We start from the raw sequence: 72,089 nt of genomic DNA on the forward strand, positions 1-72,089 counted from the left end.
CTTGTGGAAACAATAAGAGACAAGGAAAAGATACACGACCAGGGGCAGGAAGAAACAACTCCACAGTGAAGAAAAAGACATGTTTTCACTGTGGAACACCTGGACACATTGCCAGAAATTGTCCTAATCGCGCTTACGTTCCCTACTATGCACAAGGCTGGCAGAACGCGCCAAGAGGGAGATACTTCAAAAGAAACCCCTCAAGGTCACGTTCAGACAATGGTGACTGGAACGTGCAGAAGGCCAAGAATCAAACCCACATGGCCAAGAATCCGAATCCCAAGGGCAAGAAGGGATTGCCAGCCAAGAAGTCCAGTCCAAGAGATGCTCCAGCGAAACCAAGACCGGCTAGGTGAAAGTCATCTCGGCGATCGACTTCAAGTTCAAAACCAAGTGCCGAGGCACCCATCCGATCCAACAAGAAATGGGTTAAACCCAACTACAAATGGGTTCCGAAAGCTCAATCTCCCAAATCAACTAATGACTCTAATATTTCTACATCTTCTGTTTGTGATAAACAGGACATGTCGTGGGAGAATGTATCTTGCGTAGATGACAAAGGTCGACCCAGTTTCAAAATGGACTGGGTTCCAAAGACCAACTAATCCCGCTCTGTGTCGGAGCAGCTATGGAGGCATATCATCAGACTTCGGTTTGTTGGTAGTTGCTGTTCCAGGCACATGATAGGGGACATCTCTCAACTGTACAACATTCAGATCTTTGTTTGAGAGTATGTGTCCTTTTGCGAGAAAGGAAGAAAGGAAGGGATCACAAATGGGGTTATTGTTTAATGACATGAAGAATTTTCGGATCTGTTATGAGATTATGCGTGCTGTTCTCAGACCTTCTGGATGCAAATTCAATCGGTGAATTACGGTTTGCGTTTTCTTCTCTGTACTCCTGAGTTTATCTTACTCTGATTCGTTTTAAAGACAATTTTTCATTTTCTTAATAGTTTTTCGTTAGTAGGTTATTATTGGGAAGTGATATGAAGTCTAGTGCTAAAGGGCAATATGCAATTCGTGTAATGCACTAAAGCCGAATTGTCTAGACTCTGTATTCAATGTGCTGGTAGGCATAAAGGATTCAAATGGACTAGACATTGATTGACCATGAAAGGACTAGAAAATATAGACTTCGATAGTTTCATTTGGACTGACCATGCGATGCTCGGGTAGATTGACCAGTAAGATAAACATGGGAACCCACGGGATACATTAAATTAATACGCATCTAGAACTGTGGCTTAACTTTTCCTTGATGTACGGACTTATGTCCTTAATTCTAGTTCTGATAGGGCGACTGGGGGTTCTGATAAAGTAGGTCTGTAGAAAATTGTTTTCTTTCTTTTTATCTGTTAGTCATATGTTTCTTCCTTTGCGTGATTGGAACATATCCGACCTGGATTGCAACATATGCAACTCTAATTCTACGCACCTCCTTATCTATGAAATTCTTTCTATCTGTTAGCCATATGCTGTCCCCTCTGCGTGATCGGAAGATCCGACCTGGGACACAGCATATGCAACATTCTACCTCTCAATCCATCTATCTCTGTTAGTCATATGTTGTTCCCTCTGTGTGATTGGAAGACATCCGACCTGGGATACAACATATACACTTCTATATCTGACTTCTTTCTTAATGATTGAATACTCACCTAAAGTAAGGAGTTCTTGATTACCGGGGTATATCGGGAAATGGGGAACACGTTCTAGTGCAACTAAAATTGAACCATTTAAGAGGTTGTCTGTAGATCTCGCTGCTTAATTTAAGTGGACAACAATATCCTTAGTCGTCGTCAGCTAAATGTCCATTTAGGAATATATATCACAATGACTTGTCACTTATAATCTATCCAAATTGTCAACATCTTTTGTGTTTAAGTGGACCACAATACCGGTGATTGACCAGATCTAGACATGCAGGCGTGTGCTGATAAACAGTATTGGATTGCTTGGCAACTTTGATCCCAAGTATTTTTGTTTTTGTTAAATTTGTTCATAGTTTTCCTCTATGCACAAATTTAGGGGGAGAATTAAAAAAAAAATTTCAAAAATCAAACAAAAATCAGGAAAATTAAAAAAATCCAAAAATAGTGTTATTTCTGTTTTATTTCTTGTTCAGAAAAATCAAAACCCAAAAATATTGTATGCTAAATTTTCTTTTAGTTTTGTTTTGTCTTGAAAAGTGAATTCAGGTGTAGATGAGACTCATGGAGTTTGTGTCGAAAATTTCTGAGCCAAGGCTTCATCCGTAAGCATCGAAGAATTCGCATTCGAAGGAGCAAGAAATGAAGTTTATTCTTTCAACATTCAATCCTTCAACCCCAGAAGCCATGTCAAGATGTAATTGAAGATTATGTGACATATTGCATTGAAGCCTCCTCAATCAATCTGCCACTATCTATGAACCTGCTGAAGTGATCCAGAAGATTCGTTCTCTCTGATTTCCTCTCTAAAGATTCTCAAGATGAAAGCGCCATCTTTCAAGAATCTTTTCATCAAGCCTCCTCACCCAATGTGCGTTCAGAGTCAAATCTTGAAGAAATGCCCAACTGCTCAAGATGAAGTCATTCATGGAAGATTCATATGTTCATCCTGATGCTGTGAAGAAATCGAAGATAAACGCTGAAGCCAATCTCCAACTGAAGATTAACAAGAAAAGCCAGCTACTTTTTAGGGGGAGCTTGTTGGGTCAATTAGAAAAGAAAGCTATAAACCAAGGGGGAGATTGTTGGGTCTATAAATATTGTTTATACTTTGCTTTTCTAAGCATTTATTGTATTTATTATTTGGGCCGAAAATAGTATTAGATTATTTGTAGCTTGGACCGAAAACCCATATGTTTTCGGTCTAGCATTGGGTTTGGGCCTTGAGTTTGTAACCCATATATATATATATATATATATATATATATATATATATATATATATATATATATATATATATATATATATATATATATATATATATATATATATATATATATATATATATATATAGAAGTAAGGGGTGAGGAGGGGGTGTGGCCAGGAGGAGAGTTATTGGAGAGGAGCATATTGTAGAGAAAGAAACAAGAGAGAAGAAGAGTGTGTGTGAGAGAATCTAATGTGTATGGAGTATCACTCATATCTTTGAATACATCATAGATTCAAGTTATTCTTCTTCTCTATTTTGATCTGGCATCATCCGTTTGATTGGGATTCCGCACCATCAAACGGATCTGATTGATACACAAGGATTTTGAGGACTTACAATCACAAGCATAATCAGCTCGCTATTTGGGGTGTTTTGATTGATGGGGAGTGGGTGGTTGATCTTGTTCAGGTTAAAGAGGAGTTTAGGTCCTTTGACTATGTAACGCCCGCAGATCCGGGCTAGTCAATTTAGAGACGATGAGCATCAAAAATGAGTTTTTGATGGAAGATTATTTAGAAGGATTAATCTTAACCAATTTGTAGTATATGTTACAAGGGTTCCGTACATATAAAGAACGCCGAAATCCGAGTTATAACGAAGAAGTTATGGCCCGTCGAAGTTTTACGGCAAAACCGGCACGGCACCGGGAGACGTAAATAGTGAATTTACGGTAGAAGACTTTTTAGCTTTAGTAATCTAAACGAAAGTCGTAGAATATGTTAAACTGAGAGCGTCCATAAAAAGAACACCCAAATCTGACTTCGTATGAGGAAGTTATGAATTTTCTAAGATTTGGCATAGCAGTGCACGGCCCGAAACTCGAATTTTAGTTCGAGCGGTTTTTGCCCTACACGACCTAAATGAGAGTTGAAGATCTCATTAATAGGAACTCAACGGTAAAAATACAGACGAAAACGGAGTCCGTATGTAGAAGTTATGAATTTTACGCGGACATTTAACAGTATAATCTCCTCCTACTGATAAATTTAAGATCGGTCGAGAATTAGCCGACGGGGTCTAAATGAAAGTTTTAGATCTTGTTTTTACCTACGAGTGGATATAAATAATGTCGAGAGTAGAGCTCGTATGTTAAAGATATGGACGAAACTTGGTCCCTACTCTTCGACCGCGATAAATTCGATACAGTTTTGTAAATCTGAGATAGAATGAGAATTAGCTGACGGCGTCTAAATGAAAGTTGTAGTACTCGTAAATACCAAGGCGTGGATATAAAGAACGTCAAAAATGGAGTTCGTATGAACGAGTTACAAATTATAATATCATATTTACGTATTAAAATAAAGTATAAATCATATATACGTACACATATATATACAAATGTATATATCATTAGAAAGGTATCGACGCTGCGGTTATTATAAGACTAGTGTTGAGTACTTTCGACATTAGTTTAGTACAAATATCGTTAAATCTATTCAAAATAGTATTATGAAGGGGTGTTTAGTCGTTTATATAACTATAAGGTCATTAAGTAATTATAGAGGGTAGTTTTTGTAAATTCAATTACTATAAATAAGAGGTTTGGGCTCTCATATTTCTTGCACCATTCTCTTGATTCAAGAGGCTTTCTCTTCTTATCCCCCGAGCATTTCGGTCCCTCGTGATTTGACTTCTCTTTCTGTAGTTTTAGTATAGTAAGGTGAGCGCTGAAGCGCTGCACGAATCTTTCTTAGAAAGATTCAGCGACGAAGTTCTGCCCCTGTAGAGCCCGACTCCTAGCTAAAACCCCCTTGTAAGTAAGTTATGCTTACCTATTTTAATATAGCTTATATTTAAAATTAGTATTGTTATTATAAACTTATAATAAATATTTGAGCTATTATTATAATTTATATAAGTGTCGTTATAATATCTTTTTAACTACTCGCGGTACGGGGAATCTGGTTTAAAGGGCCGCATAGGGTTGTTGGATTCAGAAGTGTTATATGCCAAAATGGTCCTGCCCTCCGGTGTTTTATGTCTGGCCCCTGTCTGTACATAGTGGTTGGAAAGTATTGTTTAAACGCTTATATAATAATAATAATAAGACTAATAATTAGTCTCGGTAAATATTAGACTAAAATCTAGTGGTAATAATACTAGGTTTCGTCGAAGGAAATTATTTTAAAGTAAACGAAGCGCTGTCCGAATACCGAGTCACCACCTTATCAAGTGAGTGCATAGTTACTTTCATCTTACACATAGATATGAAGTATTTTATATAAATTACGTGCTATGTGTGCATACTATCTGAATACTTGCTGTCTATGCTGGATGAATGATTTTATACATGTTTTAAAATGATTTAAACTGTATATGTATTTTATATCTACAAATATGTTGGGTATGACATGGGTAGATGAAATAGTTGGTGTGTAATGAAATAAAATGATGAGAGATAGGTGATGATAGGAAGGTGATGATAATTAGGTGAGGATAGATAGGTGATGATGAATTGGGGATGTAGGATGAAAGATACCATAACCTTGTTCGGCAATGTGGAGATGTAGTCATCTACCAGAGTATAGATGGCGACCACGGACTTTTCTAGACAACCCCGTGGAAACACCAGCAGGCTCATAACCTGTAGGCGATGAATTACGAGTTCAGGCGATGTTGTAACTACGTATTCATGTGATGATACTCTAACCCTTACTATGAATTACGAGTTCAGGAGATGTTGTAACTACGTATTCATGTGATGATGCTCCAACCCTTACTAGGTGCGTATTGAGGGGGTAATCCCCGAATCATTACTGATTATGTGATGTAGGCAATGATCCTCAGGAAAAGTCCTTAGGAACGAACATATAAGGAAATGTGATGTAAAGAGATGAGAGGTAAATACTATATAGGAGATGACCCTTAAGATAATTCTTTAGGGAATATTAAATGAAGAAAATGGGGATGGGCAATCGGGTTAATTGTTTGACATGTATTATGTGAAGAAACAAATTAACTATATTATTGTGGGTTGAAAACCCTATGTACTCACCAGGTTTCCCAACCTGACCCACTCAAGCTTATTTGTATCACAGGTGTCGATATGAAGCTACTTTACACTGAGAGATTAAAGGGATGTAGATCACTAGTGTAAATAAATGTAAGTTCTGTTTATGCTTATGTTTCTGTATTGACGATGACATCCCAAATGTTTTAAAATGAATATAATACATTTCTTAGGAAATGCTTTGATAACGTATTTATCATGTTTTTCTGGGAACAAATTCCGCAACATTTTTATTAAAAGAACTACTCTGATTTCTATAAAGCATAAACAAAATCGGTCTTTTCTGGCCGTGAAAATGGGGATGTCACAGACTAGTCCCTTTTCTCCAGGATATATGGGGTTAGACCTACCACTAGGCCATATCAATTTTCCACTCTCTTTGAATATCAGTGAGAGTTTCTCCAGGCCCTATTTATTGGGGATTTTAGGTTACAAACAATTATACATGTGGAAATTCTCTTAGGATTTAAGGATACATGCAACTTAAAATGGATCTATGTCTTTTTCAAATCTAATAGCAACATACTTATGAAAAACACAAACTAAACCCTATGAATCAAAATTCATGGTTAAGAATACATACCTTTTGTTGATTCCAATCAAGCTAATCAAATCTTCATGTCTCCTTGGAAAACCTTGCTCCAATAGTATGCAAGCCTCTAATGTTTCACAACCACAACACAATAAACCCTAAGATTGATAGGAGAGAGAGAAGGTATTTTTGGATTTGCTCCTAAGAACAGGTCAGTCGAAAATATGAGGGTTTAAGGCTCTATTTATAGCTGCATGTAAACCCTAGAAACCCTAAATTTGAACATATAATAATAATATTTCAAATTTAGTAATTATCTAGTTTTCTAATTATCAAATAGAGGCTTCCAGAAACCCTAATAGGGTCCTCCAAAACCGTCCACTTTGTGGAAGGTTGTGTATCCTCTCCACTGTTCAACTATTTAACAATTACAGTTCAGCCCTTGCACCTTTAATTAATTCTAGTTTAACCACAATTAAATCTAAATTAATTCTGATTATTTCTTAGTTAATTATTACTATTTCTAACTAATATATTAATCATATAATATATTAATAAATCATTTATCTCTCTCTCTCTCTCACTCTCTCTCTCTCTCTCTCTCTCTCTCTCTCTTCTAATCAATCCAAGCCATTTCTTTGTTATGATGGAAACTCAAAAAGGACTTTATTTTTATTCTTCAACATTATACCAATTTAGTTAGGACCATAGACACCTTAGTCCAACAGTCTCCCACTTGGATAAGTCACTAACTACAACTGCAAATACAACTCCGAATAACCAGTAAAAAGTGTTTTTGAAAGACACTTCCAAACTCTGATTAAACATTGGTCCTAAGATAAGTGATCAACTATCCCTTCATTCTTCTTGAAATTGTATGGACACGAGACATGGATTTAAACCATTCTCATTGTCCTAGATTTCATTTCCCGATTTTCTAATTTATGATGACGTCATTAGACTACTAATTGAGCACATCAATTTAGTATTGGTTGGGCTAGCACTATAATGTTGACATCAAGTCACCGAGGGGCCCAAAGAAATCACTTTTCCTTTTAAGGAAAAAAGGAATGAATAAACTTAATTTGACTATATAATAATCCATTTTAGTTACCAAATCCTGCATGAAATTACACTTTGTAACACCCAGTTGTGAGATGCATTGGAGTAAACCAATACACAACTGATTTTTAAAATATGACTTATATATCTATGTTTTAAGAATAGAAGATATTATCATCTTAGAATTACTCATGATTGAATCCATGAAGTAATATCTAAGCGTGGGTTTAACCAATACTCAAACTCCCTATTTTATAAGTACTCATGAATTTTGCAGCAATGCCTATGCTTTGTCCAATCCCTATGGACAATATACAAATCATTCATGACAGTCTTAAATCAATACTTACTCCCAAAGTATGACTGACTATGGCATTTCAAATAAATTAATATTTTGGGAGTAAAACATGTAAAGTGAAACACAAGAATAAATTAATTGACAAATGACATGACACACTTTGAACATAAATAAGTCACTATTTAATTAATCACCATTCAATTACAATTTATTATTGTTACATTGTTTCAAACATCGGCTAACTACCAAAATCTAGAATCTAATATCGTCTCTTAGCCCAATGCTCCTAGCATGCTCAAAGTGCTTGATCTTGCTTAAATCCTTTGTGAGAGGATCGAAATGATTCTCTTCTTAAATCCTTTGATGAAACACGATTTACTAGGAGTTTTCTCAATATATGTCTGATGTAGTGGTATTTTTCTCAATGTGTCTAGATCTGCCATGATCCTTAGGTTCTTTGGTCAAAGCTACCACACCCTCGTTATCGTAGAAAATCTCCATTGGTTCTTGGATTGATGGAACAAATCCAAAATCTCCAATAAAATTATTCAACCACATGCTCTCCTTTGCTGCCCGAGGGTACTTTAAATCATCAATGTAGACCATAATGCATGAAGGAAAGGCGCCTCTTCACACACGATGATTCCTACATTTGTCAGACTTAAAGTGTATAGTAACGAAATAGGGTTTGCAGGACGGCCTCCGGGAAAATATCTGGCTTCAGGGGTTTCTCCCTTGTACTGTCCTTTACCTTGTACTGTCTCATCTTCATTGCATTTCTCACCAAAATAAAAAATAAAATAAAATAAGAAAAATCTACTCAACCTAAAGCTAAACCTAACAACCTAAATCTTCAATCTTGAACTTATGTTATTTGGTCTTCAGTCTCCTTGCTTCTCGATCTTCTGTCTTCATTTATCTCCTTTTTTATTGCTGCCTTTGCTGCCTGGGGGTACTTTAAATCATCAATGTAGACCATAATGCATGAAGGAAAGGCGCCTCTTCACACACGATGATTCCTACATTTGTCAGACTAAAGTGTATAGTAACGAAATAGGGTTTGCAGCACGGCTTCCGAGCAAACATCTGGCTTCAGGGGTTTCTCCCTTGTATTGTCCTTTACCTTCTACCGTCTCATCTTGTCACACCCCCAAACACAAATGACGGAAAACATTTGGGGATGGATGACTTCATGTGTAGTATCACAACAATGCATAATAGTAATCAAAGTACAACATTCATTACATTGATAAAGTAAAATATTACATTCGTGTCAAATCATTGTATATTTGACACCAAAAAGTATAATTAAAAGACATAATTATAAGGAACTTTGTCTTCCTCAAAACTTGTAGGTACCTGTTTATCGATTCCCTGAAAATACAAGTAGTTTTGAAAAGAGTGTCAACAATTAAGTTGGTGAGTTCATAAGCATATTTGTAATTGAAATCTGTAGTTTGTTTCTTTGAAGTATGTAAACATGTTTTTCCCCAGAAAATCCTATATTTTCTGTTGTATATGTTTTGTGTTTTGAAATAGCATAATATAGTTTTAAATTCCCATAAAACTATGAAAAGTAAGTTTCTCTGTATTAGAATAGTATCCTGTATTTGTACTTGTATAAAGCTGTAAATATCTAGATTTATCCTTTATAGTTTTATTTATATAAAACTATGTGAAGTTGTTTATTTATTCTTACACTAAACATATTATTCAATACCAAATTGTGAGTTATCATAACCATGCTTGATGACCTAAGTTTTTCTTGAAACACGACGTTCTTCAGGCGTCGAAATATGATACAACAATTGTCACCACAGGTCTGCCAACCTAGCTGTTGCAAGCAGCTCTGGTGCGGGATTGTCAGTCCCGTATAGATCTATACACAAGTGTCACGCTCTCCCTCAAGGAGACTCTGGTTATAATATTCAGGACTTTTGTTTTATACTTAAATAAGTATTTGAAGCGTGTCTCACAAATGCTATATTGATAGTTATGTGTAGATGCTGAAATATATCTTTGTAATAGATATCTTGTAAATATCTCATAAATTATATTTAATATAATTTATATGATTTATTTCATAAGTTATCTTGAATATGACAAGGAATATGTAAGTTCCATCAATTGTATTGATAAGTATCCTTGTCTCATAAACTATACCTATTATAGTTTATATGTTTGCTGTAGTAAAATAACAATCGTAAACTATTTGAATAAATTTTGTTATTGATACAAAGTTCTTTATATCATTCTTGTATTTCCACCCTAAAACATTACAAATATAGTGAAAATATAGGGGTATAAACTCACTTGATGAGTGGTGATTCGGGCATCATTTCGTTTCTAGGACAGGAGTTTTCTTGGTGAAACCGAGAGTTTTTGATTAAAAGTCGGCTTTACACGGGCAGAGTTTCTGCTTAATATTGAGGACTTCGGGGATTCGTGGCTTGCTTCAGGTGGTAAGGAGGTTCCCAGGACTTCGGAGGGTTTCAAAGGGCTAAAAGGAGTGTTAAAATGGAGAGAGGTTTTGGAAATTCTAAACAAAACCCGGAGGTCTCGCATCCTATTTATAGGAGGGTTCTAGCCCTCGGTACATTGGGCGTAATACTTCGTACGCTGGACGTACTACTAAAAACCTTAGTACGTTGGGCGTACTTCTTGTACGCGGGGCGTACTAGCTTGAGTCTTATCCGACCTTCGGACGTGGCGAGGGTACGAAGGCACACGTCGATGCTAGTCCCACTACGCTGGGCGTACTCTTTTCATATGCTAGGCATAGTGGCCACCTGGCGTCGGACGTGTTGATTGTGTGAGATACGTGTCACTTGCGAAGAAAAAGGCTACGTAGTTGATCCGAGGCCTTGCTTCTGAGTACGCTGGGCGTACTTAAGTACGCGGGGCGTACTTGCATTTTCCAAACTTCAAAATTTCATATCTTTCGCGTACGAACTCCGTTTTTGACGGTCATTATATCCACGCGTAGGTGAGACTATGCTCTACGACTTTTGTTTAGAATCCGTTGGCTAATTTTGACTTTATTTTTAATATTATAATTTTATTAGGCCGGGACAGGATAATCCGTTAAAAATTCATAACTTCTTCATCCGGCGTCCGTTTTCGTATTGACGAGATCTTCGATTCTCGTTTAGGTTGTGTCGGCTAAAAATCGTTCAATCTCTAATTCGAATTTTGTGTTGTGTACCGCTATGTCGAATATTAGAAAAATCATAACTTCTTCATACGAAGTCAGATTTGGACGTTCTTTTTATGGACACTCTCGGTTTAACGTATACTACAACTTTCATTTAGAGAGTTAATGCTAAAAAGCATTTTATTGAAAACTCACTTTTTACGTTAAACAGTGTTTTGCCGGTTTTGTCACGGATCTTTGATAAGTCATAATTTCTTTGTTATAACTCGGATTTGGGCGTTCTTTATATTTTTGGAATCCTTGATACGATTTCTACCACTTTATTCATCCCAGACAAGTTTATTTAACATTTCAGTTTTGAGGGTCGATTATGTAAATGTACATAGTATTTAAAAATTTCTCTTTATTACTTTAAAAAGAACTAGTTACAAGTTAATCTATACTAATATACTGATTTGAAATAACGGGTTGCTACATTATCCCCCCAATAGAGGGAATTTCGTCCCAAAATGATTTCTAAAGTGGTACTCATGGACTAGGAAAAAGATGTGGATGTTTCATCTGATCTTCCCGTTCCCAAGTGAATTCAGGTTCCCGCTTAGCATTCTAGCGAAACTTCACTATTGGTATACGACTTTGTTTCGTTCTTTTGATTTCCTTATCCATGACCTCCACTGGTTCTTCTATGAAGTGTAGACTCTCGTTTAATTCAATTTCATTTAGTGGGATTACAAGAGTCTCATTAGACAGACACTTCTTGAGATTTGAGACGTGAAAAGTGGGATGAATGTTACTGAGTTCCTGCGGTAGTTTGAGTTTATAAGCAACCGGACCAATTCTAGCAAGAATCTCGAATGGTCCGATGTACCTTGGACTTAGTTTCCACTTTTGCCAAACGTATCATTCCTTTCCAGGGTGAGACCTTTAACAGAACGCGATCACGAACCTGAAATTCCAAGGGTTTTCGTCGTTTATCCGCATAACTCTTCTGTCTATCACGAGAAGCTTTCAATCGTTCCCGAATTTGTACAATCTTTTCTATGGTTTCTCGTATGATCTCGGGACCGGTTAGAGTATTGTCGGTTACTTGATTCTTGGCTAGTTGCATATCGCCCACTTCAGCCCAGCACAGAGGGGATCTGCACTTACGGCCATAAAGAGCTTCGATGGGTGCAACTTTGATGCTAGTGCGATAGCTATTGTTGTAGGAGAATTCAACTAGTGGTAAATGGGTGTCCCAAGCTTTACCAAAATCTATCACACAAGATCTTAACATGTCTTCCAGCATTTGTATAGTTCTCTCGCTTTGCCCATCGGTCTGAGGATGGTACACTGTGCTCATGTCAAGATTTGTTCCTAAGGATTTTCGCAATGATTGCCAAAACCAGGAGGTAAATCTACTATCTCGGTCAGAGATAATAGATATTGGCACACCATGTAATCGTACTATCTCTCTAAGGTACGTCCTTGTTAACTTCTCCATTTTATCAGTTTCTTTTATTGGCAGGAAGTGTCCAGATTTAGTTAATCTATCTACGATAACCCAAATGGTGTCATAACCACCCGTCGTCCTGGGTAACTTGGTTATGAAATCCATTGTAATCCGCTCCTACTTCCACTCAGGTATTTCTGGCTGTTGAAGTAAACCTGAGGGCTTTTGGTATTCTACCTTAATTTTGGCACAAGTTAGACACTTGCCAACGTAGGTAGCAATCTCTGCTTTCATGTTTGGCCACCAATAGAGTTTCTTTAGGTCCATATACATCTTGTATGAACCCGGATGAACGGAGTATCGAGTTTTATGAGCTTCGTTGATGACAACATCTCTGTAGCCACCAAACTTCGGTGTCTAGTTTCGGTTCATGAAATAACGTACTCCATCATCCTTGATTTCCAAGTTCTTTTCCATTCCCCTTAAAACTTCACCTTTCATGTTCTCATGTTTCAAGGCTTCCAGCTGAGCCTCCTTGATCTGTGTGGCTAGGTGGGAATGGATAGTCATGGTTAGAGACTTTACTCGACGGTCCGAGTACTCTTTCCGACTAAGGGCATCTGCTACCACATTGGCCTTGTCGGGGTGATAGCGAATTTCACATTCATAATCACTTAATAGCTCTACCCATCATCTTTGTCTCATATTAATTTCTTTCTGATAAAAAATGTGTTGGAGGCTTTTGTGATCAGTAAAGATTGTACTTTTCCTACCATAAAGGTAATGCCTCCAGATCTTCAAGGCAAAAACCACTGCTCCCAGTTCTAGATCGTGCGTACTATAATTGACTTCGTGGTTCTTGAGCTGTCTCGAGGCATAGGATATAACCTTTCCTCGTTGCATCAGAACACAGCCTAGCCCTTGCTTGGACGCATCGCAGTAAACTACAAAATCTTCCGTCCCTTCTGGGAGGGACAAGATCGGTGCGATGCAAAGGGATTCTTTTAATGTCTGGAAAGCAGTTTCTTGCTTCTCCTCCCATTTGAATACCACGCCTTTTTGGGTCAAGGTGGTGAGTGGCTTCGCTATCTTTGAAAAGTTCTGAATGAATCTCATGTTGTAGCATCCGATTCTTGGTATGCATTTAATTAAAGAAGTTTCATTTTTCTCTGGGACTCGGCGAGTTGGAGGCCCAACTCGTCGAGTAGGATCGTGACCCGCAGGGAGTTTAAGTGGTCTACTCGATGAGTCGGGAGACCGACTCGGCGAGTAGGTGCTGTTGAGTGAAACCCTAAATTGAGGGTTTGCACCCTATTTAAACACCTTATATCACCCCAACTCAGTCCCCATCGTCCAGAGCAAACCCTAACTCGAAACCCTATCCATTTATTGGGTGTTCTTGATCCTTGTGGTGTTATTTTGCGTGGTTGAAGCTTGGAGAGAAGAAGGAGGCTTGAGAGATCATGGGGAAAGAAGAAGATCCAGAGTTTTGAGCACATTTCCAACTTGTTTGAGGTATAAAGCTGAAACATTGGCTATTCCTTGCTTAGATCTTGATTTTGGACCATTTTCTACATTTTTCTAAGTCTTAGTGAGGTTGTATTAGGGATTATGGAAGTGAGTTTGTGCTTCAGATCTGGGGCTATTGGGGGTCTTTATGGCATAAAGGTGCCAACTTTGTTGCCATAAACACCCCATGTATCTTGTAGACCTTCTGTTATGGCTTTTTGAGCCAAAGGCCCCATACATGTACACCAAGATGGTAGTTTTACGTATGAAATGGACCCTAGGAGGCCAGATCTATGGTTTTGGTGCGTTAAGACCCATTCAAATCGACTGTATAGTTGTGGTCAAGGATGGACTCGGCGAGTCGCTCTTGGGACTCGGCGAGTCAGGGTGTGTTTGCCACCAAATCCTTTCTGTTGATGGACTAAATGCTAGGATGGAAGGTCCCTCAGTTGTTTAGGCTCACTGGGGACCTGGGAATCATAGGACTCGGCGAGTCCATGAGCAAACTTGGCGAGTCCGAGGCAATCCCCCAACCCATGAAGATGAACTCGACGAGTTGTTCATACAACTCGGCGAGTCATAGACTGGACACTTTCATCTGAGGGAGATGAACTCGATGAGTTCAAGGATGAACTCGACGAGTCGGTTGAAGATGGTCCCTACGGTATGATTGAAGGAAAACCCGTCGAGCTCTTGCTAGACTTGACGAGTAGAGTCGGGAGTTGTACTAAGTTGGAGGAGTATGGACTCGGCAAGTTGGTAGGCCAACTAGGCGAGTCAAGTCAACTGGATGTTGACTTTGACTGGAATTGAGTTGACCCTGGTTAGGGTTACAAGTTCAAATTGATAACTTAGAGGGGTTGTCGTGTAGGGATTGAGGAGTCGAGGAGAGTCGATTTTCATGCCGAGGACAGTTCAGACACTACACGATATCGAGGTGAGTTACCTTCCATTAGAAGTGGGTCCAAGGCACCAAGGCCGGTCCACTAGTAGTTGTTTAGTTGAGACGATTATCTTTGTGATAACCGTCTGGTTTAGTATGATTGATATGTGTGTATGATTGCATGAAGTGTTATATGTGATAGTATCGATAGGAGGGGACTAGTCCCCGATTTGGTCGCTAGGACCAATGAGTAGGTCGGACGCCCCAGATATGTCTGACAGCATGATTATGATATGATATTATATGCTAGCAGTAGGGGGTGAAACAGTCCCCGTGACCGATTGAAATAGACCGGAGGGTAGGTCGGTACTCCAGAATGGCCTGGCATGGGTAGGTCAGCACCCCATAACGGCTTGACATGGGTAGGTCAGCACCCCAGAACGGCTTGACATGGGTAGGTCGGGCACCCCGGAATTGCCCGATAATATGTATGTTATTTGGTATGTGGTATGATGGGGGAACTCACTAAGCTTTGTGCTTACATTTTCAGTTTTGGTTTCAGGTACCGCTTCGTCCAAGGGGAAGGAGCCGGCGGTGTAGCAGCGCATCACACACAATGATTTCCGCATAGAGTGTTCTGGGATTGTACTCTGATTTTCATTACTTTTGATGATTTGGTTTTGAGACACAATATTATAGTTTTTATGAAGTGATGTAACATTCACAATGTTTTGGTAAACTATTTTATAAATTGCTTAATTAAAAATGAATTTTTTTGGCCTCGAAAATTGGGATGTTACAGCTGGTATCAGAGCCTTGGTTTGAGGGATTCGGACACACCCTCGGGGGTGTGTGGACTCAAACCGAGGGCTTGAAAAATTTTTGCAAAAAAAAAAAATATAGTTTTATAAAATCTACATTAAGGATTTTCGAGAAAAATAAGGTGTGTGATGCGTGCGACCAGCCGAGCTCAAGTAAGTTTTCCCCAAGATACCCATACTTGTTATGTTATGTTATATGATATGATTATGAGAACTGCATGCTAGAATAGGGCTACAGATCTAGGGAGGATGTCTTGTATGCATGTATGTGCTTATGAGAACTGCATGCTAGAATAGGGCTAAGGATCTAGGAAGGATGACTTGTTTGCCTGTTGTAGCAGCCTACTGAGCTGAATATTAGAGCTGTTAGTCAGCAGAGTCATAGCCTGATTTGGTTATGCTTGATTTGGTTACTCAATGCACGAATGCTGCTTGCTTTGTGCTATAGGGGTTCTGGCTAACTTTAACTAACTAGTAAGCGGATATGTAACAATATTCGCAAGCTAGTTAGGGAAAGGTGGTCACTACTAGAAAAACAGACTTTTACGACGCGCAATGCGGGTCGTAAAACGCTCAGACGACGCGCAAATGCGTGTCAAGAAAGGCCCTGTCATAACGAGAGACGACACGCTTTTGCGCGTCGTCTATAGACGACGCGCATTTATGACACGCATTTACGACGCTCATTTACGACACGCAATGCGTATCAAGGAAGGCCCTTTCATAAAGGAAGACGACACGCATTTGCGTGTCGTAACCTTATGACGCGGGTTTAGGACACACATTGCGTATCATTAAAGCCCTTGTCATAAAAGAAGATGACCCGCATTTGCGTGTCATAAACTTCAGCAACCATTTACGATATACATTTACGACGCGTATTCTCATTTACGCATAATACAAAAATATGGAAACAAATATGTACCAAAACAATCAATTTCATCCAATAACATCATGTCAAACAAGTTATCAAAAAATTATTATACATTGATATTAAGGGGATCTAATAGTACATTGTTATTAAGAGGTTTTGCCTAACTATATAACATGATACTACATCCCTAACTATATAACTTGATCCTTCGTGTCATTGGTTTGCCACCTGGTGTACCATGTAAAAATGTTAAATTGGGTGTCATGGGCGGCTGTCCACCGGGCATGGATAGCAAGTAAGGGCTTGAAGCATTAGCTGAAACAAAATAACTTTTATTAATCACACAATCAACAAACTTTAGAAGTACCTTATAAGCAAGTGGGAGTATTGAAGTCCCCGAGTTTGCATACACAAGCCTTAAAATCCTTGGCTATTTGCACCACAAGCTAGTTTCCACCAACAACATGGGAAGTGAAAAGGCGTAACATCCACTTGTGATGTTTCTAAACCAGGCTACTCATTTGGCAACATTAACATTCCAAAATAATTATTTTCGTGGTTATTTAATTATAAACTTTAGAATGTGGGGACATAAAATAAAGCAAACATGGACAAAAGACAAACATCAAACAATGACTCTGGTTGTCTTGTTCCTGATCTCATAATTGTAATGAATCTTTTTGTTCGTCCCAATACGACTAAAGGGTTGTATGTCAAATTTGAAATGTTGATGCATAGATTCGATATTTTGTTCGGTATCTGGATAATAGATTGCTATAATAACCAGTATATGTTCAATAACTCTACATTTAGTCCCTACTTTCATCCTAATGGTTGTTACATATTGTATTAAAGAGTGTACATCTGGTCAAGAGGAAGTACCTGATCTGGATCCATGGCAGCAAAAAGCTTTGATGCAACTGCTATATCCGAGAGAGAAAGAGCAACATGTACTTCATCGATAAAAGAAAAAGAAGGAAACAATTTTTTACTATTCCACCGGTAGCTCATTTTTTACTATTCCACCCGGTCAGATTTGAAGAGAGTCAAACCTGACCAAACACCATGAAGACCAAAACCCGAGGGAGCATATAAAAGAAAAGCAGACGATAAAATCCCAACAAGCATCTACAGTGAAAAACATATTAATCCAAGGGCAAATACGTAATTTTATATTCATGTCTAAAAAAAAAGAATACCATGGAATAAGCATCATACGGGAAGTCTGAAACTCCATAATGCAAACCATCAACAATAAAAGCCAAAGCATTCAAAGGCTGACTAGCACTCACAAACTTTTTTCACAAAAACAAAACGCATCAGAAATATATATATATACATATATATATATATATATATATATATATATATATATATATATATATATATATATATATATATATAAAATAACAACAAGGGTATGATAGGGATTTTACCAAAACCCCGGTTCTAGCAATCGCCAATACTCCAATGTCCTTAGTGAGCAGTGTGACTGTGGAACCAAATGAAACTCCCAATATTGCAGCCAAAGTAACACCCATCACAAAACCAATCTAAAGAAAATAATAAACATTAACTTTTATAAAATAAAAACATTTTTATATATTACATAAAGAAAATAATTATTAATTAACATTACAGTCAACACAAAGTATGTGATATCCTTCATGGATCTATATTCCCCTTTTGAAACCGAACTAGCAATCAACGCCTAAAACACAACAAAACAAAAAAATGGTTAAGAAGTCAACTAATTGACAAATAGTCAAACATTTTCCTTAAACTATATGTCAAGTCAAGTCAAGTCAAGTCAAAGTCAACATTTGGTGAATTTATACCTGACCAGATGCAGCCAATGCATCTGTAATAAGAGAAACAGCCAACCATACTTGCAGACATATCTGATGAAGCAGTAGAGTAGAGTACCTGAGCATTTCGTTTTGTGCTGTCAGCAACTGGTCCCGCCCTTGCAACTGTACCATACTCATCTTACCAGCAAGTATGTCTGCTTCTTTCCCGCCTAGGAAACTTGTTTTCTTTATTCATTTAAGAACCAAAACCCTAAAAAACATTATATAGAATTATAAAAACTGCAAGAAAATTCAAAGGGAATAATACCTCAAAAATATGTAGATGTGAATTCACAGGCAATTCAGCATTTAACACAACAGATTTTATACCAAACTGTCAAAAAATATATAAAAAGTTTTATTAAAATCTATAATAGGTACAAAAAAAAAGATTAATTTAATGTGAAAAATAATACCTGCTCAAGATAAAGTTTTAATCTAAAACTTGTGTCAACTGTCTTTGTAAATATCAAGACTTTCTTTTGAATAAGATCCAACTTCAAAATTGCAAGAATGTAAAGTAGCTTATCTCGATAACTGCATTGTATCTAAATATAAAAGTAAAATAAATAAATAAAGATTCAAGAAACTATAAAATGTATGAAAGAAATGCCCTAAAAGAAGTTTGTTAAATAAGTATATAAGATTTTAGCTCTTAAGCTCTTACCCAAAATTGCTGAACATTTTTGGGGACAATTTCGTCCTTTCCATCACCAACTTCTGGTAAAGTAAGAATATAGGGATTGTGTAGATAAAGCTTCTTCAAGCTTTCAACATCATCACTGCAAAAATTTCATCAGAATGAATTGAATGAAGAAATTGCAGGGGTAGAAATGGAAATACCATCTTATAAGAAGTGATAGTGACACAAACAAACCTTGAGGTAGCAGACATGAGAAGGCATTAACATCTTTTAGGAATGTGAGTTTTGAGATCTTTGAGATTCTTTTCATATCCATATGTAAAAAGAAGATCTGCCTGATTTACTGACATGAATCAGTACTTTAATAAAGAGTATTATAAATTTTACAGAAAGAAAAGAATTCATACCTCATCAAGAATAAGAATTTAAAGAGAATCATGAACGGATTTTGCTTGAAGAACACCTGATGAAAGACATCTTTGGACACAAGCTGGAGTAGAAACAAAGATACGAGGAGGCCCTGACAATGCTGTCACCTAAAAATTGGAAAACAAAAGCAAAAATTACCAATTTACCATTGAACTTTATAATATTGAAGAACATAATTGGATTTTGTATAAAAATTTAGAAAAACTAACCATTTCAGAGAAACTTGGTTCACCCGTCAACTGAACTACTTTCAGCTGCACTCTGCATAACTCAATTAGCGATAACACCTCTGAATAAACCTGTTAATACCCAATAAAGATTAAAAACATAAAAAAAAAACAGCCTATGAAATGCATTGTTACAAGGAATTAAGAGTTTTTACTATTGAAAGGATTAATTGACTTATTAGATTCTTTTAGAAGTCAATAAGTTTAACTTATAAAATTATCATTTCGTCACTACTAATAATATTAGTAGTTTTCAAAAAACCTGACGTAAAATGGCTTATAACTATTTGAGATAAAATGACAAAAATACCCTCTCTCAAACTTAATAAACATACACCTGACTTCTTTTCTTTGTCCCCAGTTTTCTATCTTGTTCTTCACAAAAAGGACACCTGAACTGCCACTGCCAGAGTAAAAAATCCCGAAAATTAGTCACATTTTTTCAAATAAAAAAATGTAAAAATCCCCAAAATGAGCTTCATATAAATCCATAAAAACTTCATGATTTTTCTACAGCCAATCCAAATTTATCCAAGACTTGATTAGCTTCTTCAAAATGATGCTTGTGCAATTTTTCATCACTTTTTTTATCTTAATAAAGATCTGAATGCAGTTTGTTGTGTCTTTCTCATGCATATCTGATATACCTCAGTAATGGAGTATATTTTATTGGTTAATTGAAGATTCGTAATGATTTCCTTGTGTCCATAATTGTTTAACATAGATACACAGAGCATTAGGTAATGTACCTAAACTATGTTTGGTGAAGTCAACTGAAGCCTGAAGACAAGGTTGGTCTTCTGCTGCTGCGTCATAATCCATAAGGCCTGACTAGAGGCATTCAACATTTGTTTCTGAAGGTAAATCAATGCACTTATTTGCCACTATACATTTGCACATTGGTGCGCAGGAAATTCTCCCTTGTCCACAATCAGTTCAATTCCAACCTTCTGATAAAACAAAAACAAATAAATAAAATACAAAGTAGAGTCATTCAGATTGAAAAATGAACAAAGGTTACATCAATGTTTTCAAGAAAATCATAATGAGCTTGAACTAATACTTACACGAATCTTCATAATGAGCATCTGCAGAATTGATCATACAAATAAAGCACAAAAAGAAAAATATTAGGTAATGTAGCCAAAAAGAAAAAAAGATTATTGGATCATACAAGATTTATCTAACCAAGTCATTTTATTACATTATTCATAAAACACACTACAATGATGACATGTGAACACGTACAGGGTAATAATTTCCAGCAACTGGTTCATTCATTTGCAGCTCCCAATCTGTTCTGAAATCACGAACCTGCAAAACAGTAAATTTTATCATGTGAGAGACAAGTACATAAACAGCCATCTATAAAGTATATACCCTTTTAATGAAGTCTTTCCTGTTAGAATCCGTATAGAATGTTTTGTTTGTCTTCAAGGCACTTGTGATCTGAGTTGTTATTTCTTTCACAACACCATCATCTATAGGGATAGGTCCAATCTGATAGTACCAAAAATAAGATATGTAATTAGAGAATATACACACACACATACACACACATTCTGGTCAAGTGTCAACAAGAAACTACTACAACTACATTAAATCAAAAAGGGAATATAATTCTTACTATAAACTCAACTTCAGCATGTTCCTTCTCCTTGTATACACGGGTGACCTGATATATCCATGAGTTTAACTATTGGTGCACTTCATCCATTAGTGGACCCCTTACGATAGTAAAAGCTTTCTGTAACAAAAGAAATCATTAGTCACTTGCAACAGACAACAGTAGTGGATAACTACCCCAAAAGAGTATGGTTTACCTGCCCTTGAGATTTTATTGGAAATGTGGCATTAGGATGGAAGATATAAGCTCCAGAAGCCTTCAAAAATTAGGAACAACATCAGAAAATGAACAAAATTCATGTAACTAACTTCACTACACACACACACACAAACACACACATTCTAGTTGAGAAATTGAATATACCTGGTCTATCACATTATAACCAGAATAGTAGCTGTACGAGTGTTCCATGGCTCCTTCAACCTTCAATCATGTGCCAAACATGAGAAAATCAATGTGAACAGAGGAATCGAGCAGAAAACCCTAGCTTACAGATGAAATCAACATAAACAGTTCAAATTTAGATGAGAGAAAGAGAAAGTACAGTGCTACGGCGGCAATGGCGAAACCAAAAGCAACTAAGAATAAGATGATAACTAGAAGATGAACTAGGGATGATCCTTTTCCTTCGCCCATCTTTCTTGTGCTGCTGCTGCTGCTTCTTGGTTGTTTGTAGAGAGAGAAAGAGTGGAGTGAAAAAGGGTGTGCTGCTGTTGATTAAGTAAGAAATGGAAAAAGAGTGGCGAGAGACATACCTTCTTTGAGAAGTGAGAGATCCAATGATGGTATTGTATTCAGACACATTGTTGGCGTGGTTTCTCTTGGCATAATCGTCGACGGAAACGGCAAACTGACGATGGCCAAGTGCTGCGAGCAGTGGTTGGCGATTGGCTAATGAACCAACAACAGTGAAAATGAATGTGATTGGCTAATAAAAGCCCTACTTCATGGGTGCGCACTTGTGAGGTCCAGAGCATAAAAAGTAAAAACCTAGTTCTTCTTTGATATCGGGGACAAGAAAAGCCTTAAAATCGCCGGCGTTTCGAGTTTGAGGAGTCGTAGACCCCCAATCGTCGACTCCATGAAAGATATTGTAAGGTTCGATTTTTGGGGAAGGCGGGGGTACTTGAATTTTTTTGGGATTTGGTTTCCCCCCTTAGTTTCATGAAAGAGGGACGCGCGTATTAAAATTTTATAAAGCGACATCTCTACACGACACCCACTTAAATTTATGTGCCTTCTGTGTTTTTAATTTTTTTCGTTGGACATTAACTTTAGGGCACGTACAAATGCGTGTCCTCTATCCTTCAAATTTTGCAAAACTGAAATTATTTTTTAGGGCACGCACAAATGCGCGTCCTCTATCAGCGCGTGTCATTGTTTGCGCGTCATTAAAGGGCTGTTTTCTAGTAGTGGGTATGGACCCTTAGTGCAGCTGATGGCGGAGAGTAGGTCGGAGGGTGCCCTAGGAAAGTCTAGGATGAGGTTAGTTGGAAAGCATTGTTCGTAAGGGACTTGGTGAAGTTGAAGCAATCCTTGAGGAAAGTACGAATATATGTGGAAGGTAGTATGGGCCCGTACTACTGGAAGCAGAGGATCCGTACTCGAGTCAAGGAGGGCCAAGATGGAACCAGGAAACTTGGAGAGTGTGCGAGACCTCTCGAGAGTATGTATGATCCTGACGTTTATGTGTTTATTTTCAGTATGGTGACCACGTGACATGGAGTAGGAGGTTCAGGATCATGATCAGGCTCGGGTGCGGGATCCGAGCAGGTTGATGACGGTTTACGTGAGTTCATTGCGTCTGCGATCACTAGAGGTATCCTTGAGTCGACCCCCATCATTTTCGGGTCGATCAAGGAGGGGATTATCGAGTTGATGGAGGATCGCCTCCAGACATTCAGGAGGGACTCGACATCCAGCCAGTCGGGTACGCGCACACTGTCCTTCAAGGACTTCAGGGGGAGTGGTGCGCCGGACTTTCACGGGGTGAAGGACCCTATTGCTGCCAGGAGATGGATCGTAGACATTGAGTCTGTGCAGTTGACGAGCTTCTTCCCAGAGGGGTCGAAGGTCTGCTTTGCTGCAGGATGTTTGAGGGATAGAGCTAGGGATTGGTGGGAGTCAGTTGGTGACTCACTGGGAGCCCCAACCATCGAGGCTATGACTTGGTCAGACTTTGTGACCAGGTTCAGGGCTGAGTTTGCGCTAACTGTGGAGCTTCAGCAGCTGGCCAGAGAGTTTCTTGATATGAGACAGACGACCGAGATAGCGGCGGAGATCACCGCCAAGTTCAGGGAGAGGGCCTTGTTAGTACCTCAGTATGCGGGGGATGAGGAGATGCGGAAGACCCCGTACCATGATATGTTGAGGGCTGATATCCGGGAGCATGTCAGCTATTCAGCTTGCCCGACCCTGGAGTCCATGATTGCCAGGGCACGGGAAATGGAGATTGATTTGGAGCACATCAGGAAGAGGAAGGCAGAGATTGAGCAGGTTACAGGGGTTTCGGGGAAGAAACACAAGGGATCCGACGTTAGGTCGAAGGGCCAGCCGGGCCAGAGCCGCTGTAGGAAATGCGGCAGGCCGCATGAGGGAGCTTGTAGAGCGGGGTCGTCAGGCTGCTACAATGTGACATCCCCTAATTTCTCGGCCAGAAAAGACCGATTTAATTTATGCTTTTTAAAATAAAATCAGAGAAATCTTTTCAAAAGATGTTGCGGAAATGGTCCCCAAAACGACATATGATAAAAGTTTATCAAAACCCTTTTTTAAGAAGGTATATATTTTCCATATATATCAAAACCTCGGGATGTCATGTTCCGATACAGATCAAAAGCATAAACAAGACATTATAAGCCTTACTACAGTTATTTACAACTACTAGCCTATAATCCAAAAATCTCTCATCATCCTCCGACTATGCTCGGGGTCCACTACCTGTAATCATAAAAAGCTGAGTGGGTCAGGCTTGGGAGCCTGGTGAGCATATAGGGTTTTCAACCCACAATAATAATAACTTATTAAGTTCACCAATCAACAATAACCCTGATTACCCATTCCCATTGTCCTCACTTTACGTCCCTAAACACCTAACACAAGGGACTTAGCCTAAGGAATATCATCGGGATGGACACTACTGCTAAGGGGACTCCTCAGCCATACATGTCCTATAGGCAACCATGAGGGGGATTGGAGTACACCAATAAACATTTAGTTCATCAACACCTACAAGTTGCGAACTTGCTAGTGTACCACTGGACTGTCTAGAAAGGTCCGTGATCGTCATCTATACTCCGCTAGAAGACTACAACGACAACACCAACAACAACACCGACACCGAGGCCTCTCATCATTTTAACACCCACCGACTATTTTGTCTACCCATGTTCTACCCAACATATTTGTAGATAAAATACATATACAGTTTAAAACTTGTATAAAACATCAATTCAACAGTCACCTCAAATAAACAATTAACATATTTACACATAGCATGTATTTTAAGCTAAATACTTCATATCTACGTGTAAAGTGAAAGTAACTACACACTCACATGATTTGATGATAATCGGGCAGCAATTCGTTTCCTAAAACGTTCGTTTCTAATAAAACCGAGAGTTTTATTGAGAAACCGCGCTCTGCAAAGGTCGGGCTTCGAAACCGAAAAGATAAATTTTCCGGGCTTCTCGGGCACTTCGTGGCGTATTCCGGGGGTTATAATCGATACCGGGGCTTTGGGGGATGTTAAAATGAAGAAAATATGGAAAGAGGGGCTAAAAGTGGCAATTTCTTAAAAAATCCGAGAAGGCTCGCAACCTTCTATTTATAGGGATAAGCTTCTGATCGGACGGCTGAAAAGCCTCCAGGTGGCGAAGATCCGAGGCTCGCAGGGGAGGGCTCGCACGAGGGCTGCGTGTGCGAAGTGGCTGCTGGCAGCTCCTGATTGGACCGAGGCCTAGGTCCGAAGTAGGGGGTTCCGTGGCAGCATGCGAGGGTTCGGACACGAGGGAAGAGGGTACGTGTCGCCTTCTCAGTGGACCACTTCGGATCAGCTTCAGCAGCTCGGATGACTCAGCACTTTTTCGGACACGTGGCACATTGTAAGCGAGGGTGAGGTGGCCGAAGTCCACCATGCGAAATTTCTCGGTTTTAGCAATTTTTCTCGATTTTCGTGCCAAAACTTCTAAATTTCATAACTTTCGCATACGAGCTCCGTTTTTGACGTTCTTTATATGCACGCGTAGGTAAAATTACGTTCTACAACTTCCGTTTAGACTTCGTCGGATAATTTTGATTTTAAATTTTATATTATTATTTTTAACAGACCGGGACAGGAAATCCGTTAAAAATTCATAACTTCTTCATCCGACGTCCGTTTTCATCAGACTTTTTACCGTTGTGCTACTATTTACGAGGCCTTCAATTCTCGTTTAGTTCGTGTCGGATAAAAATCACTCGATCTAAAATTCGAGTTTTTAGCTGTCTACTGCTAAGCTGAAACTTCGAAAAATCATAACTTCTTCATACGAAGTCAAATTTAGGCGTTCTTTTTATACCTACTCTCAGTTTAACGAACACTACGAGTTTCGTTTAGATTACTAAGGCTAAAAAGTAGTTTATCAAAAACTCACTTTTTACGACATTCAGCACTGAGCCGGTTTTGTCGTGAAACTTCGACAGGTCATAACTTCTTCGTTATAACTCGGATTTCGGCATTCTTTATATATCTGTAATCCTTGTCACGACCACTACAACTTTCTTAATAGATATCGGCTTTATCTAAAATTTATTTTCGATGCTCATTTTTATTCTTAATTAATTAACTGCTAGTAATTAAGCATAAAACACATAAAACACATAGAATTCATATAATTCCTTTTTCATTTCTTCAAAATGAGTTACAAAGGTTAACCTAGACTATCACCTTAATATTAATGCTTAGGCTAGAAACACCAGTGTTACATACAAGTGCGGCAAGACGGGGAACTTTGGCAGGGATTGTACCGCCCCACCTCCACAGTTTAGACATCAGACCTGATTTGCTTCCATTGCAATCAGAGGGGCCATAAAAAGGCCAACTGCCCTAGAATGACAGCAGCATCAGCAACAGCGCCGGTAGTGGCGCCGACTCCAGCGACAGCACGAGTTGCGGATGACCAGAAGGTCAAGACAGAGGCTCCAGTGGTGCGGAGCCGAGCATTTCAGTTGACAGCCGAGGAGGCACGCGCCGCACCCGTTGTGGTGACGGGTATGATTTATTCTCTCAAATCTTTTATGTTATGTCGCTATGATTTTGATATGTTATATATATGTGCTCTGTTTAGGATCGTTCCATGTGAACGGTATTCCAATTCAGGTGTTGTTTGATTCGGGTGCTACCTGATCGTTTTTCTCTCTTGCGCTTAGCAAGAGGTTTCCTGAGTCCTCGAGCATGTTGGATTGCCCCCTAGTGGTCGAGATTGCGGACGACCGGTCAGTGCGAGCATCAGAGGTTTTCAGAGATTGTGTCTTGAGATTGTTCGAGGAGCGCTACCTGGTAGATTTGGTTCCCATACCGTTGCGGGGGAACAAGGTTATTATAGGTAAGGATTGGCTAAGCCCCAACGGGGCGGTGATCGACTGCGCGCAGCAGTTGGTGCGGATCAGGACCCCGAGTGGGGGAGAGCTGGTGATTCAGGGCGAGAGGCCACATCGAGGACCAGCCTAATTCTCAACAGCGAGGGCTAGGTGCTACCTCCAGCAGGGTTGCGCATGATATATTGCCTATGTTATGGACACCCGGGAGGCGGGTAAGACGACGGTGGGCGATGTGCCAGTGGTACGAGAGTTCGTGGATGTATTCCTCAAGGAGTTGCCTGGGATACCTCCGGAGAGGCAGGTAGAGTTCAGAATCGACCTAGTCCCTGGTACGGCTCCGATATCCAAGGCACCGTATCGGTTGGCTCCTCCTGAGATGCAGGAGTTGTCTACACAGCTGCATGAGCTGTTAGACAAGAGATTCATTAGACCGAGCAGTTCGCCCTGGGGAGCCCCGATTCTATTTGTGAAGAAGAAGGACGGGTCGCATCGGATGTGTATAGATTATCGGGAGCTGAATAAAGTAACGGTGAAGAACCGTTACCCTCTTCTGAGGATTGATGACCTCTTTGACCAGCTACAGGGAGCATCCTGGTTCTCCAAGATTGATTTGCGTTATGGCTATCATCAGATGAGGGTCAGAGAGGAGGATGTGCAGAAGACTGCTTTTCGAACACGTTATGGTCATTATGAGTTCGTGGTGATGCCTTTCGGGCTCACCAATGCTCCTGCCGCGTTTATGGATCTCATGAACCGCGTGTGCAGACCGATGTTGGATCGGTCTGGGATAGTTTTCATCGATGACATCTTGGTTTATTCCAAGATGCAGGAGCAGCATGAGGAGCACTTGCGGGAGGTTCTGGATACTTTGAGGAGGGAGAAATTGTATGCTAAGTTCTCCAAATCCGAGTTCTGGTTGCGCGAGGTGCAGTTTCTTGGGAACCTTGTCAACCAGAACAGGATTTCGGTTGACCCAGCCAAAGTGGAGGCCGTGATGAGGTGGGAAGTTCCGAGGTCTCCATCTGAGATTCAGAGCTTTCTAGGACTGGCAAGCTATTATCGGAGATTCATTCAGGACTTCTCCAAGATAGCCGTGCCCTTGACCCGGTTGACGAGGAAAGTCGTGGTCTTTCGCTGGGGGCCTGAGCAGCAGACCGCATTTGAGACGTTGAGACAGAGATTGTGCGAGGCATCAATCTTAGCCCTGCCGGAGGGCATGGAGGATTTTGTAGTATATTGCGATGCATCCATCTCGGGTTTGGGCGCGGTATTGATGCAGAGAGGGCATGTTATCGCTTATGCTTCGAGGCAGCTGAAGCCTCACGAGGCGAACTATCCGACACATGATTTGGAGCAGGGGGCTGTTGTTTTTGCCCTCAACATTTGGCGTCAATACCTTTATGGGGTTCGTTGTATCATTTACACTGACCACAAGAGCTGAGGTATCTCATGGATAAGCCAAATCTGAGTATGAGGCAGCGTCGGTGGCTTGATGTGGTAAAGGATTATGATTGTGAGATCCTCTATCACCCGGGGAAGGCCAATGTCGTGGCCGACGCGCTTAGCCGCAAGGCAGCGCCGATCAGGGATATCTGTATGAGAATGACAGTTTCGACTCCGCTGTTGGAGCAGATTCGGGAGGCCCAGCAGGAGGCCATGAAGGAGGAACATCGGAAGAGCAAGCGTATCGTGGGTCAGGTTTCCTCCTTCGATTATGACAGTCGTGGGTTGTTGACTCTTCACCGTAGGGTGTGGGTCCCATATCATGGAGGTGTGCGTCAGGTATTGATGGAGGAGGCGCACAAATCCAGGTTTTCTATCCATCGCGGGGCAACGAAGATATACAAGAGGTGGCCCTGTATGAAGAGGGACGTAACTTGGTTTGTGGAGAGATGCCTGACCTGCAGGAAGGTCAAGGCAGAGCACCAGAGGCCTCACGACAAGATCCAGCCGTTGGATATCCCGCTGTGGATATGGGAGGATATCACTATGGATTTCATCACGAAGTTTCCCAGGACCGCATGGGGGGTGGATTCGATTTGGGTCATTGTTGATCGATTGACCAAGCGCGCCCATTTTATTCCGATTCAGGAGAGCATTTCAGCCGAAAAGTTGGCCGACATCTATCAGGGAGATAGTGGCGCGGCACGGGTGCCAATTTCAGTGATTTCCGACAGGGATGTGCAGTTCACTTCCAGGTTCTGGAAGAAGTTTCACGACGAGCTGGGTACTCGTCTGCACTTTAGCATCGCCTTTCACCCGCAGACAGATGGTCAGAGCGAGCGGACCATCCAGACGCTGGAGGATATGCTGCGGCGTGTGTTTTAGACTTCGGAGGTAGTTGGGATACTTACCTCCCTCTGGCGGAATTCTCCTATAATAACAGCTATCATGCGAGTATCGACCGTCCTCCTTTCGAGATGTTGTATGGGAGGAAGTGCAGGACCCCGATATGCTGGGGTGAGGTTGGCCAGAGGGTCATGGGGAGTACCGAAGTGGTACTCAAGACTACAGAGAGGATCCAGCAGGTTCGGAGCAGGCTCCAAACTGCTCAGAGTCGGCAGAAAAGTTATGCCGACAGGCGTCGATCGGACCTGGAGTTCCAGGTCGGGGATTTGGTACTCCTGAAAGTGTCTGGTGGACGATTCGGCAGTAGTGTCATTAGAGGATATTCAGGTGGATGACAGCCTGAACTACATCGAGCGGCCAGTGGCGATCCTTGACAGGAAGTTGAAGGATCTGAGGAACAAGAGAGTGGAGCTGGTAAAGGTGCAGTGGCAGCACCGCAAGGGCTCGGAATGGACCTGGGAGCCAGAGGACGAGATGAGGGAGCATTACCCCGAGCTTTTTCAGAACGCAGCAGCAGACTTCGAGGACGAAGTCTAAAATAAGTGGGGGAGATTTGTAGCATCCGATTCTTGGTATGCATTTAATTAAAGAAGTTTCATTTTTCTCTGGGACTCGACGAGTTGGAGGCCCAACTCGTCGAGTAGGATCGTGACCTGCGGGGAGTTTAAGTGGTCTACTCGACGAGTCGGGAGACCGACTCGGCGAGTAGGTGTTGTTGAGTGAAACCCTAAATTGAGGGTTTACACCCTATTTAAACACCTTATATCACCCCAACTCAGCCCCCATCATCCAGAGCAAACCCTAACTCGAAACCCTATCCATTTATTGTGTGTCCTTGAGCCTTGTGGTGTTATTTTGTGTGGTTGAAGGTTGGAGAGAAGAAGGTGGCTTGAGAGATCAAGGGGAAACAAGAAGATCTAGAGTTTTGAGCACATTTTCAGCTTGTTTGAGGTATAAAGCTGAAACCTTGGCTATTCCTTGCTTATATCTTGATTTTGGACCATTTTCTACATTTTTCTAAGCCTTAGTTGTTGGATTAATGTCTAAGTCCATAACTATATTTGATATGTACTTGACCCGACCCGGCATGGTCCATTTGGGTTGCACTTCACCGACACAATTTATATGGATAGTCTTTTGAGAATAGTATATTTATGATTTATATTAATATATTATAAGTTCTAATATATTAATATGGAATCATATTATTTAATTAGTATTGATCAAGAATTAATTTAGAATTAATTAAGTGATCAAAAAGAACTAATTACATATGGACTCTTATATATATGGAATGGGCCAAGTTCATTTAAGTTGGGCTAAGCTTTCATGGATGGTCCATGGAGCTTTTAACCCATGGATCCTATGTAAATGAAAGGTCATGGGTATTAGGATTTACATGGATGTAACCCTAATCCTCCATAATATATAAAGGGGTCCTTGGCTCACAAAATTGGCACAAGTGTATGAAAATAAGAGTGGGCCGATTTTAGTGTGCATACATATTCTCTCAAGTTCTTCCAAGGTGTTTTGGTGATTTGTGATTCCATTTGAGGCTTCCACACTATTGGGGCTAAGCTCTTAAAGCTTGAAGACATCAAGCTACATCAAAAGGTATGTCATCTAACTAGAACTTTGTAGTATAGGTGCTTCATAATATGCTAGTTAGGATGAAACCTTGGAATAGTTAATATTTTCATGTATAATAGAGAAAACATAGATCCAAGATTTATAGGGTTGCATGTACACCATGAGAGTGTTAGAATGCTCAAAACCCAACAGTGGTATCAGAGCCAGGTTGTTTTCTGTTATATTGATGCAAATGTTTTATTTTCAAGTTGGAAAAAAAAGGAAAAAAAAAACATGACGTTTGTCAAATTTTAAGATAATTACTTGTTTTGTGAAAAACGAATTATTTGTAAAATTTGAATCATTTGTTATATGAGTTGAATTAGGTCAAATTTAGTAAAAGATAAAATGATATGATTATTTTATTAGTTTTAAAAGTTTGATCTAAATGTTTTAAGGAGTTACATATTTTGTCATAAAATTTTGGAGTTCAAAAGTTTTTTTTAAAGTTGTGATCTTAAGGGTTTTTGAAACTTCCATAAGTTATGGATATGAAATTTTTTTTAAAAAAAAAAATTTGATTCAAACCTAATAATACATTTCGTTTATCTTGGTGGAAATTGGTGAATCGTCATTCACCTACCTTCAAATATTTTATAGCTTGGATTACGGCATCCCTCTTCCAAGTTATAAAATAGTTTGTTGGGTCCTAGCCTTAATATATCATATTGGGTGTTATATTAAGGACTTAAATCAACTTTACGTGAATTTCTCCCATTGTTGATGTCTAGTTTAGACAACAATGATCTTCCCAAACCAAGCTTTCCTAATGAATATGACTTCCCGAGTTTGGCTCATGGAAGTCATACTTCTCTTCCTCCACCTCCTCCAATTATTCTCCCCAACCCACAAGTTCAAGGTCACTCAAGCCCTAATGGCAAGCAAGGTCTATGTGTGATCACATCTTAGAGATGAAGTCACTGTTGGATTAGATGTCTAAGCCCATAACTATTATTGGTATGTACTTGACCCGAGAGTAGCATGGTCCATTTGGGTTGCATATCATCAGGACAATTTGTTAGGATGGACTTTTGAGAGAAGGTTATTTATGGTTTATTAATAGATTATAAGTTATAATATATTAATATGAAATCATATGTTTTAATTAGTATCGATCAAGAATTAATTTGGAATTAATTTAGTCATCAAAAGAGACTAATTAAATCTATGGGGACTAATTATGATAATTAGTTATATTTATATGTGTTGGGCTTATGATCCATGTTGGACCAAGTTTATGTATGGATACATAAAGAGTTGGGCCACATGAACCATGGATCATAAAACCCATGGGTATGGATTATGGGTTATACCCATGACCCTTGGAATCCTACATATAAATAGGTTACTCCATAGCCAAAATCACCACTTCTTTTCTTAGAGAAATATGGAGGTGTTTTGGTGCATGTAATTCTCTCTTAAGAGCCACCTTTGTCCTAGGTGTGTTGTGATTCCATTTGAGGCATTTCATACTATTGGTGCTAAGCTCTTAAGGCCAAATACATTAAGACTTCAAGCCACATAAAAGGTATGTTTCCCTAACTAGTATATTATATGGTTTATGTCAAATGCATGCTAGTTATAGGTTTAATGCCTTGGAAACCATTTGCATGTATAATAGAGAAAACATAGATCCAAGGTATTTAGGGTTGTATGTGCACCATAGGATGTTGTAGTATACTAAAACCCAACAGTGGTATCAGAGCCATGGGTTGTTTTCTATTATATTTGATGCAAATGTATTTTTTTTTCAAGTTGAAGGAAAAAAAAAGAAAAAAAAACATGAAATTTGTCAAATTTTATGATAATTACTTGATTTTATGAAAAACTAATTATTTATAAAATTTGAGTCACTTTACTACAAGAGTTGAATTAGGTCAATTTATTAAAAGATAGAATGATATGATTATTTTATTTGTTTTAAAAGTTTGATATAAATGGTTTTAAGGAGTTACAAATTTTGTCATAAAATTTTGGAACTCAAAAGTTTTTTTTAAAGTTATGATCTTAAGAGTTTTGAAACTTCCATAAGTTATGGATGTGAAATGTCTCATTTATTAACTCTTTAGGTTATGAATTCCAAGAGTCTTCAAAGGATAATTGTCAAAGTTTCAAGATTTGTATTAGTTTATATGATTATCTAATTTCTTGAAAATTGTTAATGTGAATTATCTTTACTTATGAGTTTAATCTAGATCATAGAAAAATTATTTGATTATTGTGTTAATTGGAATATTTGATCTTAATGGTTTTTATGAACTCCATAACTTGTCCTCAAGTTATGGAAAGTGAAGAGTTTTTCTTTTTAAAGTGTCATTAAGTCTCATAGGTTATGAAAATAGAAGAGTCACTATTTTTAATGTCATCATTAAATGATTTAATGTCTTCCATAACTTGTCCTCAAGTTATGGAACTTGAATTTTTTTTTCATTAAACTCATAAGTTATGAAAAATCCAAGAGTTTTGAAAGGTTTCAAAACTTGTCCTCAAGTTTTGTAATTTGTAAACTTACCCGCCATGTATACTTTAATTCCAAACTAGACCTTAGAATTTTAAAAGTTTAAAATTCAACCCTTATACTATTATTATAATTTTAATTATATAGATATGTATAAGATAAAGTCGTCTTACCATTAGTAGGCCTCATTCACGAAGCCGGTCTATAAGGGGGGTATAAGGTTACTGCCTATAAAATGGCAGTTTAATGGGTGTCCACTCTCACTCACCGCTTCCTTGACCGGTGGAGGGTCGTTAGCCGAACAGGTAGGACAAGGACTATAATTCTCCCTTCATTATAAGTATAATGATAAATACTAAGTAACTAAACACTTATAAATTCCCAATCTTAGTTACTTAGGAAAATGTGAATAAGGTGCTAATCCATGAAATTACACTTTGCACTTTGTTTAAGCTGTTAGTGGAGCGTGTGTGGTTAACCGGCACACTAACCTGGACTTAACAAGGTAGGCAAAGGGTAACTTAATGTTTATCATAGTATCGTTGGAGCGTGTGTGGTTAACCGGCACATCGATTGAGGGGTAAATATTAAGGGTACCAAGTATATTTGCATGGTTACTTCACACCTTGTTTTGTGATCCTCGGCATCCCATTCACAAAACCTGAAGGGCACACTCGAGATTGAAACATGCCATTGAAAAGTTCAATGAATCTCAAAAGAATCTAGGAGTTTCAAAACCAATTAAAACCTAATAATACAATTCGTTTATCTTGGTGGAAATTGGTGAATCGTCATTCACCTACCTTCAAATATTTTATAGCTTGGATTATGACATCCCTCTTCCAAGTTATAAAATAGTTTGTTGGGTCCTAGCCTTAGTATATCATATTGGGTGTTATATTAAGGACTTAAATCAACTTTACGTGAATTTCTCCCATTGTTGATGTTTGGTTTAGACAACAATGATCTTCCCAAACAAAGCTTTCCTAATGAATATGACTTCCCGAGTTTGGCTCATGGAAGTCATACTTCTCTTCCTCCACCTCCTCTAATTATTCTCCCTAACCCACAAGTTCAAGGTCACTCAAGCCCTAATGGCAAGCAAGGTCTATGTGTGATCACATCTTAGAGATGAAGTCACATATTGACAAGCCGGGAGAGTTGGGTGTCAAAGTCTTGAGAAAGTTGGATGTTCAATCACTTTCTAAGTCACATAGTGAGTTCCTTTGGGACTACTATGAAACAGACTATGACATGAACCTTAATGATCATATCTATTTGCTTGGTGCTGCTGAATCAGCAATGATTTGGAACGATAGTAAAGCAAATTTGATTAGAAGATCAACTTCCCAAAAACTTTATGGACAGTGACAATGGTGACACTGGAAATCCAGAAAAAGCATTCTCTTCCCAATGGAAAGGGATTGGCCATAGTCAACCCGGTTGACCAAATGGTAAAGAGAAAGGCTAAGTCTGAGATAGTCCCATTACCAAAGGGTCCATATGTTTATTTTGCCAAAGGAAGGGGCGTTGATTGCAAAGCTGCCAAATTTACCTAAGGATATTAAAGTCAATAAGTTTGACTCTACATCAGGTAGAGCCTATTATCTAACTCTTTTAAGTTCTATTCTGAGATCCTCATTACATGATGTGACTGGGTCACATGTTGATGTTTTAAGAATCAAAGAATAGAGAGAAATCTTAAAGGAAGTATATGCTGATTCTGATCGCGAAGGTGGATTTCGATCGCATCAGAGTTTTGAGCAGTTGCTTAAGAAGTTATGATATATTGCTAAGGAATAGATAACAACAATTTTCCATGTGGATTGTAAGGATAAGTTTTTCCGCAAAGTTTTAAAATAAAAGAAAATTGTTTAATTTTATTTATTTGAAGTATCCTTACAATGGCATTTGTGGAAAATTGTTGCTTATATGATTCCACTGACAGCAATATTGGAAAATGGATTTGATTCTTTCATTTGTGGTAGTGTCTAAATTTACCAAATCAGGAAAGTTCCTCATCACCCAAGTTTCAATTGGACCGAAACTTGGAATCATGCAAGTTGAATAGTATGATGAATGAGAACTTTCAAGCATTGGAAAATCAAGACTAATTACTTGTTCACATGGATGTGTGAGTCAAGTGAAGGACTAAAGGGATCGAGTACACATTCTTGTGCACTGGTCATGTCCACCACAAAGCTCGTTAACACTATTTGATTTACTAAAGTTTTGTAAATATGGTTATACTTACAAGTTTAAGTATAATTCTGAAACATTGGAAAAGTCTCAATGTATGGCCAAACGAATGGGAAGAATCAAATTAGGCAGAAAGATAAAAGTTTCTCAAATCTAAAAAGATGGGAGAGTACTTTAGTATCATGTTTGTGATCATCTTAATGATTTAGAAATCATATCACAATTAGTCCTCTAAAGGTCATCTTAGTGCATTCTTATGACTAAGAAGAGGAGTCATGAATTGTTGAAATGGTTAGATCAGGAAGATGAGTCATACTTCGTTCCAAAACAATTCTTAGAGTCATACTCCAAGATTGTAACTTGAGTGACATATCTTAAAGAAAGGTTTAAAACACTTGTCAAATGTAAGAGTAAAAGTGTCATACTCTTGTACATTTGAAATTGGTAAGTTGTGATGTTTTGGATAAAACAAAGACCAACTAAGGCCAATTGTGTGAAGTGTTTGTCTTGATAAAGAATGCGCACTATCTCTTGAATATTTGGCAAGATAGTCTTATATGTCAAGAGGATAGTGGGAGTCTTAAAGATCCTAAAAAGAATTTCAAGAACTAATCAAGAATAAAACCTGAGGTTCTTCACTAGCACACGACTTGAGGTTTATAACCTATCGTGTTGACATATTCTGTGCCCATTCCAGTTAAAGTTGGCTTTGCATAGGAGTTCTGAAAGTTCTCAATTGGTTGCATAACAACTTGGAAGCAATGGCAGGCCCTGTACTGCCAGGTGGCAAGAAGTTAAGATTGCATAAGTTCAGTCCATATGAGTTTAGATTTGTCATTATCCTTGTCTTGTGACTATGGTTTTGACGATTCACATGGATAAGAAAACATACACCATAAAATCTAAGGGTCATAAGGTTTCTCTCCGATTCATGAAAATGATGGTGAGGAAACACTTCCACCAAGTAGATTTAAAGCAGATGGCAAAAGGTCTAAACAATTGAGACTATGATTACGACATCCCTTTTCATAGTTCTGAAATTGTTTAGACACACATGCATGCTATCTAAGGAAAGGTGTATGATTTTGATAAAGTTTTATCAAAGCATCTCGTATCAGAAATCTGAACTTTGGTAAGAAAGTCAATAAAGTATTGATTTCTAGAAGTCCAGCTGATTTCTGAGTATATGTCAAAGCTAGTGGGAGCATAAGTGTTATGCTAATAATCATCATGTTAGTGGGAGCATGATAATTATTGTTAGTGTTGCAAGTTAGCAATGTTAATTATAGAAAACAAAAGTTTCAATTCGTGAGGCTGCAGGGATTGAAAAAGTTGTTTTGCTATAATTAAGGGAGAGGATATACTTCATTTCAGTTCTAAAGGCTTAGATTGAGACCTTAATCATCTTTAGTCAAGAATATATATATGAATTTCATGTTGGATTGGTTCAACTTAAGGAAATTCTATATATTGCGTTCTCAAAATTCAATTATGATTACGGCATCCCTCTTCATAGTCAAATTTTGAAAACATGGCAAATAAAAATATTGTAGCAAAAGGATGGTCTAGAATCATGTCTTTATGTGAGACATCATGAATCGTGTACCATTTGCTTTGGGTACAGGATCGATTGCATGTGCTATAATATTTTTCATTTCTAAATTTTTCCAAATGCCCAGAGGCATTAAGAAGGGAAAAGGTCTAGAATTAGATATGACTAAAATGATTAAGCAATTGTCGAGGACAATCTGAGGTTTACCAAAGATTGGTTGCTCAGGGATAGTTGGAAGTATAGTGCTAATTTTGGAAGGACCATATTGACATATTCTGAAAAGAGGCATCTCTTATTCAGAAGTGATAGTCAAAATGAGAATATGGAGTTGTCTCCATAGGTGGAAGTTATCTGTGTAAGATTAGAAAACTTAATGCAAGAAGCATGTCCAAAGCAATGTACTTTGAATATGAGACTTAGTTTCCATGGAGTTGATCTCCATTGGAATACCTTATAATGACTGTTGACAAGTCTTTGTGACTTTGTACATATTCATTACAGGAGGGTCAGTGCATATAAGTTTAAAATTTAAACAGATTTCGATAAATGATAGGAATTTGAAATTCTCACATCTTTCGATAAGGATTTGGGAGTGTGAAATTAGAATCATTGAAATTATGTTCAATTGGTTTATTTCACAAAGTAAGGATCATAGACAAACATAGAGTGCATACTTGGTGTATGGCAAAGCTATTGTTTAAGAAAAACATAGTGTACATGCTTGGAGCATGGGACAACTAGTGTTTTTAATTCAAGTATAAAGTTGATAAAACCGAAACAATGAATAATGAGTAATCAGTATGGTGATAAATAAAAGTGTTTATTTATATTCATAGGGTTTGATACCATATTTGATTCATTTATTCTTGTGTTTCACTTTGCATGTTTTGACTTCCAGAATAACTAAGTCGCTCTTCCTGAATGATTAAGTTATTCAAACCATCCACAGTCGGTCATATGTTGGAAGTAGATATGAATCAAGACTGTCATGGGTTGGTTTGTAGAGGTCCAAGTTGGTGGACAAAGTGGTGCTACAACACTCATGAGTGCTCATAAGTTCTGAGTATTGGATTCAACCCGCGCTCATTTGAATCACTTCATGGATTTTATCACGAGTGATCATGAGACGATAATATCTTATATTCTTCAAACCTAGAGATATGAGTTGTTACTATGAGTTGGTTATACATTGATTGCACGAAAACGCATTTGGTAACTCGATGTTATAAAACGTGCCTTTGTGTATGATTCAACAAGTAGTAGAACAAGCCATATGAGTCGAAGTTTATCCATTCCTTTTACCTTCGGGATAAAAGCGATATCTGTGGGCCCTTCGATGATTTAGCGATGACACATGTGAGTGCTTGGCCAAGCCAGGACTGATTTGATTTGTTCAATCAGTCAGTCATCATAAATCGAAAATCGGGAAACAACAAATGGACAGAGAGAATGATTATAATCCATGTCTCAGTCCATATGATATCTAGAATGGAGGAATATATGATCCCTTATCTAATGGACGCGTCATTGATTTGTTCAAAGTTCAACATCGGCTTTAAGAGCTACGATTGGTAGTCGGGTTATGGAGTCGTACTTGCAATAATAGTTTTAGACTTATCCAAGTGGGAGACTGTTGGATTAGATGTCTAAGCCCATAACTATTATTGGTATGTACTTGACCCGAGAGTAGCATGGTCCATTTGGGTTGCATATCATCAGGACAATTTGTTAGGATGGACTTTTGAGAGAAGGTTATTTATGGTTTATTAATAGATTATAAGTTATAATATATTAATATGAAATCATATGTTTTAATTAGTATCGATCAAGAATTAATTTGGAATTAATTTAGTCATCAAAAGAGACTAATTAAATCTATGGGGACTAATTATGATAATTAGTTATATTTATATGTGTTGGGCTTATGATCCATGTTGGACCAAGTTTATGTATGGATACATAAAGAGTTGGGCCACATGAACCATGGATCATAAAACCCATGGGTATGGATTATGGGTTATACCCATGACCCTTGGAATCCTACATATAAATAGGTTACTCCATAGCCAAAATCACCACTTCTTTTCTTAGAGAAATATCGAGGTGTTTTGGTGCATGGAATTCTCTCTTAAGAGCCACCTTTGTCCTAGGTGTGTTGTGATTCCATTTGAGGCATTTCATACTATTGGTGCTAAGCTCTTAAGGCCAAATACATCAAGACTTCAAGCCACATAAAAGGTATGTTTCCCTAACTAGTATATTATATGGTTTATGTCAAATGCATGCTAGTTATAGGTTTAATGCCTTGGAAACCATTTGCATGTATAATAGAGAAAACATAGATCCAAGGTATTTAGGGTTGTATGTGCACCATAGGATGTTGTAGTATACTAAAACCCAACAGTCACATATTGACAAGCCGGGAGAGTTGGGTGTCAAAGTCTTGAGAAAGTTGGATGTTCAATTACTTTCTAAGTCACATAGTGAGTTCCTTTGGGACTACTATGAAACAGACTATGACATGAACCTTAATGATCATATCTATTTGCTTGGTGCTGCTGAATCACCAATGATTTGGAACGATAGTAAAGCAAATTTGATTAGAAGATCAACTTCCCAAAAACTTTATGGACAGTGACAATGGTGACACTGGAAATCCAAAAAAAGCATTCTCTTCCCAATGGAAAGGGACTGGCCATAGTTAACCCGGTTGACCAAATGGTAAAGAGAAAGGCTAAGTCTGAGATAGTCCTATTACCAAAGGGTCCATATGTTTATTTTGCCAAAGGAAGGGGCGTTGATTGCAAAGCTGCCAAATTTACCTAAGGATGTTAAAGTCAATAAGTTTGAATCTACATCAGGTAGAGCCTATTATCTAACTCTGTTAAGTTCTATTCTGAGATCCTCATTACATGATGTGACTGGGTCACATGTTGATGTTTTAAGAATCAAAGAATAGAGAGAAATCTTAAAGGAAGTATATGCTGATTCTGATCGCGAAGGTGGATTTCGATCGCATCAGAATTTTGAGCAGTTGCTTAAGAAGTTATGATATATTGCTAAGGAATAGATAACAAAAATTTTCCATGTGGATTGTAAGGATAAGTTTTTCCGCAAAGTTTTAAAATAAAGGAAAATTTTTTAATTTTCTTTATTTGAAGTATCCTTACAATGGCATTTGTGGAAAATTGTTGCTTATATGATTCCACTGACAACAATATTGGAAAATGGATTTGATTCTTTCATTTGTGGTAGTGTCTAAATTTACCAAATCAGGAAAGTTCCTCATCACCCAAGTTTCAATTGGACCGAAACTTGGAATCATGCAAGTTGAATAGTATGATGAATGAGAACTTTCAAGCATTGGAAAATCAAGACTAATTACTTGTTCACATGGATGTGTGAGTCAAGTGAAGGACTAAAGGGATCGAGTACACATTCTTGTGCACTGGTCATGTCTACCACAAAGCTCGTTAAGACTATTTGATTTACTAAAGTTTAGTAAATATGGTTATACTTACAAGTTTAAGTATAATTCTGAAACATTGGAAAAGTCTCAATGTATGGCAGAACGAATGGGAAGAATCAAATTAGGCAGAAAGATAAAAGTTTCTCAAATCTGAAAAGATGGGAGAGTACTTTAGTATCATGTTTGTGATCATCTGAATGATTTAGAAATCATATCACAATTAGTCCTCTAAAGGTCATCTTAGTGCATTCTTATGACTAAGAAGAGGAGTCAAGAATTGTTGAAATGGTTAGATCCGGAAGATGAGTCATACTTCGTTCCAAAACAATTCTTAGAGTCATACTCGAAGATTGTAACTTGAGTGACATATCTTAAAGAAAGGTTTAAAACACTTGTCAAATGTAAGAGTAAAAGTGTCCTACTCTTGTACATTTGAAATTGGTAAGTTGTGATGTTTTGGATAAAACAAAGACCAACTAAGGCCAATTGTGTGAAGTATTTGTCTTGATAAAGAATCTGCACTATCTCTTGAATATTTGGCAAGATAGTCTTATATGTCAAGAGGATAGTGGGAGTCTTAAGGATCCTAAAAAGAATTTCAAGAACTAATCAAGAATAAAACCTGAGGTTCTTCACTAGCACACGACTTGAGGTTTATAACCTATCGTGTTGACATATTCTGTGCCCATTCCAGTTAAAGTTGGCTTTGCATAGGAGTTCTAAAAGTTCTCAATTGGTTGCATAACAACTTGGAAGCAATGGCAGGCCCTGTACTGCCAGGTGGCAAGAAGTTAAGATTGCATAAGTTCAGTCCATATGAGTTTGGATTTGTCATTATCCTTGTCTTGTGACTATGGTTTTGACGATTCACATGGATAAGAACACATACACCATAAAATCTAAGGGTCATAAGGTTTCTCTTCGATTCATGAAAATGATGGTGAGGAAACACTTCCACCAAGTAGATTTGAAGTAGATGACAAAAGGTCTAAACAATTGAGATTATGATTACGACATCCCTTTTCATAGTTCTGAAATTGTTTAGACACACATGCATGCTATCTAAGGAAAGGTGTATGATTTTGATAAAGTTTTATCAAAGCATCTCGTATCAGAAATCTGAACTTTGGTAAGAAAGTCAATAAAGTATTGATTTCTAGAAGTCCAGCTGATTTCTGAGTACATGTCAAAGCTAGTGGGAGCATAAGTGTTATGCTAATAATCATCATGTTAGTGGGAGCATGATAATTATTGTTAGTGTTGCAAGTTAGCAATGTTAATTATAGAAAATAAAAGTTTCAATTCGTGAGGCTGTAGGGATTGAAAAAGTTGTTTTGCTATAATTAAGGGAGAGGATATACTTCATTTCAGTTCTAAAGGCTTAGATTGAGACCTTAATCATCTTTAGTCAAGAATATATATATGAATTTCATGTTGGATTGGTTCAACTTAAGGAAATTCTATATATTGCGTTCTCAAAATTCAATTATGATTACGACATCCCTCTTCATAGTCAAATTTTGAAAACATGGCAAATAAAAATATTGTAGCAAAAGACTGGTCTAGAATCATGTCTTTATGTGAGACATCATGAATCGTGTACCATTTGCTTTGGGTATAGGATCGATTGCATGTGCTATAATATTTGTCATTTCTAAATTTTTCCAAATGCCCAGAGGCATTAAGAAGGGAAAAGGTCGAGAATTGGATATGACTAAAATGATTAAGCAATTGTCGAGGACAATCTGAGGTTTACCAAAGATTGGTTGCTCAGGGACAGTTGGAAGTATAGTGCTAATTTTGGAAGGACCATATTGACATATTCTGAAAAGAGGCATCTCTTATTCAGAAGTGATAGTCAAAATGAGAATATGGAGTTGTCTCCATAGGTGGAAGTTATCTGTGTAAGATTAGAAAACTTAATGCAACAAGCATGTCCAAAGCAATGTACTTTGAATATGAGACTTAGTTTCCATGGAGTTGATCTCCATTGGAATACCTTATAATGACTGTTGACAAGTCTTTGTGACTTTGTACATATTCATTACAGGAGGGTCAGTGCATATAAGTTTAAAATCTAAACAGATTTTGATAAATGATAGGAATTTGAAATTCTCACATTTTTCGATAAGGATTTGGGAGTGTGAAATTAGAATCATTGAAATTATGTTCAATTGGTTTATTTCACAAAGTAAGGATCATAGACAAACATAGAGTGCATACTTGGTGTATGGCAAAGCTATTGTTTAAGAAAAACATAGTGTACATGCTTGGAGCATGGGACAACTAGTGTTTTTAATTCAAGTATAAAGTTGATAAAACCGAAACAATGAATAATGAGTAATCAATATGGTGATAAATAAAAGTGTTTATTTATATTCAAAGGGTTTGATACCATATTTGATTCATTTATTCTTGTGTTTCACTTTGCATGTTTTGACTTCCAGAATAACTAAGTCGCTCTTCCTGAATGATTAAGTTATTCAAACCATCCACAGTCGGTCATATGTTGGAAGTAGATATGAATCAAGACTGTCATGGGTTGGTTTGTAGAGGTCCAAGTTGGTGGACAAAGTGGTGCTACAACACTCATGAGTGCTCATAAGTTCTGAGTATTGGATTCAACCCGCGCTCATTTGAACCACTTCATGGATTTTATCACGAGTGATCATGAGACCATAATATCTTATATTCTTCAAACCTAGAGATATGAGTTGTTACTATGAGTTGGTTATACATTGATTGCACGAAAACGCATTTGGTAACTCGATGTTATAAAACGTGCCTTTGTGTATGATTCAACAAGTAGTAGAACAAGCCATATGAGTCGAAGTTTATCCATTCCTTTTACCTTCGGGATAAAAGCGATATCTGTGGGCCCTTCGATGATTTAGCGATGACACATGTGAGTGCTTGGCCAAGCCAGGACTGATTTGATTTGTTCAATCAGTCAGTCATCATAAATCGAAAATCGGGAAACAACAAATGGACAGAGAGAATGATTATAATCCATGTCTCAGTCCATATGATATCTAGAATGGAGGAATATATGATCCCTTATCTAATGGACAAGTCATTGACAAGGTCAGAGTTCGACAGCGGCTTTAAGAGCTACGATTGCCAGTTAGGTTTTGAAGTCATACTCAATAATAGTTTTAGACTTATCCAAGTGGGAGACTGTTGGATTAATGTCTAAGTCCATAACTATATTTGATATGTACTTGACCCGACCCGGCATGGTCCATTTGGGTTGCACTTCACCGGCACAATTTATATGGATAGTCTTTTGAGAATAGTATATTTATGATTTATATTAATATATTATAAGTTCTAATATATTAATATGGAATCATATTATTTAATTAGTATTGATCAAGATTTAATTTAGAATTAATTAAGTGATAAAAAAGAACTAATTAAATATGGACTCTTATATATATGGAATGGGCCAAGTTCATTTAGGTTGGGCTAAGCTTTCATGGATGGTCCATGGAGCTTTTAACCCATGGATCCTATGTAAATGAAAGGTCATGGGTATTAGGGTTTACATGGATGTAACCCTAATCCTCCATAATATATAAAGGGGTCCTTGGCTCACAAAATTGGCACAAGTGTGTGAAAATAAGAGTGGGCCGATTTTAGAGTGCATACATATTCTCTCAAGTTCTTCCAAGATGTTTTGGTGATTTGTGATTCCATTTGAGGCTTCCACACTATTGGGGCTAAGCTCTTAAAGCTTGAAGACATCAAGCTACATCAAAAGGTATGTCATCTAACTAGAACTTTGTAGTATAGGTGCTTCATAATATGCTAGTTAGGAGTGAAACCTTGGAATAGTTAATATTTGCATGTATAATAGAGAAAACATAGATCCAAGGTTTATAGGGTTGCATGTACACCATAAGAGTGTTAGAATGCTCAAAACCCAACATTAGTGAGGTTGTATTCGGGATTGAGTATGGAAGTGAGTTTGTGCTTCAGATCTGGGCTATTGGGGGTCTTTATGGCATAAAGGTGCCAACTTTGTTGCAATAAGCACCCCATGCATCTTGTAGACCTTCTTTTATGGTTTTTTGAGCCAAAGGCCCCATGCATGTACACCAAGATGGTAGCTTTACGTATGAAATGAACCCTAGGAGGCCAGATCTATGGTTTTGGTGCGTTAGGATCCATTCAAATCGACTGTATAGTTATGGTCAAGGATGGAATCGGGGAGTCGCTCTTGGGACTCGACGAGTCAGGGTGTGTTTGCCACCAAATCCTTTCTGTTGATGGACTAAATGCTAGGATGGAAGGTCCCTCAGTTGTTTAGGCTCACTGGAGACCTCGGAATCGTAGGACTCGGCGAGTCCATGAGCAAACTCGGCGAGTCCGAGGCAATCTTCCAACCCATGAAGATGAACTCGACGAGTTGTTCATACAACTCGGCGAGTCATAGACTGGACACTTTCATCTGAGGGAGATGAACTCGACTAGTCGGTTGAAGATGGTCCCTATGGTATGATTGAAGGAAAACCCGTCGAGTTCTTGCTAGACTCGACGAGTAGAGTCAGGAGTTGTACTAAGTTGGAGGAGTATGGACTCGACGAGTTGGTAGGACAACTCGGCGAGTCAAGTCAACTGGATGTTGACTTTGACCAAAGTTGACTTTGACTAGACTTGAGTTGACCCTGGTTAGGGTTACAAGTTCAAATTGATAACTTAGAGGGGTTGTCGTGTAGGGATTGAGGAGTCGATGAGAGTTGATTTTCACACCGAGGACAGTTCAGACACTACACGATATCGAGGTGAGTTACCTTCCATTAGAAGTGGGTCTAAGGCACCAAAGCCGGCCCTCTAGTAGTTGTTTAGTTGAGACGATTGTCTTTGTGATAACCGTCTGGTTTGCTATGATTGATATGTGTGTATGCTTGCATGAAGTATTATATGTGATAGTATCGGTAGGAGGGGACTAGTCCCCGATTTGGTCGCTAGGACCAATGAGTAGGTCGGACGCCCCAAATATGTCTGACAGCATGATTATGATATGATATTATATGCTAGCAGTAGGGGGTGAAACAGTCCCCGTGACTGGTTGAAATAGATCGGAGGGTAGGTCGGCACCCCAGAACGGCTTGACATGGGTAGGTCAGCACCCCAGAACGGCTTGACATGGGTAGGTCGGGCACCCCAGAATTGCCCGATAATATGTATGTTGTTTGGTATGTGGTATGATGGGGGAACTCACTAAGCTTTGTGCTTACAGTTTCAGTTTTGGTTTCAGGTACCTCTTCGTCCAAGGGGAAGGAGCCGGCGGTGTAGCAGCGCATCACACACACACACATGATTTCCGCATAGAGTGTTCTGGGATTGTACTCTGATTTTCATTACTTTTGATGATTTGGTTTTGAGACACAATATTATAGTTTTTATGAAGTGATGTAACATTGACAATGTTTTGGTAAACTATTTTATAAATTGCTTAATTAAAAATGAATTTTTTTGGCCTCGAAAATTGGGATGTTACAGCTGGTATCAGAGCCTTGGTTTGAGGGATTCGGACACACCCTCGGGGGTGTCTGGACTCAAACCGAGGGCTTGAAAAATTTTTGCAAAAAAAAAATATAGTTTTATAAAATCTACATTAAGGAATTTCGAGAAAAATAAGGTGTGTGATGCGTGCGACCAGCCGAGCTCAAGTAAGTTTTCCCCAAGATACCCATACTTGTTATGTTATGTTATATGATATGATTATGAGAACTGCATGCTAGAATAGGGCTACAGATCTAGGGAGGATGCCTTGTATGCCTGTATGTGCTTATGAGAACTGCATGCTAGAATAGGGCTAAGGATCTAGGAAGGATGCCTTGTTTGCCTGTTGTAGCAGCCTACTGAGCTGAATATTAGAGCTGTTAGTCAGCAGAGTGATAGCCTGATTAGATTATGCTTGATTTGGTTACTCAATGCACGAATGTTGCTTGCTTTGTGCTATAGGGGTTCTGGCTAACTTTAACTAACTAGTAAGCGGATATATAACAGTATTCACAAGCTAGTTAGGGAAAGGTGGTGTGGACCCTTAGTGCAGCTGATGGAGGAGAGTAGGTCGGAGGGTGCCCTAGGAAAGCCTAGGATGAGGTTAGTTGGAAAGCGTTGTTCGTAAGGGACTTGGTGAAGTTGAAGCAATCCTTCAGGAAAGTATGGATAGATGTGGAAGGTAGTATGGGCCCGTACTACTGGAAGCAGAGGATCCGTACTCGAGTCAAGGAGGGCCAAGATGGAACCAGGAAACTTGGAGAGTGTGCGAGACCTCTCGAGAGTATGTATGATCCTGACGTTTATGTGTTTATTTTCAGTATGGTGACCACGAGACATGGAGCAGGAGGTTAAGGATCTGGGTCAGGATCAGGATATGGCTCGGGTGCGGGATTCGAGCAGGTTGATGACGGTTTACGCGAGTTCATCGCGTCTGAGATCACTAGAGGTATCCTTGAGTCGACCCCCATCATTTTCGGGTCGATCAAGGAGGGGATTACCTAGATACTGACAAATTTCTGTTGGGGTTTGTGGGGTCGCCCAACTTTCGATAGCCTTGATCTTGGAGGGGTCAACATGTATTCCATCCTTGCTGACTACATGACCCAGGAACTCCACCTTTCGAATCCAAATCTCACATTTCGAGAACTTTGTGTACAATTTCTCTACCCTTAAGGTTTCCAAGACTTGACCCAAGTGTTGGCTGTGTTCTTCCTTAATCCGTGAATAGACTAGTATATCATCAATGAAGACTATAACGAACTTGTCTAAGTAAGGTCGACACACTCGATTCATCAGGTCCATGAATACTGCGGGTGCATTCGTTAGACCAAAGGGCATTACTACGAATTCTTAGTGACCGTAGCGAGTTCTGAAAGCAGTCTTTGGAATGTCGGCTTCCTGGACTCGTAGCTGATGGTATCCTGATCTCAGGTCAATCTTGGAGAAGAAACTAGCTCCTTGGAGTTGATCAAAGAGGTCATCTATTCGTGGTAAAGGGTATCGGTTTTTAATGGTAAGTTTGTTTAATTCCCTGTAGTCTATACACATGCGAAACGATCCATCCTTATTTTTCACGAATAAGACCGGTACTCCCCAGGGTGAGAAGCTTGGTCTGATAAAGCCCTTATTGAGAAGTTCGTTCAATTGACTGGATAGTTTCTGCATTTTTGATGGTGCAAGACGATACAGAGATTTTGCTACGGGGGTAGCTCCAGGGATTAAGTCGATTCAGAATTCGACTTGGCGTTCAGGAGGAACTCCTGAGAGATCTTCAGGAAATACATCAGGGAAATCACGGACTTCGGGAATATCCTTGATGTTCTTCACTTCTTGTGTTTTATCGACTATGTGAGCTAAGAAGGCACAGTAATCTTTGCGAAGATACTTCTTGGCCTTGTCGCAAGAAATGATTTGAAGATTTGCACTAGGTTTGTCGCCATAGATAACAAGGGATTCACCATTTGGTAAGTTGAGACGAATGGCCTTTTCGAAACATAGAATATCGGTACGATGAGGACTTAACCATTCCATGCCAATAATGATGTCAAAGCTTTTTATGGAGACCGACATAAGGTCTATTTGGAAGGAATAGGTGTTTAAAGTAAGTGTACACCCTATGTATATATCGTTTGCGCTCTCAGTCTTGCCATTAGCCATCTATATAGTGAACGTGTCTTTTAAGGATCGGGGATTTTTTTTAGTAGGTGTTTAAATTCATGGCTCACAAAACTTCTCTCCGCACCACTATCAAAAAGAATGTATGGGTAAGAATTGTTGAGAAGAAACGTACCGGTCACCACGGTAGGATCTGTCATCGCTTCTTCGTGGCCAATTGCTAAAACTCTTCCTGTACCCCCAACATTCTTCGCCTTTGGGCAGTTTCTCTTGAAATGCCCGATTTCGCCACACTCATAACAAGCTTGACTAACTCCCGTGGCGGGGACTTGAAATATTGGTTGTGCTGGTGCTTTACAGAAGCGGGCAGTATGCCCCTTCTTTTTGCAGTTTCTGCAGTGCATTTCCTTGCAAACTCCCATGTGATGAAAGTTTCATTTATCGCACTTTGGCAAAGTTCCAGCATACCGACTCGAGGTTGTTGGAGTAGTAGAAATTGTGGTAGATGTAGGAGTAGGAACGACAGTTGGAACAATAGCAGTGTACATTGCCACAGTTTGTTGCTTCTTAGATGGTTTTTGTGATGACTGCCCCTTTCGTTTATTCTAAAATTTCTTCTTATTACCGCTCCCTTCCTTGGGTTTCTCCAAAATAGGTACCATAGAACCATGATGAACACCATGGTCTACCAGTGTTTGTGACAATTACTTGGCACTGTCAAAGGTGAGAGGTTTAGCAGCTATTACATTTCCTTGTATCTGAGGAGAGAGTCCGCAAATATACCGTTCAACTTTCTTGCTCTCGGTGGGAACCATCCCTGGACACATAATAACCAGATCATTGAACCTGGTAGTATATGCAATTATATCGGAGTCTTTCATCGTCAGACTCCAAAGTTCTTTCTCTAGCTTTTGAATTTCGCCGCGGGGACAATATTCTGCTAACATTAATGTCTTTAGATCATCCCAACCCATAGCATTGGGACTAGAAGGGTTAAAGATTTGACATAGCCATTCCACCAGGAAAGAGCTCTGTCCAGGAAGGTATATGCTGCAAACTTGACTTTGCTTGCTTCAGGGCAGACACAAATTTCAAACACTGATTCTATTTTCTCAAACCAGCGTGTCAGAGTAATGACACCTCCAGTGCCATCAAAAGTTCTGGGTTTTGCATTTGTAAAATCTTTATATGAACACTCACGAGGGTGTCCAAGACTTTCACCATGACCAGAAATTGGAGCACCATTTCCTGATCCACTGTTACCACCAGGGTTGATTTGTGCCATGGCAGCAGCCACAGCAGCAGCCACTGCTGCTTGAAAGACAGCAAGGTCAAATTATGGAGGAGGTGGTGGCGGTGGAGGCGGATTTGGTGGATTATTGTTCTTTCTGTTGGATTTTCTTGGAGGCATCTTTTATCTATAATGTTTTAAGAAAATGATGATAAGTACAATATCATAAGTAAGGTGAAATTGGATAAGACATATCTAAATTTTAATTATATTAATTCCTGACTGATATAGTGTTCTATTAAACGATAAAGGTTTACTAATATAAGTAAACAATTGCTAACTTCATTTATAGCAACATTTGTAATTAACTTGAACATAATGAGTCTGTTTTAAGTATGTAACCAAGATTTATGAAATAAGATGGTTATGAAAATTATAATAACTCTTAATGGAGTAAAACGCTTATATTATACATGAAGTTGGGAGAATTCGACCTAGATATAGGTTTATATTACATTATCAAAAAGGGAAATTAGACAGCTTTACTACCTACGAGTAGTATATTCACTTAATCGTAGGATATAATAAAAAGTAGTATATACATTCGATATTTTAATTTATATTAAAATAGAAAGTAGAAGTAGTGTAAACACTACTTGCGACGAGTACAACTCCTAGTACTGGGCCCTGCCACCTGAGATTCTGATTCCCTCAAACGCCCCTCCAATGTAGTCTGACGTTCTTGGATTGCTCTCACTTCTATTTGAGTAACAATCATTTCTACATGGAGAATGTCTGTGTGGTGTCTGGTTTCATCATGATCTCCATCTAGACGCTGGAAATTTACGGTGTTTTGTTGAGAGACAGTAGTGACTTCTAGAATTCGGTTGATCGACATCCGGTATTGATCAACCCGACGAGATATACGGCGCACTATAATAGGGAGGGCCCTTTCAGCCGATCCTCCATTACTGAGGTCATAGAAATATATGTTCATACTAAATGGAGGGCGTTGTCCTTGTTATTGGCTCCACCTGTGTAGTTCTTCACCCCATGTTGGGGCCGGACCTTGATAATGTTGTCTGGCTACTGGGTGTTGTACTCCTTGCGGTGGATTATATACCTCTGGTTCCAAGTCTGTACCATATGAATTTTCTTCCTCACTATCCTCCTCGGGATCCTCTTCAGGATCATCTTCTACCCAACCATTATTTCCTTGGTTGGGGAAGTAGGGATCTCCAGGTGGAGGATATCCTTCCATAAGATCTATGCAAAGAATTTAAAGGTAAGATGCATAGAAACAATGGGAAGTAGGGATCTCCAGTTTTAGACTTGTCGTAACACCACCATCACTCCCGAACACATGTTGATCATATCTCAAATAAATATAGTTGATCAGACCATATTTATCCCAGATATGATTACATAACTATCCATGTTTAACTATAGTGTCCAACATCCAAATACTTTTATGTAGTTATTATTGTGATACTATTTCTGTATGTGTAAGTGTTAGTATACTTCCTTATAAAATACTTATATTTTAAAAGTATACTAGTAGTTAGAGCACTTCGGCCCCATTGTATTTATAGTTGTATATCTTTTATGAATTGATATACTGAGTTCACTATAAACAAAGCTCTGATACCAATCTGTCACACCCCCAAACACAAACGGAGGAAAACATTTGGGGATGGATGACTTCATGTGTAGTATCACAACAATGCACAATAGTAATCAAAGTACAACATTCATTACATTGATAAAGTAAAATATTACATTCGTGTTCAAATCATTGTATATTTGACACCAAAAAGTATAATTAAAAGACATAATTATAAGGAACTCTATCTTCCTCAAAACTTGTAGGTACCTGTTTATCGATTCCCTGAAAATACAAGTAGTTTTGAAAAGAGTGTCAACAATTAAGTTGGTGAGTTCATAAGCATATTTGTAATTGAAATCTGTAGTTTGTTTCTTTGAAGTATGTAAACATGTTTTTCCCCAGAAAATCCTATATTTTCTGTTGTATATGTTTTGTGTTTTGAAATAGCATAATATAGTTTTAAATTCCCATAAAACTATGAAAAGTAAGTTTTATCTGTATTAGAATAGTATCCTGTATTTGTACTTGTATAAAGCTGTAAATATCTTGATTTATCCTATATAGTTTTATTTATATAAAACTATGTGAAGTTGTTTATTTATAATTACACTAAACATATTATTCAATACCAAATTGTGAGTTATCATAACCATGCTTGATGACCTAAGTTTCGTCTGAAACACGACGTTCTTCAGGCGTCGAAATATGATACAACAATTGTCACCACAGGTCTGCCGACCTAGCTGTTGCAAGCAGCTCTGGTGCGGGATTGTCAGTCCCGTATAGATCTGTACACAAGTGTCAAGCTTTCCCTCAAGGAGACTCTGGTTATAATATTCAAGACTTTTGTTTTATACTTAAATAAGTATTTGAAGCGTGTCTCACAAATGCTATATTGATAGTTATGTGTAAAATGCTGAAAAATATCTTTGTAATAAATACCTTTTAAATATCTCATAAATTATATTTAATATAATTTATATGATTTATTTCATAAGTTATCCTGAATATGACAAGGAATATGTAAGTTCCATCAATTGTATTGATTAGTATGCATGTCTCATAAACTATACCTATTATAGTTTATATGTTTGTTGTAGTAAAATAACAATCGTAAACTATTTGAATAAATTTTGTTATTGATACAAAGTCTTTATATCATTCTTGTATTTCCCCCCTGAAACATTACAAAAATAGTGAAAATATAGGGGTATAAACTCACTTGATGAGTGGTGATTCGGGCAACGTTTCGTTTCTAGGAAAGGAGTTTTCTTGGTGAAACCGAGAGTTTTTGATTAAATGTCGGGCTTTACACGGGCAGAGTTTCTGCTTAATATTGAGGACTTCGGGGCTTCGTGGCTTGCTTCAGGTGGTAAGGAGGTTCCCGGGACTTCGGAGGGTTTCAAAGGGTTTAAAGGAGTGTTAAAATGGAGAGAGGTTTTGGAAATTCTAAACAAAACCCAGAGGTCTCGCATCCTATTTATAGGAGGGTTCTGGCCCTCGGTACGCTGGGCGTAATACTTCGTACGCTGGGCGTACTACTAAAAACCTCAGTATGCTGGGCGTACTTCTTGTACGCGGGGTGTACTAGCTTGAGTCTTATCCGGCCTTCGGGCGTGGCGAGGGTACGAAGGCACGCGTCGATGCTAGTCCCACTACGTTGGGCGTACTCTTTTCGTACGCTGGGCGTAGTGGCCACCTGGCTTTGGACTTGTTGATTGTGTGAGATACGTGTCACTTGCGAAGAAAAAGGCTACGTGGTCGATCTGAGGCCTTGCTTCTGAGTACGCTCGGCGTACTTAAGTACGCGGGGTGTACTTGCATTTTCCAAACTTCAAAATTTCATATCTTTCGCGTACGAACTCCGTTTTTGACGTTATTTATATCCACGCGTAGGTGAGACTATGCTCTACGACTTTCGTTTAGAATCCGTTGGCTACTTTTGATTTTATTTTTAATATTATAATTTTAATAGGCCGTGACAGGATAATCCGTTAAAAACTCATAACTTCTTCATCCGGCGTCCATTTTCGTCTGTCTTTTTACCGTTGTTACACTATTAACGAGATCTTCGATTCTCGTTTAGGTTGTGTCGGCTAAAAATCGTTCGATCTCTAATTCGAATTTTGTGCTGTGTACCGCTATGTTGAATCTTATAAAAATCATAACTTCTTCATACGAAGTAAGATTTGGACGTTCTTTTTATGGACACTCTCGGTCTAACGTATACTACAACTTTCACTTAGAGAGTTAATGCTAAAAAGTATTTTATTGAAAACTCATTTTTTACGTTAAATAGTGTTTTGCCGGTTTTGTCGCAGATCTTTGATAGGTCATAACTTCTTTGTTATAACTCGAATTTGGGCGTTCTTTATATTTTTGGAAACCTTGATACGATTTCTACCACTTTATTCATCCCAGACAAGTTTATTTAACATTTCATTTTTGAGGGTCGATTATGTAAATGTATATAGTATTTAAAAATTTCTCTTTATTACTTTAAAAAGAACTAGTTACAAGTTAATCTATACTTATACACTGATTTGAAATAAGGGTTGCTACACATCTTCATTACTTTTACTCACCAAAATAAAAAATAAAATAAAATAAGAAAAATCTACTCAACCTATATCTAAACCTAACACTCTAGATCTTCATTCTTGAACTTCTATTATTTGGTCGTCTCCTTGCTGCTTGATCTTTTGCCTTCATTTCTATCTTTTTCATTGATTTTTTTATTTTTTTTGATTGTTTTGAAGAGAAGTCTTGAACTTGGATTCTTGTTCTTCTTTTTGTGTTGTTCTTTTTCTTCATTTTTTCTTCATTTTTCTCTTTTCACTTTTCTTTGTTGCATTTGTTGAATCTTATTTATTGTCTCCTTTTGTCTTTGAATATCTAATTTCTTCATTTTTTGTGTTTTCTTCTTGGAAGGTCTAAGGAATTTTACCGTAAAGCATAGTACTCCAATTATATGAAAAGGGAGTAATGGTAGAGGCTAAAATGAACACATAATGATCATTGACAATGTATCAAGATCTAGTAAAATGGGTGGGGAATGACTCAAAAATGGGTGTTATCGAAAAAACTTGGTCCCAAAAATGTGAATTGGGGGACCCACCTCAAATTTCATCAAACACCTCAATGTAAGGTGTTATAAACATAACCTATCTAACTATCTACTCTAGAACCTTAGAAAAATGATGACCTATCTTAAAAAGGTGGTGATAATCTAACTAAGTAAGGCTCGGACGAGACTCAAGAGTACTAAGGGGTATTCCCCCCAAAACCAAGATGCGAGTCTTCAATGTCTTCAACATACCTTACCGGGCTAATCTTTGCTTGAACTTATCGTCCTGACCAACCACATCCCTCCACACCTAAACCCAATTAAGCTACCTGCATCTGACCCCCACAAAAGTGGTCTCAAAGTGGTTTATGAGGCTCATAGCATGTCCTATTTGTCAAATACAAGGAATTCCATATCAAGACCTAGGACCAATCTATGATTCAATACTTATGACTCGACGCTATGGTACCTGTAGGGATGAGAAGACAAGAGAGAACAAAAATGCATGAAGACCTAAGCTAGAATGCAACTAAAAAGTATAAAAATTAGAAAAAAAAAAGAAACAAAATATGTAATATTTTTGAAAATTTTATGCAATTTTATGAGTGTCCTAAATGAGTTACTCTAAATGCAAAAAAATAAAGAATACCTCACCCCAAGCTTAAAATGGAACATTGTCCTTAATGCTTAGGATGAGAGTAAGGAAGGATCATACCGTGATCAAGGTGGAGGAGGCTCACGAGGATGGTATGGAAGCAACACATGGGTCGCATAATGATGTGTAGGTGAAGTTCTTGGCCGCTTAAATACACACAAGAGAAAGATTGGCCGCGCAAAGAAAGCAGATGCAATGGCTCGAAATTTTCTTATGAAGTGGCATATTTGCGCAGGCACCCTTGCAGATCTCTGTGCGGATGAGGGTAGTCTCGTAAATATTGCACGGGTGAGGGTTCAACCATACATACTTTGCGCGGCTGCGAGGGCAGTCTCGTAAATATTGTGCGAGTGAGGGTTCAGCCGCGCACAAACATTAGAGAGCACCTCGTGTTGGAGCAATTTTGAGCTGCTAGTTGTGCGGGTAAGCCTTGGTTCGTGCAACTTTTGCGTGGGTGAGGACCCTGGCCGCGTAAATTTGCTGATTTCTTGACATTTTTCATTCTTTTTCGCTCCAAAAAATCCGATTTCTCCCAAACTTCATCAAAATCATTGCTAAGCCTCAAGATGCTTTATTTTTTACCTACTTAAAGCTTAGAAGCATCCAAAATTCAAGTAGAGTTTATTGATTATACATTAGACTTAGTCCCGGTTTCTTCAATCTTCATGAATCGGGGTTTCCAAGGTTACATTGTCGAATTCTCCCATGTCAAATCCTTCATAAAATGGTTTCAAACGGTGTCTATTCACTTTGAATATTTGGTTCATTTCCAAACTCTTGATTTTAACCATACCATGATTGTAGCACCCGAGTCTCCCGGTATGAAGTTAATGATTCATTCTATTTTAATTCAAGTAAAAAGGTTGTGGGGGACTCGTGAGTACGCTGGGCATTGGTACGCATGGCTTACTTCGTGCATGCACGCCATCGGGGGTGATCCCAGCTCACGCTGGGCGTACTCAAGCCTAAAGCAAACCCTAAATTTTAGGGTTTTCACCTTATTTAAAGAACTTAAGTCCCTCAAGTCCATTACCCTTTCAGCCTCCATTGCCTTTTTAGTGCCAACCTCGAACTTTAGATTTATTGACTGCATTTTTGAGCTTACCTTTTGTGTTTGGGTGTTATTTTGTGGTTTTAAAGAAGAAGGGAGTTTGGGAAGAAGCAAAAGAGAAGAAGGACCTTGTAGATCCAGAGTTTGTGCACCATTTCTAGCCCATTGAAGGTATAAAGTCTGAACCTTGATCATTACAAGCTTAGATCTAAGTTTCGAGTAGATTATGGCGTTTTTTGGTCCCACAGCTTGGTTTCTTGGAGTATGAGCAACTACAGGCTATTTGAGTTGTCCTTTTGGACTCTTGGAAGTGTTTGGAGTCATAAAAATCGTTTCTTGGAGGTTAAGACTCGACCATGCAAGTGTTTGTGACCTCCTAAGTGAGTTAGAGTGCTTAATTCATAGTTTGAGCCCCAACAATGCATGAAAAAACATAAAGTTTGCAACTTTATGGCTTAAGACATTATGAACTTGGATCTGAGTTTTGGACGTTAGGACTAAATGGGTTAAGTCTTGGGAGCATTTTTGGGTTGGCTAACCAGTACGCCATGCATAATCCAGTGTACGCTGTGCGTACTGGGCCAATGTCCTGACCCCGGATCAACACCAGCGCACGCTGGGTGTACAAGCCAAGTATGTCGCACGTACGCAACCAGTGGGCTTAGGTGATTTGGGGCATGAGTTTTGTTTGGCTCTTTGCCTTGTCTTGATTTGGGCCTCAAACCTTTATGTTGTGGCAAGACATTTTTGTGCTTTAGGCCATTTTAAGAGCTATTGGGCCCATATTGGGCCTTAGGGTCTTTTAGTTGGGCTTGGAATGTCTCTTTGGACTAATGTGAATTTGGTCCTTGGTGAGGAAAGCCCATTAAGGCAAGGGTTAAGCAACATTTGTCTTTTGGTCAAGGTTAGGGTTTGGACTCTCGGGTTAGACTATTAACCTAATTTCTAATTAGAGATGTATACTTGTGCCCTAGGGAGAGGATTTCGCAAGTCAGCCGCTGAGTTTGATTTGATACCTTCAGTTTGAGGTGAGTTTCTTTCATAGTATCTATGGGTCGAAGGCACCAATGCTGACCCACTATGTCACACCCCCAAACGACGATGGAAATGCCAGCCGAGTGACTTAAATTGAATATCAAACACATAACATATATTAAACATTACAACATCCACTTAAAGTTTTTCACCACATAACTCGTACTTATATATTATATTATTACATGATTCACTACGAATCTTCATTGATGCGAAAAGAGGACATAAAACATAATTTATAACATAAAAATAAGTTGATGATCCCGTACTCCTTGCATGGAATTCCTGCCTTAATTTCCTGAGAATACATGTTAAAATACATCAACAAAATTGTTGGTGAGTTCTACAGGTTTTGACTCCATACAATTATATATATATATATATATATATATATATATATATATATATATATATATATATATATATATATATATTATATTTATATATGAAAATATATATTTGTATGGAAAGTGTTGCATATATAAAATGACAATCTTCATTTATTTTCCGAGTCAATAGAATAATCATTTTTCTCTTTTTCGAACTTTATTTAACTATCACATGGTTCGTATAAGAATTAATAATTAACTAGATTTTTGGGTCCCCAAGTTACTATATGTTAATTATTACTAACGGTTTGTATATCATTTAGCTTGAATTCTACGGGATATCAGTAAGGTAAACTCCTTTTACTTTCCTTGATTCTTAACCGAATCGTATTAATGTTTTTTTTGAAAGCCAATGAGGTATCAGTAAGGTAAACACCTATTACTTTCCTTGATTCTTTACCGAATCGTGGGGGTAATTGGATCCTGTATAGAAACTGTTTTGTTTTCCATACAATATTGGGATTTTTGGGTTTATACAATGATTTATCACCGAACTTATGACACCACACTCTACACCGACACCTTTATAGGGCATGCTTGAGCTATTCACCTTAGGATAACACAAGGTAATTTTCAAATGGTACTAATGTCAACGCCAAAAATCTGTCTCATGAGATGTAGTTGTAGCTAGCAACTCCCAGACGGGTGGTCGAACCATATAAGGTCATTAATATAATGCTTATACTTGTCGTTAGTCGTTCTCTGCGGATTAACGATTATAATCAGGAGGGTTTTTACCAAGGAACTTTACGGTTTTGGGCTTACCCTATAAAATGATTCATATTGGGATACTCGGATGTAGCAGGTTCTAACGATGAACGTAGATATCCTAGCTCTGACATTCGTTGTTAGTATTTCAATAAAATATTATAATAATTTGTTTTTTAGGGAAACAACATTCGGTAATGCCAACCACTTTTAGAATTTATATTAGTCTTATTTTAATGTCGCATTATTGATATGATTAATCATAATAATATCATATCCGACTTTACTTAAAACTCACAGTTTTAATATCATATAATTTTCGTCAATGAAATAGTACGACATTTATTTTTAGGTAAACGACCTTTCACACGATAATCACAGAGTTTTCATTTCCAACTATCTTTTTATACCGCCATGGGTCAAATATACTTTAACTCATTTTTGTCACATATATATGTATATTCATATCTTGTATTTTGATTTTTGTTTCATAATATTTTTGAAATATATAAGTCATTAATATATATACTATATTTTTTATCGGGAAATCCTTGTCATATTTATTGAGCATCTAATACATTCTTTCACTAGGCATACAACCCAATATACCATTTCTATAACCACATATACATACGTATAAAACCGATTTTTATGTTACTTTTTAGTTATAGCTAGTTCCACTTATGACTAGTTAATCATAACCTGTTAGTTTTTCCTTACAACCAACCTTGACATTACTTTCCAGTACATGGTTTATAAAAGTTTGCATCTTGCTTATTTTCATAACATTTTCATCAAGAAAACTTGTAGTATCTTAACTTAGCAAATATATATGTTTATAAGTTTATGACAAGATTTTCATAATATGCTTATATTGAGTCATATTTTCAAAACCTATAATTTCAACATCGACATACATGTATTTCACCCTAAATGTGTAAAAACATTACAAGCTAAAAGCGACGAAAAGGGAGGGAGATTCTCACCTGAAACTCGATGGATGAAACATAAGATGACAAGGGAGTTGTTTTATTGATGAAACAGACAAGAAGAAAGGGATGAACCAGTGGTGTTCGATGGTTCTTTTCTCAAGTGAACTAACCAACAGAAGTAGCTATGGTTCGTGGCTGCTTTTATTGAGTTCAACACCTGATCAGGGGTGTTTGGGTTCGTTACTAGTGTGTAAGTGTGTAGGGGGGGGGGGTGATCGGGGGCGAGGTAGTGGCTCAAGTCGGAGGCAGTAGCCTCCGGTTGTCTTCTTGGTTTCTTCTGCCGGTAATACAACATCGAGAGAGAGAAAGAGAGAGATAAAGAGAGAGAGAGAGTTTTGGTGAGAAGGGGGGTGAATGAATGAAGTGTTAGGTTAGTTTGAATGATATATAGAGCAGATTTTGTGAGATTTGTTTGTACAAATAATCATGGAAGATATATGTGAGTACAACCTATATATCTTCTAGATATTATGCATGTGTGTATATTGGAGAGGGAGATCGAGAGAGAGGAGAGTAGAGAGATTGTGAGGAATGTGTCCAACCAATAATTCACACTTGAATATATTTGTAAGATTCATGGAAGTAATATGGTGGTACAATGCAATCCAATTTTGAAGATATGTGAGTACTTTGATATGGATTGTCTAGCTATGTTGTATGAGTGTGTGTCTGTATAAAATTGTGTAGAGAGGAAAAGAAGAGAGCACTAGTCAAGAATTAAGTTGGTACATTACTTATACATGAATATACATCGGAAGATTTATATATAACAATTGGTTCATTTAAGATATCTAAGGTAGGTTTGTGGGTACCACTTCCATGATTCATATGTGTATTCATGCATATATTTGTTGTATTTGTATGTATATAAGAAGCCTTACTCGAGATTTGGATGATAGGGTATAGGATTATGACTAAATATTATACAAATGTCTAGGTACAATTGTCATAATCTTTTGTAACTTTGAGAATTATTTGAAGAATTTGTATGTATCATGCTCATATTCCATCTAGTTTATGTATTTACACATATAAAAATATAACATACAAGGATTTTGAATTCTTCTTATGTACATATATCTTCAAATTTCAACTCAAAGTCTCGTTATACACTTACGTATTTTCCCCATATCGAGTGAACCAGTGGCGGAGCTTCAATCTTTCATTTGGGCGGCGGGGTCGAAAATATAATTTGTATAAAAATTGGTGAACAGGGGGGACATAGTCAAAATTTTATATTTTTGAGCCTAATATGTATAAAATTAAAGTATAGGGACTACTTCTGCCAAAAAAATCAGGGGGGCCACAACCCCCTAGTCCTATATAAGATCCGCCCATGGAGTGAACTATGTGTGTTTATTTATTTTTGGTTTTTTTATCAAACAAAATTTCAGCAAATTGTATAGAAAGTTGCAATTTTTAAAAATATAAGGTAAAAAAAAAATTGTGATCTCTAAGTATTTTTTTTATGCATTTTTTTTTATATTTAGGTTATATGGAAAACAAAAAAACCTAAAAATAAAAAAAAAATGCATAAAAAATTCTTAGAGATCACAAATTTTTTTTACCTTATATTCTTAAAAAGTGCAACTTTCTATACAATTTGCTGAAATATTGTTTGATAAAAAAAAAACAAAAAAAAAATAAATTTAAAAACATTTAAAATAAAAAATAAAAAATCTATTTTTTTCAACGAATTTATAAAAAAAAAGCTGTGAACTTTTGGAATATAAAGTAAAAAAAATTGTGATCTCTAAGTATTTTTTTTTATGCATTTTTATGAATTTTAGGGTCTTTTTGTTTTCTATATAACCCTTCCCTAAGTATTTTTTTTAAGGGTGAGATCCGTTGGGAACACAATGTTTCCGGAAAATCCGAGAACTAAAGGTGGGACTTTATATCTAAATTAACTCATTAAGGGCATGATCGTTATCTTACAAATTCCATGTAATGTTTACTTTTTTCTTTTATTGGAAGTATTAATAAAAAGGTCTAAAATTTTACATTATAAATCAAATATTTGAATTTTTTTATAAAAATAATAATTTTTGATTTTTTGGAAAAATGCAGCTGTTTTTAATTTTTTTTTAAAACATGATTTTTTTAAAAAAAATGTTAAAAATAATTAGTTTTAAAAAACTGTAATTTTTCAAAAAACGGTAAGTTTTAAAAGTTAGTAAATTTTTAAAAATCAGTAAATTTTTAAAAAAAACTAAAAAATATATAAAAAAACTATAATTTTCTAACCAAAAGAATTAATGTTTTAGATGCATATCTGCATATTTTTTCATGTTCATATAAATGCATATTTCTTATACTTTAATTTTCATAACTAAATTACAAAAAAAAAACATTTTTATTTACTAATTAGTAAACACAGTCGTACACATATTTTATTTGTTACAAAATAAAATATTAAAAAGAAAAAATGTTAAAAATTTACAGAATGTTTTCATGTCAACCTTTCCATATTTTCTTCAATTGATCACTTTTCACATCTTCAATACTTTCCACAAATTCTTCAAAATCTACAAGAAAATTAAAACAATTTGGTTAATGCAAGAACACTCACTAAAATGCATATGTATATTTCATGTAGGATTCACATGTAATTATATCTTTTAAGATTCAAATGTGAAATTCACAATAAGATTTTAAAAAATAGAATAATGAATAGCAATCACACAAAATGCATGTGTGTATATAGAGGTAATTCATATGTGATTAAGTTGTGATTTACAATTGAATCTCGTGTAATTCATATGTGATTCACTTGTGATTTACATGTCAATTACATGTGATTCATATTTGAATCATATGTAATTTATATGTTATTCATTTGTGATTTATATGTGAATTACATGTGATTCATATGTTAATCACATGTGAATCACATATAATCCATATGTTTTTCACTTGTGATTTACATGTGAATCAGATATGATTTACATTTGAATCAGATGTATATCATGTAAGATTCATATATGAATATGACTTTAATAAGACATAAGATTCACATGTAATGATATTATATAAGATTTACAGATGAATATACCTCAAAGTGATGTAACTATTAAGAAAAGAGTAAAAATAAATCCAAATACACATACCAAGTGCGATCATTAAACCGATTCCAAAAATCATATGTCCCATCCTTTGTGAGGAACTGCAATAAAAAAAGAAACATACACAATACATTTGTACCAAAAAAACTATTCAAGCTCGGGTTTTATCATGCTCTCAAACATTCCATAGCCAAAAGTAATAACTAGTAATAGGTTTAGCGTAACAACTATAATTACACACCTTTTAATATGTTCTATGATGCATTATATTTCTTGTGTTTCTATTCTATATCGAGTAGGTATTTGGTTCAATCCCTTTAGTACAGTGGTAAGTTCATATTAGTAATTTCATGTTTGAGTAGTTTCAACAAGTACTTTGTGCTTTGTCAAAGTGATTTGAGGATTTGAACTTCTACAATGTTGAATCACAATTCAAATGTCACACACACACACACACACACACACACATATATATATATATATATATATATATATATATATATATATATATATATAGTTTATGGAATGAAAGCTTTTATGCCAATTACAGTGAAACTGTATCAAAACCCTAGGGTTACAATCTGTAACTCATGATTATTATAAGCTAATCTAAATTAAGGATTTAAACTTCTATCATGTTGAATCAAAATTCAAATTCCATATACATAATATATGTAGTTCTTGCTGTTAGAATGAAACTTAGGACTATAAACTAGAACTCATGTTTATAATAAATTATTCTGAAGTAAAACAACTACTTGTAATTACTAATAATCGCAAAAAGCAGGAGTTAAATTCTTGAGAAATGCATAAATGATACCTTACGATAACTTTGATGGAGAAGACATAGAGCAAGGTTGGAAAGAATCCGAAGAAGAGAGAAGCACCAACTTCGATTAAGACAGTGTATGGAAGACATAGAGAGAGGGAGTTGGTGTGGATCCCAACGTAGACTGGGATCACCAATTAACCGAATTGATTAGACATGTGTCTAAAGAATTCGACGACCTCATCTGTGTCCCATACTGATGGTCCTTTGATCTTTAACATTGTTGCAACTACTCCCACCACCACTGGTACTGCTAACAACAATCCAAAGTCACTACCACCTGGTTAATAACAAAAATTTATTAGATCTAATGCTTTGAAATCAAATCTCCTTAATTCGTTCTATGCGGGAGACAGATTGACAAAGACATGAATAACTAAAATCGAATCTTCCAAGATTCATTCGATTGAGGAAATGATCGACAAAGGAGACCATGGATTCTAATGTTGGATACAGGGGAACAATTGAGTTGATGTTGGGAAAAAGATGATCATACCGGAGATGACGATTGATCCAACACACTGAATTGGGGAAATGATTCGGTTAGGGAAAAAGAAAGTCAAGAGCACGTGTGTGTTTATGTGTGTGAGATGTAATAGACATAGATTGTTAATTTGTGGAAACAAAATGATTTTAGGATTGCTTCTTTTTGTACCAATATTACCTCTGTTATTATATCTATAAAAACCTAATTTACCATTAAATTTGATAAAATTTACAATGTATGCCATTGATCATATAAACCATCCAAACAATTGATCCAACGTTCCACTTTTAGTGTAACGTCCCAAAAATACTAAGTAAAAATTTCATTTTTAAATAAGTCAAAACCATTCAGTCACTATTTCAAAAGATGATTATAATCAAATATTCTCAAAACATCAGAGTAAAATCATAAACAATTAATGCAGAATAAATCTCCAGGGGATCCAGTGTGATCAAGTCGGACCCTTCCTTTTGAAATCAGTAGTACCTAAAACCATAAACATAAAACTGTAAGCAAAAAGCTTAGTGAGTTCCCCAAGATACCGCATACCATACATATATTTCAGCTCAAGGCTATACTGGGTCTATTTCACCCGCGAGTCTATTTCAACTCATATCTCAACATAAAGCTGTACTGGGTCTATTTCACCCCCGACTCTATTTCAACTCAATCAATATTTTTCAACCGTATGGGTCTATTCACCCGAGATACATACAAGAAATAGGCATACATGCATAGAATAAGAGTCACAAAGACAACAAGCACATCCAACCCTAGTATCTTACAATATATTGAGAAAACTCACCTGAATGACAAAGACTACTAACCCACAACTTAAAGCCACACAACTTCCGCAACATCACTCCTATCACAACATACAAGGTCCAACCTTAGACCACATACATAAATCCGCCATCTTGACCAAAAGTCAACCCATGTCAAAAGTCAACAACCAATATTCCAATTATTCAGCCTCACGTCATGACTAGCCTATGCTCACGCCGTGAGAGCTCACTCGGACTGATTGCAACTCATCTCACCTCAACTCAGCAATTCGACCCAGGATGACTCACTCGGCAACCTCACACCGAGAACTATCCTTAGTTACGCCGTGAACACATTAGGTCAAAAGAGTCGTAATATGCTACTCTCACGTCGTGACACTCCCTGTGTCATGTTGTGAGCTTCATCTGATGCAAGGTCCTAATATTCTGAGTCCTTAATCCAATATGTCTTCAACCCCAACTCTTCTAAAAGCTAAAAGGGGAAACAAAGGTCCATAAAAATGATTACTTGATGGACATGCATTCCCCATGCATGTCCTCAACTCGACTTAGGTCAAATGGCAAGAAGAGGACCCAAAACTCATGCAAGGTTCATAAATCAAAACCAAACTTTAGATCCATAAGATATGATGCTCAAAGGACACTAGAGGGTAATAAAGTTGCCAACTTTATTCCATCCATTCACTTAAATCATCTCTAAGAACCAAAAAGGAACCAAAACAATCTAGATTTAAGAGAATAACTCAAAAGGTAGAGACTTGAATCCTTACAAATGGTCCAGAAGGTGATAACCAAGATGGGAAGTTGTTGCTTACTTGGTCCTTGCACCAATTCTTCGTCACTTCATTCCAAGACCACCAAAGCAACCCAAAATGAGCTAAAATCACCAAGATAGAGAGGATTAGGGTTTTTCTGAGGTTGATGGAGATAGAGGCTAAGAAATTAACCATAAAGTCGAGTTAGAGGGGCTTAAATATGCAAGAAACCCTAATAGATTGTGCGCTTAGGCTGCAGAACTTCTCACATCGTGAGCATCCATAACTAACTTCGTGAGCATGATCCGGTAACTCTTGCTTCACTATAGCCACTCACGTTATGACACAATCTGTCACCTCGTGAGGATGAGTTTTCATACAATTACACTCCAACTTCAAACCGTCACTACTTCTTTGTTTCAACTCTGATTTCAGCATTCCATATATCCACGGAAAGATCCTGAAGAGCACTACACTTCAACATTGATACATTTTCCCTACCACATGTCGAAATTAAGACCTTAACCCTCACAAGAGGCCTACCACTTAGCTTTGCCCAATCCATCCTTGGTTACAAGTGTTGGATTAATGTCTAAGTCCATAACTATATTTGGTATGTACTTGACCCGACCCCGCATGGTCCATTTGGGTTGCACTTCACCGGCACAATTTATATGGATAGTCTTTTGAGAATAGTATATTTATGATTTATATTAATATATTATAAGTTCTAATATATTAATATGGAATCATATTATTTAATTAGTATTGATCAAGATTTAATTTAGAATTAATTAAGTGATCAAAAAGAACTAATTAAATATGGACTCTTATATATATGGAATGGGCCAAGTTCATTTAGGTTGGGCTAAGCTTTCATGGATGGTCCATGGAGCTTTTAACCCATGGATCCTATGTAAATGAAAAGTCATGGGTATTAGGGTTTACATGGATGTAACCCTAATCCTCCATAATATATAAAGGGGTCCTTGGCTCACAAAATTCGCACAAGTGTGTGAAAATAAGAGTGGGCCGATTTTAGTGTGCATACATATTCTCTCAAGTTCTTCCAAGATGTTTTGGTGATTTGTGATTCCATTTGAGGCTTCCACACTATTGGGGCTAAGCTCTTAAAGCTTGAAGACATCAAGCTACATCAAAAGGTATGTCATCTAACTAGAACTTTGTAGTATAGGTGCTTCATAATATGCTAGTTAGGATGAAACCTTGGAATAGTTAATATTTGCATGTATAATAGAGAAAACATAGATCCAAGGTTTATAGGGTTGCATGTACACCATACGAGTGTTAGAATGCTCAAAACCCAACATTAGTGAGGTTGTATTCGGGATTGAGTATGGAAGTGAGTTTGTGCTTCAGATCTGGGCTATTGGGGGTCTTTATGGCATAAAGGTGCCAACTTTGTTGCCATAAGCACCCCATGCATCTTGTAGACCTTCTTTTATGGTTTTTTGAGCCAAAGGCCCCATGCATGTACACCAAGATGGTAGCTTTACATATGAAATGAACCCTAGGAGGCCAGATCTATGGTTTTGGTGCGTTAGGACCCATTCAAATCGACTGTATAGTTATGGTCAAGGATGGAATTGGGGAGTCGCTCTTGGGACTCGACGAGTCAGGGTGTGTTTGCCACCAAATCCTTTCTGTTGATGGACTAAATGCTAGGATGGAAGGTCCCTCAGTTGTTTAGGCTCACTGGGGACCTCGGAATCATAGGACTCGGCGAGTCCATGAGCAAACTCGGCGAGTCCGAGGCAATCTCCCAACCCATGAAGATGAACTCGACGATTAGTAGGCCTCATTTACGAAGCCGGTCTATAAGGGGGGTATAAGGTTGTTGCCTATAAAATGGCAGCTTAATGGGTGTCCACTCTCACCCACCGCTTCCTTGACTGGTGGAGGGTCGTTAGCCGAACAGGTAGGACAAGGACTATAATTCTCCCTTCATTAAAAGTATTAATGATAAATACTAAGTAACTAAACCTTTTATTAATTCCCAATCTTAGTTACTTAGGAAAATGTGAATAAGGTGCCAATCCATGAAATTACACTTTGCACTTTGTTTAAACCGTTAGTGGAGCGTGTGTGGTTAACCGACACACTAACCTGGATTTAAGAAAGTAGGCAAAGGGTAACTTAATATTTAGCATAGTATCGGTGGAGCTCGTGTGTTTAACCGGCACATCGATTGAGGGGTAAATATTAAGGGTACCAAGTATATTTGCATGGTTACTTCACACCTTGTTTTGTGATCCTCAGCATCCCAGTCACAAAACCTAAAGGGCACACTCGAGATTGAAACATGCCATTGAAAAGTTCAATGAATCTCTAAAGATCTAGGAGTTTCAAATCCAAGTAAAAACCTAATTAAATACATTTCGTTTATCTTGGTGGAAATTGGTGAATCGTCATTCACCTACCTTTAAATATTTTATAGCTTGGATTACGGCATCCCTCTTCCAAGTTATAAAATAGTTTGTTGGGTCCTAGCCTTAATATATCATATTGGGTGTTATATTAAGGACTTAAATCAACTTTACGTGAATTTCTCCCATTGTTGATGTCTGGTTTAGACAACAATGATCTTCCCAAACCAAGCTTTCCTAATGAATATTACTTCCTGAGTTTGGCTCATGGAAGTCATACTTCTCTTCCTCCACCTCCTCCAATTATTCTCCCTAACCCACAAGTTCAAGGTCACTCAAGCCCTAATGGCAAGCAAGGTCTATGTGTGATCACATCTTAGAGATGAAGTCACATATTGACAAGCCGGGAGAGTTGGGTTTCAAAGTCTTGAGAAAGTTGGATGTTCAATCACTTTCTAAGTCACATAGTGAGTTCCTTTGGGACTACTATGATACAGACTATGACATGAACCTTAATGATCATATCTATTTGCTTGGTGCTGCTGAATCAACAATGATTTGGAACGATAGTGAAGCAAATTTGATTAGAAGATCAACTTCCCAAAAACTTTATGGACAGTGACAATGGTGACACTGGAAATCCAAAAAAAGCATTCTCTTCCCAATAGAAAGGGATTGGCCATAGTCAACCCGGTTGACCAAATGGTAAAGAGAAAGGCTAAGTCTGAGATAGTCCCATTACCAAAGGGTCCATATGTTTATTTTGCCAAAGGAAGGGGCGTTGATTGCAAAGCTGCCAAATTTACCTAAGGATGTTAAAGTCAATAAGTTTGACTCTACATCAGGTAGAGCCCATTATCAAACTCTGTTAAGTTCTATTCTGAGATCCTCATTACATGATGTGACTGGGTCACATGTTGATGTTTTAAGAATCAAAGAATAGAGAGAAATCTTAAAGGAAGTATATGCTGATTCTGATCGCGAAGGTGGATTTCGATCGCATCAGAATTTTGAGCAGTTGCTTAAGAAGTTATGATATATTGCTAAGGAATAGATAACAACAATTTTCCATGTGGATTGTAAGGATAAGTTTTTCCGCAAAGTTTTAAAATAAAAGAAAATTGTTTAATTTTATTTATTTGAAGTATCCTTACAATGGCATTTGTGGAAAATTGTTGCTTATATGATTCCACTGACAGCAATATTGGAAAATGGATTTGATTCTTTCATTTGTGGTAGTGTCTAAATTTACCAAATCAGAAAAGTTCCTCATCGCCCAAGTTTCAATTGGACCGAAACTTGGAATCATGCAAGTTGAATAGTATGATGAATGAGAGTCTTAAAGATCCTAAAAAGAATCCGCACTATCTCTTGAATATTTGGCAAGATAGTCTTATATGTCAAAAGGATAGTGTGAGTCTTAAAGATCCTAAAAAGAATTTCAAGAACTAATCAAGAATAAAACCTGAGGTTCTTCACTAGCACACGACTTGAGGTTTATAACCTATCGTGTTGACATATTCTGTGCCCATTCCAGTTAAATTTGGCTTTGCATAGGAGTTCTGAAAGTTCTCAATTGTTTGCATAACAACTTGGAAGCAATGGCAGGCCCTGTACTGCCAGGTGGCAAGAAGTTAAGATTGCATAAGTTCAGTCCATATGAGTTTGGATTTGTCATTATCCTTGTCTTGTGACTATGGTTTTGACGATTCACATGGATAAGAACACATACACCATAAAATCTAAGGGTCATAAGGTTTCTCTCCGATTCATGAAAATGATGGTGAGGAAACACTTCCACCAAGTAGATTTGAAGCAGATGGCAAAAGGTCTAAACAATTGAGACTATGATTACGGCATCCCTTTTCATAGTTCTGAAATTGTTTAGACACACATGCATGCTATCTAAGGAAAGGTGTATGATTTTGATAAAGTTTTATCAAAGCCTCTCGTATCAGAAATCTGAACTTTGGTAAGAAAGTCAATAAAGTATTGATTTCTAGAAGTCCAGTTGATTTCTGAGTACATGTCAAAGCTAGTTGGAGCATAAGTGTTATGCTAATAATCATCATGTTAGTGGGAGCATGATAATTATTGTTAGTGTTGCAAGTTAGCAATGTTAATTATAGAAAACAAAAGTTTCAATTAGTGAGGCTGAAGGGATTGAAAAAGTTGTTTTGCTATAATTAAGGGAGAGGATATACTTCATTTCAGTTCTAAAGGCTTAGATTGAGACCTTAATCACCTTTAGTCAAGAATATATATATGAATTTCATGTTGGATTGGTTCAACTTAAGGAAATTCTATATATTGCGTTCTCAAAATTCGATTATGATTACGGCATCCCTCTTCATAGTCAAATTTTGAAAACATGGCAAATAAAAATATTGTAGCAAAAGACTGGTCTAGAATCATGTCTTTATGTGAGACATCATGAATCGTGTACCATTTGCTTTGGGTGCAGGATTGATTTCATGTGCTATAATATTTGTCATTTCTAAATTTTTCCAAATGCCCAGAGGCATTAAGAAGGGAAAAGGTCTAGAATTGGACATGACTAAAATGATTAAGCAATTGTCGAGGACAATCCGAGGTTTACCAAAGATTGGTTGCTCAGGGACAGTTGGAAGTATAGTGATAATTTTGGAAGGACCATATTGACATATTCTGAAAAGAGGCATCTCTTATTCAGAAGTGAAAGTCAGAATGAGAATATGGAGTTGTCTCCATAGGTGGAAGTTATCTGTGTAAGATTAGAAAACTTAATGCAAGAAGCATGTCCAAAGCAATCTACTTTGAATATGAGACTTAGTTTCCATGGAGTTGATCTCCATTGGAATACCTTATAATGACTGTTGACAAGTCTTTGTGACTTTGTACATATTCATTACAGGAGGGTCAGTGCATATAAGTTTAAAATCTAAACAGATTTCGATAAATGATAGGAATTTGAAATTCTCACATTTTTCGATAAGGATTTGGGAGTGTGAAATTAGAATCATTGAAATTATGTTCAATTGGTTTATTTCACAAAGTAAGGATCGTAGACAAACATAGAGTGCATACTTGGTGTATGGCAAATCTATTGTTTAAGAAAAACATAGTGTACATGCTTGGAGCATGGGACAACTAGTGTTTTTAATTAAGTATAAATTTGATAAAACCGAAACAATGAATAATGAGTAATCAGTATGGTGATAAATAAAAGTGTTTATTTATATTCATAGGGTTTGATACCATATTTGATTCATTTATTCTTGTGTTTCACTTTGCATGTTTTGACTTCCAAAATAACTAATTCGCTCTTCCTGAATGATTAAGTTATTCAAACCATCCACAGTCGGTCATATGTTAGAAGTAGATATGAATCAAGACTGTCATGGGTTGGTTTGTAGAGGTCCAAGTTGGTGGACAAAGTGGTGCTACAACACTCATGAGTGCTCATAAAGTCTGAGTATTGGATTCAACCCGCACTCATTTGAATCACTTCATGGATTTTATCACGAGTGATCATGAGACGATAATATCTTATATTCTTCAAACCTAGAGATATGAGTTGTTACTATGAGTTGGTTATACATTGATTGCACGAAAACGCATTTGGTAACTCGATGTTATAAAACGTGCCTTTGTGTATGATTCAACAAGTAGTAGAACAAGCCATATGAGTCGAAGTTTATCCATTCCTTTTACCTTCGGGATAAAAGCGATATCTGTGGGCCCCTCGATGATTTAGCGATGACACATGTGAGTGCTTGGCTAAGCCAGGACTGATTTGATTTGTTCAATCAGTCAGTCATCATAAATCGAAAATCGGGAAACAACAAATGGACAGAGAGAATGATTATAATCCATGTCTCAGCCCATATGATATCTAGAATGGAGGAATATATGATCCCTTATCTAATGGACAAGTCATTGACAAGGTCAGAGTTCGACAGCGGCTTTAAGAGCTGCGATTGCCAGTTAGGTTTTGAAGTCATACTCAATAATAGTTTTAGACTTATCCAAGTGGGAGACTATTGGATTAATGTCTAAGTCCATAACTATATTTGGTATGTACTTGACCCGACCCGGCATGGTCCATTTGGGTTGCACTTCACCGGCACAATTTATATGGATAGTCTTTTGAGAATAGTATATTTATGATTTATATTAATATATTATAAGTTCTAATATATTAATATGGAATCATATTATTTAATTAGTATTGATCAAGAATTAATTTAGAATTAATTAAGTGATCAAAAAGAACTAATTAAATATGGACTCTTATATATATAGAATGGGCCAAGTTCATTTAGGTTGGGCTAAGCTTTCATGGATGGTCCATAGAGCTTTTAACCCATGGATCCTATGTAAATGAAAGGTCATGGGTATTAGGGTTTACATTGATGTAACCCTAATCCTCCATAATATATAAAGGGGTCCTTGGCTCACAAAATTCGCACAAGTGTGTGAAAATAAGAGTGGGCCGATTTTAGTGTGCATACATATTCTCTCAAGTTCTTCCAAGTTGTTTTGGTGATTTGTGATTCCATTTGAGGCTTCCACACTATTGGGGCTAAGCTCTTAAAGCTTGAAGACATCAAGCTACATCAACAGGTATGTCATCTAACTAGAACTTTGTAGTATAGGTGCTTCATAATATGCTAGTTAGGATGAAACCTTGGAATAGTTAATATTTACATGTATAATAGAGAAAACATAGATCCAAGGTTTATAGGGTTGCATGTACACCATAGGAGTGTTAGAATGCTCAAAACCTAACAAGAAGAACACAATTCCCAGGCCATGATCTCATTACCAACAATAATTTCTTCCAATAAAGCCGAAACCTTACTTCCTTAAAGCCTTTAAGCATACACATAACCAAATTATGGGCCATGATCCTGAATCCCAGAACGATC

Source organism: Lactuca virosa, chromosome 1 (assembly GCF_052849685.1).
Source record: "Lactuca virosa cultivar CGN04683 chromosome 1, Lactuca_virosa_CGN04683_v6, whole genome shotgun sequence".
Classification (NCBI taxonomy): Eukaryota; Viridiplantae; Streptophyta; class Magnoliopsida; order Asterales; family Asteraceae; genus Lactuca; species Lactuca virosa.